Consider the following 72089-nt stretch of genomic DNA (forward strand, 5'->3'; position numbering starts at 1 on the left):
TGTTCTTCGCGGGATCCGCTCCTTTCGTGAAAAATTGGCCGATTAGGGTTCTACCCTACATCAATGAGTATGATTTATGATCAAGTGTTCTCACTTGACTCCTTAGTAAATATACTCTAACATAGGTGACTTTGTCACCGCCCAATTCTAGATGAAGTTCTCTAGTGTTTCCTTGAGTTTTTGCATTTGTCCTTTGCATATTTATTCCCTTTCATTTATCAAAAAAACTTCATCTAGATTTTCTTTTATCTGTTTAGTTCTACATTTTCTGCATCCAATTCCTTGCAAATCTTTCTGAGGTCTTATTTGCCTAGTGAGCTGAGGTGACAAGTGTCCTCTCTGTTGAACTCGGTCACACCGGTCTGTCATTTTCGGTCAAACCAAACGAATTCGGTGCCACCGAAGTAGATAACTCGGTGTTACCGGTTTTAATGCAGAAAAGACCATTTGCCACTTGTTCATGCCTTTTTGTGCCAGCTCCACTCGATGATTCGTATCCTCTACCAGCATCACACTCGGCATGCTGCTTTGCCCTGTGACTCAAGGACCAAACCTATTTTGACTCACACTCCAAAAGAACCCTTCTTGGAAATTGATGTCAAAGGGGGAGAGAGAGAGATCACATCAAAGCTTAATTCTTCAAAAGGGGAAGAGAGAAATCACATCAAAAGCCCCAGATGCTTGGTACTCAAAGAGGAGAGAAGTCACATGTCTTTAGAGGGGAAAAGACATGTTCATGTTTGCTAATTTTCTTCTTGTTCCCTATCTTCTCCCAGCATCTCTTATACAAGATTCAGGGGGAGCAAGATATCTATGGGAAGAAAATCTTTGAATTCATTGCATATCTTTTACCTTTGGGGACATGTCTACATCCAATAGAGTACTCAGTACTCACTCTCTACATGTCATCCCAGTCTTGGTACTCTTGTGGTTTCTTTTGTTTGCTCTGGCTTGTAGATGTATCTGTGTTATCTAACCTTGTTTACTCAGGTACATTCCTTCCTAAGCCAACTCAAAACCACAAGGTAAGTATATGCATCACACTCATGTGCATGAGGATTTCTTGCTGATGTACATACTGTTTGTAAGAAGGACTCATGAGCATGTAGGTACATTTCCTATATTCACATCTTTTGCTCTGATGCATATAGCCAAGATACATGTAACACATTGCTTACTCCTTCATGCTTATGCATTCACATGCTCCTATATTGCATATTTGCATGATTGCATACATATAGGGGGAGCCTATGCATGTTACATGTCTTTCCAAAGCTTTACTGGTTATTCTCTATATCTGTATCTAAAGCTTTGATATATGTTGTCGTCAATTACCAAAAAGGGGGAGATTGAAAGCACAAGTGCTCCCTAGGTGATTTTGGTAATTAATGTCAACATATCTCTTGTTGGACTAATGTTCTCATATAGTATGTTTCAAATAATTTCAACAATGGAGTGGCGTGGACTAAAGGAAGTGGACCCCTCAAAATACTAAGAACACATGTTAGCTCAAGCTCAAGACTCTACATTTTACTTTTAGTGATCCAAGATCACATTGAGTCCATAGGAAAAGCCAATACTATTAAAAGGGGTTGAGGTGTTGCTTAGTGAGTTACTTGCTCAAAATGCTTAGTGATATGCTCCAAAACCCTCAACTACTTTCTCATATCCACATATGTCCCAAACCAAAAGTCAAACTCGGCCTCACCGAAATTTCCTACTCGGCGCCACCGAGTTCACTTGACATAGCCATTGCCACAAACCCTAGTCATTTCGGTCTCACCGATAGGGATCTCGGTCTCACCGAGATGGGATTGCAACCTCTTTGTTTCCCTTCGTAACGTTTCGGTCCAACCGAGATGAGCGAATGGTCCCACCGAGATTGCAATGCAAACTCCTTGTTTCCCCTTCGTAACGTTTCGGTCTAACTGAGATGAGCAGATCGGTCCCACCGCGTTTGCTTGACCAACTCTCTGTTTGCCTATTACCAAAATCGGTCCCATCGAGTTTGTGTAATTGGAATCACCGAGATTACGTTATGCCCTAACCCTAATGGAATCGGTCCCACTAAGTTGACATGTCGGTCCCACCAAAAATCCTAACGTTCACATTTTGAACTAAATCGGTCTGGCCGGGTTTCATGATTCGGTCCCACCGAGTTCGGTGATTTGTGTGTAACAGTTAGATTTTGTGTGGAGGCTATATATACCCCTCCACCCACTCTTCATTCGTGGAGAGAGCCATCAGGACATGCCTACACTTCCAACATACATTTTCTAAGAGAGAACCACCTACACTTGTGTTGAGGTCAAGATATTCCATTACAACCACATAAATCTTGATCTCTAGCCTTCCCCAAGTTTCTTTCCACTCAAACCCTCTTTCCACCAAATCCAATCCTATGAGAGAGAGCTGAGTGTTGGGGGGACTATCATTTGAAGCACAAGAGCAAGTAGTTCATCATCGACACACCATCTATTACCTTTTGGAGAGTGGTGTCTCCTAGATTGGCTAGGTGTCACTTGGGAGCCTCCGTCAAGATTGTGGAGTTGAACCAAGGAGTTTGTATGGGCAAGGAGATCGCCTACTTCATGAAGATCTACCCTAGTGAGGCAAGTCCTTCGTGGGCGATGGCCATGGTGGGATAGACAAGGTTGCTTCTGCATGGACCCTTCGTGGGTGGAGTCCTCCGTGGACTCGCGCAACCGTTACCCTTCATGGGTTGAAGTCTCCATCAACATGGATGTACGATAGCACCACCTATCGGAACCACGCCAAAAATCTCCGTGTCTCCAATTGCGTTTGCACACTCAAATCCCATCCCTTTACATTCTTGCAACTTGCATGATTTACTTTCCGCTGCTCATATACTCTTGTCATGCTTGCTTGATATGTATTGTGAATGTTTAAACTTGTGCTAAAACTCCACTTCAACTTAAAGAAATTAAAAACTGCAACTTTTCTTACTAAGAGTCTATTCACCCCCCTCTAGACACCTCTTCTCGATCCTTTCAACCCTTCTTCTTGCTATGCGGCCTCGTCGATATGGTCAGGTAATCCACACCCACCCACACCATCCTCCTCCTTTCCCGTCCCACATGCCTCGACTGACGGAGCGACACCTTCCACCAAAATCATTGCCCCCTCCTCCAATTAAGCGCCGCCCACAGCCATTTTACACGCAGTATAACGTGGAGTTGAGTAGCATGCGGCCGCATGCACGAACAAGGTCGCTATGGCTGACATGCGTGTCGACCGCCAGATCTTGGAGGAGCACCTCTTCTTCGAGGCCACCGTCGACACCGTCGTGCGGTTGTCTACTTTAAAATATAGTTCGTGATGTTTTCTCGAGGCCACCGCCGGTGCCTTCTAGTGATTTGTCCTCTGTAATGTTAATATGCAATCTGATGTTCAGTTAACAGTTTGGTCCTCTGAAATGTAATGTTCAGTTAACACTTTGGTCCAACAATTTATACATTTCGTAGTACTATTCTCAAGCATTCTTTGTTTTGTTAACTGTCTTATCTTCTAGTACATGTTTCTATTCTGCAATGTCGTGCTCAGTTAACTATTGGTTCATTTGGTTTGTTGTCCATTTAACTGTTTGGTTCAGTTCTGCAATTGGATTTTCATTTGTTGTGGGTACAATTTTGTATTGTTATGCATGTGACACCAATCGAATTTGGCTGTACTCAATACATATTCTACTGATAGTATGGCAACTCTCGGTTAACCTGATCAAGATCTTCCGTATGTGTGTTGCAGGGAAACAATGGGAGACACTGCGGTTTACCATCGAGGTTTGTTCAAGCAGGGTCCTTTGGCTAATAGCACATTATTGTGCAGTTGCAGGAATCATTCTAATATTTAGGTTTCTTACAATTTGGTCTTGCACATGTAGGTCCTACTGTCAGAGGCTTAGACCCACTGTTCGACCCACTTTGCATATGGGGAAATGAGATGTCCATGAATATTAGTCAATTCAAGAAACTCAGAAAGATTGTTAGGATGAAGAAACTTGCGATGAATAACAGCAAGATCTTTGTTTGCACAATGAAGAAGACATCAGTCAACTATAGGATGGTACCAACTCTTTTACCTTGTTTTTACCCCTTGCGTCATTTCAAAATTTACAACAGCGATTTATGCATAGCTTTGTTTTCAGTAGTTTTCAAAGCAGCTCACCGATGATTACCTCTCAAACCACCTGCATGGTCAAGAGGCGAGGAAGGTATTCATTCAACACCCACGGTACAATATTGATGTCTTGCTAAAGAGGATGAAGGTTGGGCGGGCAATTATCCATAGCCACTGGCCTAAAGTTGTAAGGACATTCAACATCACTTAAGGATCAATACTTGCCTTTCGCTTCTACAGTTTCCCAGATGAGATTCATCTGTCTATTTACCGTCTATGATGCTACTTTCCAAAGGTTTTTGATGCTGCATGTGAAACTTGGTGCTGTTGTGTAATGGCGTAACTGAGTGCCGAAGCTATCTGATGTAATTCGATTATGAAATACTAGTTGCTTTTATATGGATATGAAATATCTGGCGTGTTTTATAAGAAATATCAGTTTGATTAGTACATGGATTATCACTAATAGGCTAATTACCCTGCTTATTGGGGTTTTCTATTGCAAACGGTTACTCAGACAGCACCGTGGGCGATGAATTCAAACAACCCGCACGGTTTCTAGAAAGTAGGCATGTTCGATCAACTAACAATCACACACGGCTTCCGGCAGAACTGTTTGCGTTAGGCCACCTTGCACACACGTTTCCACACAAAGAACTGTGTGGGATGTACATACCTACGGAAATGATTTTCTGGGATTCACCGTGTGGGATGAACATACCTACGGAAATGATTTCTGGGATTCACTGTGTTGGATGTACATACCTAGGGAAATGATTTCTGGGATTCACTGTGTGGATGTACATACCTAGGGAAACGATTTCTGGGATTCACCGTGTGGGATGTACATACCTACGGAAATGATTGGGTTTGCATGCCTCGCCCGACCGCACACAGCCCCAGCCTGGGTCCCACAAGGGCATATCCCCGACGATTTCTGGGAAGGACCCCCCTATCGCCCACACTCACTTGGCGATGGTTCCAAATGCCGTCGCGGAAAGGGTTTTAAACTGTTTGTTTAGGATGTCGCTGTACCAGTGCTTGATGATAATTCCCATGTGTCCTCAGGAGCGCTTTCCTTTATATAAGAGTTTGTCCAGGCTTGTCCTTTGCTACAAAAAGGATTGGGCCACCTTGCTGCACCTTGTTTACTTTTGTTACTTGTTACCCGTTATGGATTACCTTGTCACAAAACTATCTGTTACCGATAATTTCAGTACTTGCAGAGAATACCTTACTGAAAACCGCTTGTCATGTCCTTTTGCTCCTCGTTGGGTTCGACGCTCTTACTTATCGAAAGGACTACGATAGATCCCCTATACTCGTGGGTCATCAAGACTCTTTTCTGGCGCCATTGCCGGGGAGTGAAGCGCCTTTGGTAAGTGGAATTTGGTAAGGAAAAATTTATATAGTGTGCTGAAATTTACTGTCACTTGTTACTATGGAAAATAATCCTTTGAGGGGCTTGTTCGGGGTATCTTCACCCCGACCAGTAGAGCAAAGAGTTGCTCCTCAACCTACTGAACTTACTGAAAATGTTTATTTTGAAATTCCTTCGAGTATGATAGACAAACTGCTAGCTAATCCTTTTACAGGAGATGGAACATTACATCCCGATATGCACCTAATCTATGTGGACGAAGTTTGTGGATTATTTAAGCTTGCAAGTATGCCCGTGGATGTTATCAAGAAGATGGCATTCCCTTTATCTTTGAAGGGAAAGGCATTGACATGATTTAGGCTATGTGATGATATTGGATCATGGAACTACAACTGATTGAAATTGGAATTTCATCAGAAGTTTTATCCTATGCATCTGGTTCATCATGATCGTAATTATATATATAATTTTTGGCCTCGCGAAGGAGAAAGTGTCGCTCAAGCTCGGGGAGGCTTAAGTCAATGTTATATTCATGCCCCAATCATGAGCTTTCAAGATAAATTATTATTCAAAAAATTTATGCTCGGCTTTCTCTCAATAATCGCTCCACGCTCGATACTTCTTGTACTGGTTCTTTTATGATGAAGACTATTGAATTCATATGGGATTTATTGGAAAGAATTAAACGCAACTCTGAAGATTGGGAACTCGATGAAGGTAAGGAGTCAGGTATAACACCTAAGTTTGATTGTGTTAAATCTTTTATGGATACCGATGCTTTTCATGAATTTAGCACTAAATATGGACTCGACTCTGAGATAGTAGCTTCTTTTGGTGAATCATTTGCTACTCATGTTGCTCTCCCTAAGGAGAAGTGGTTTAAATATCATCCTCCCATCGAAGAAAAAGTAGTTGAACCTATTAAAGTTGAAGAAAAAACTATCACTTATAATGTTGATCCTATTGTTCCTACCGCTTATATTGAGAAACCACCTTTCCCTGTTAGAATAAAGGATCATGCTAAAGCTTCAACTGTGGTTCATAAGAGTAATGCCAGAACACCTAGACCCTCTGAGAAAATTAAAGTTGAACCTAGTATTGCTATGGTTAAGGATCTCTTGGTCGATAATATTGATGGGAATGTTATTTACTTTTGTGATGAAGCTGCTAGAATTGCTAGACCCGATACTAAAGATAAGCATAGACCTGTTGTAGGCATGCCTGTTGTTTCTATTAAAATAGGATATCATTGCTATCATGGCTTATGTGATATGGGTGCTAGTGCGAGTGCAATACCTCATTCCTTATATAAAGAAATTATGCATGATATTGCACCTGCTGAGATAGAAGATATTGATGTTACTATTAAGCTTGCCAATAGAGATACTATTTCACCAATTGGGATTGTCAGAGATGTTGAAGTCGTGTGTGGGAAATTTAAATATCCTACTGATTTTCTTGTTCTTGGTTCCCCACAAGATGACTTTTGTCCCATTATATTTGGTAGACCCTTCTTGAATACTGTTAATACTAACATAGACTGGAAAAAGGATATTGTTTCTGTTGGTTTAGGGGATATGTCTCATGATTTTAATTTTGCTAAATTTCGTAGACAACCCCATGATAAAGAATTGCCTATTAAATATGAAATTATTGGTCTTGCTTCTATTGTCGTGCCTCCTAATGATCCTTTAGAACAATATTTGCTAGACCATGAAAATGATATGTTTATGAATGAAAGAAGGGAAATAGATGAAGTATTCTTTAAACAGGGGCCTATTTTGAAACACAACTTGCCTCTTGAAATTCTAGGGGATCCTCCTCCACCCAAGGGTGATCTCGTGTTTGAGCTTAAACCATTACCTGATACTCTTAAATATGCTTATCTTGATGAAAATAAGATATATCCTGTTATTATAACTGCTAACCTTTTAGAGCAGGAAGAAGAGAGATTACTGGAAACTCTGAAGAAGCATGGTGCTCCTATTGTATATACTCTTGATGATCTTAAGGGCATTAGTCCCACTCTATGCCAACACAAAATAAAATTGGAGAAATACGCTAACTCGATTGTTGATCACCAACGACAGTTAAATCCTAAGATGAAAAAAGTGGTAAGAAATGAAATACTGAAGCTTCTGGAGGCAGGTATAATTTATCCTATTGTTGATAGTGAGTGGGTAAGTCCTTTCCATTGTGTCCCTAAGAAGGGATGCATTACTGTTGTTCCTAGTGATAAAGATGAATTGATCCTACAAAGAATTGTTACAGGTTATAGAATGGTAATTGATTTCCACAAATTAAATAAAGCTACAAGAAAGGAACATTACCCTTTACCTTTTATTGATCAAATGCTAGAGAGATTATCCAAACATACACATTTTTGCTTTCTAGATGGTTATTCTGGTTTCTCTCAAATTCTTGTGTCGAAAGAGGATCAGGAAGAGACCACTTTTACTTGCCCTTTCGGTACCTTTGCTTATAGACGTATGCCTTTTGGTTTATGTAATGCACCTGCTACCTTTCAAAGATGTATGGCTGCTATATTCTCTGACTTATGTGAAAAGATTGTTGAGGTTTTCATGGATGATTTCTCCGTGTGTGGAACTTCTATTGATGATTGCTTAAGCAACCTTGATCGAGTTTTGCAGAGATATGAAGAAACTAATCTTGTCTTGAATTGGGAGAAGTGCCACTTTATGGTTAATGAAGGTATTGTCTTGGGGCATAAAGTTTCTGAAAGAGGTATTGAAGTTGATAAAGCTAAAGTTGATGCTATTGAAAAGATGTCGTGTCCTAAGGACATTAAAGGTATAAGAAGTTTCCTCGGTCATGCCGGTTTTTATAGGAGGTTCATTAAAGACTTCTCAAAAATTTCTAGGACTCTGACTAATCTCTTACAAAAGGATGTTCCTTTTGTCTTTGATGATGATTGTGTAGAAGCATTTGAAATACTTAAGAAAGCCTTGATTTCTGCACCTATTGTTCAGCCACCTGATTGGAATTTACCCTTTGAAATTAGGTGTGATGCTAGTGGTTATGTTGTAGGTGTTGTTCTAGGACAAAGAGTTGGCAAGAAATTAAATGTTATCCAATATGCTAGTAAAACTCTAGACAGTGCCCAGAGAAATTATGCTACTACTGAAAAAGAATATTTAGCAGTTGTATTTGCTTGTGATAAGTTCAGACCTTATATTGTTGATTCTAAAGTAATTGTTCACACTGATCATGCTGCTATTAAATATCTTATGGAAAAGAAAGATGCTAAACCTAGACTTATTAGATGGGTTCTCTTGCTACAAGAATTTGATTTGAATATTATTGATAGAAAGGGAGCTGAGAACCCCGTTGTAGACAACTTGTCTAGGTTAGAAAATGTTCTTGATGACCCACTACCTATTGATGATAGCTTTCCTGATGAACAATTAGCTGTCATAAATGCTTCTCGTACTGCTCCATGGTATGCTGATTATGCTAATTACATTGTTGCTAAATTTATACCACCTAGTTTCACATACCAGCAAAAGAAAAAGTTCTTCTATGATTTAAGACATTACTTCTGGGATGACCCACACCTTTATAAAGAGTAGATGGTGTTATTAGACGTTGTGTACCTGAGCATGAACAGGAACAGATCCTACGCAAGTGTCACTCCGAGGCTTATGGAGGACACCACGCTGGAGATAGAACTGCACATAAGGTATTGCAATCTAGTTTTTATTGGCCTACTCTTTTCAAAGATGCCCGTAAGTTTGTCTTGTCTTGTGATGAATGTCAAATAATTGGTAATATTAGTAGACGTCAAGAAATGCCTATGAACTATTCACTTGTTATTGAACCATTTAATGTTTGGGGCTTTGATTATATGGGACTGTTTCCTTCCTCTAATGGGTATACACATATTTTAGTTGTTGTTGATTACGTTACTAAGTGGGTAGAAGCTATTCCAACTAGTAGTGCTGATCATAACACCTCTATTAAGATGCTTAAAGAAGTTATTTTTCCGAGGTTTGGAGTCCCTAGATACTTAATGACTGATGGTGGTTCATATTTTATTCATGGTGCTTTTCGTAAAATGCTTGCTAAGTATGATGTTAATCATAGAATTGCATCTCCTTACCACCCATAGTCTAGTGGTCAAGTAGAACTGAGTAATAGAGAGCTTAAATTAATTTTGCAAAAGATTGTTAATAGATCTAGAAAAAATTGGTCCAAGAAACTTGATGATGCATTATGGGCCTATAGAATTGCATATAAAAATCCTATGGGTATGTCTCCGTATAAAATGGTTTATGGAAAAGCATGTCACTTTCCTCTTGAACTAGAACATAAGGCATATTGGGCCATTAAAGAGCTCAATTATGATTTCAAACTTGCCGATGAGAAGAGACTATTTGACATTAGCTCACTTGATGAGTGGAGAACCCGGGCCTATGAGAAAGCCAAACTATTTAAAGAAAAAGTTAAAAGACGACATGACAAAAGGATACAAAAGCATGAGTTCAATGTAGGGGATTATGTTCTGTTATACAACTCTCATTTAAGATTTTTTGCAGGAAAACTCCTCTCTAAATGGGAAGGTCCTTACTTCATCGAGGAGGTCTATCGTTCCGGTGTCATAAAAATCAACAACTTCGAAAGCACAAATCCGAGGGTGGTGAACGGTCAAAGAATCAAACATTATATCTCAGGTAATCCCATAAATGTTGAAACCAATGTTATTGACACCGTAACCCCGGAGGAGTACATAAGGGACACTTTTCAGAACGTTTCAGACTCCAAAAAGGAATAGGTATGTGGTACGGTAAGTAAACCGACTCCAAAACAGTTCTAATAGCATTTTTTCTCTGTTTTGGAATATTTAAGAAAATAGGTATGTGATTCAAGCATCACCAACTTATGCCATGTTCAACAACATTTAATGTTGAAGTTATTTAAAAATCCATAATTATTTCTAATCAAATAATTTCTCCACCATATAAAATCTAAAATAAGTATTTTAAACTTCCACTTTGAAAGATTAGACTAAAGCATTAAGTATATGCAAGTCACCTTAAATACAAAAAAGAATATTGTTTTCGAAGTCAAGTGATTTTATTATTTTTAGAACAATAGTAGCTTAATTTTGAGTTAAAATAAGTAGGATCCTTTTTAGTATTTATAAGAGAATTCGTGTACTGTTGGCTGCTGCTGATTTACAAGGCCATCAGTGATGGGATCGATGTACATATCTGTAATTAATCTATATTAGCGCCCACACACACATGTACCTTGGATGTTTCCTCATGGCACCGTACCTGGCGGAGATAGACTTGGACCGCGTTGAGGTAGAGCATCGTCGCCATCAAAGATAGATGGCAATCAGAGAGGTGAAATTACATATGTCTAGGAGAAAGACCTCCATTGTAGAGTGAAATCTTCTTTTGTTTTTCTCTGATCGTAAAAAACAGTGGGGAATGCTCACAATCACACAAAAGAGCAAAACCATATTGCATACCTGAGTGTCTGGATGTGACTACGAATTCACAAATCAGGGTGGGTGATCATGTAGCTCATTCACAAATCAGCATGCTGCGGAAAGCATAATGAGATATCCTGGAAGTAGGAAATATCTGACCAACAAGGAGCAGTCATTATTTTGCTACTGGCCTTTGCACACATAACTGAAAGTGGGATCGGTATTACTTAAATGCTGAAAAAAATCTTCTGACAATAGCAGTCATCAAGGAAACATGAACAGTTTGTGCATAACTTGGCTATTAGCCTCGGCACAAATCAATTAAAAGTGTGATTAGTAAGAAAATTACATTATCAAGAACTCAAAGGTTTTACAAAATAATGGCAAAACTGTATACACAAAAGATAACTTTCATAACCAAATATACTATCTAATTGACTCATGGAAGTAGGGACGGACTTGTACGCATCTAGCCTGCAATCTGCACTTTGTGCAGCGCCATTGGCAGCGACACCGGAGCGAACCGCTTTGCGACTTCTCGTCGGCTCTCTTCTTCTATGTCCCAGCTCATGACGACTTGTAGAAGGAACACTACATGCGTTTTCCACAACCTAGAATGAAAAATCTTTGTAGCAAAGGAAAATGTCGAGGAATGAGAAAGAGCAAATGTCTCTGTCTAAATAGCACAGTTAGTATTACAGCAAACAAACCTGCACCAACTGCCTTAACTGAACCTTGAAATCAAGACCTAGTTTAATCTGATCTGGCCAAAATAAGCAGTGAATTCATGGAACATATAGTCATTTTCTAAAAGGAAACATATAGTTAGATTGTCCACTCTAGATCAAAGACTGCAGTTTGAAGGGACTGTCCAATCTACATAAATCATGATCACGTTTTCTGCATTTCCTAACTAAAAGAACATTGTCTGAACATTGTCTTAGGCATACTGTAATACAAATTGCAAACTGCTGACAAGTGTTGACCTGTCATTGGTTTTTGATGACCATATAAATTTACTTGGGTGAAAAGAAAATTTCAGTCATAGTGATAGCTCCAGCCAACAACCAAAAAAGTAGTCTCATTGGTTATAAACATCGAGCAGTCCAAAAAGTTGTCGGCTCCAGAGCAGTACGGAACATCATCATAATCAGATATATCCTGAGAATACTGAAAATGTACAGCCAGCAACATGAACAAAGATAACATGGCACACACTTAAATGATGTGTTTCTTACAATTGAAAAAATAAGTTATCTCTTTAGTGGTGCAAACACATTATTGCCACAATGGGCATAGGATTCGCTTTGCAGGCTAAAAGTACTACCTCCGTACCAAAATATAAGATATTTGGAAGGCCTGGTACGGAGGTAACACTATTTTTGTTGGTAATAGCACATAGAGCATAATATAGACAACTAAATGAAGTTAAAGATGGTATGTTTAATCATGTAATATCATGCATGTACACTGAAGAAAGGACAGTTGTCTTTGATAGAATTTCCAGTTCACCTGCACTGTGAAAGGACTGGAATCGCATATAAATGCCATTATCCAGTGAAGTAAGGTCTCAATGCCATTCTCCAACATATGATTGATCACATCCTGGATGCTTTGCATCTACGGAAGAAGAAAATATGTCAACACAGAGCAAGATAAATAACATCTAAAGAAAGTAGTAGAGGATGCTCGGGCCGCTTTCAGATATGTTCTGTTCATTGTTTTTATCTTTGCAACCTGATGGATCTTTTGGATTAATTGAGAAGCCCACTTGTGATGCCACTGGTATTTAGATTCTGAAGAAACTGTGGATAGCAAACTTAAGTGTGTTTCCCTTGCTTTTAGTAGTCCTCTCATCACCACCTGGCGGCTGTTCGATTGCGCATTGACGAAGGCATGTATGCAGTTTCTCAATTTGGCGAAATAGATAATTTAAGTAGGAATTTCTACCATGAATAACTACACAAAGTTTGCTCAGTTTCAGCAGCCGAGCAATGTCAGGTAGCCCATTCTCATCGCTGGAAACTATGACATGAGAATATCTCCATGTTCATTTTCTCTATGGATGTAGTAACTAACCATCATTAGGTTACACGACAACCATGATTAGATGAAGTATGATATCCCCTTACGTGAAAGACAAAACCTTTATAAGTTGGAGTCTGGCTTGGACCTTATTTTCTTATTTATAATCTATTACTGTAACTTTTATAATGTAAAGCCTCTCTGTTTTGTCGTCCAAAAATTGGGAAGCAAGAAACAGAATTATCTCTGTACTGAAAAGAACTACAAAATCTAAAAGGATTTACCTATTAGCGCTTGAAGTCGTCCAGGTAGATGACTATCAAGCATAATGCAGTATCCAGCAACCATCATTTCAAGGCGATTTACATACAATTGCATGTTCTACACGTTCGGAAGTAGTACCACTGTGCATGGAGCTCCGTGATGCAGCTGATATGGATTCATACTTGGAAAGAACACAAGGACAAAGTATACAGGGGATATTGCTTGACACCGGCTCATGTGCTTCACCAGCTGAGGGAAGACCTTGGGATTGGGCATGTCGTGCACTGTTCCAGAATCTTCATGATGCTAATGCTAGAATGGCTAATAGAACCTGATTGAGAAATCACCGTTTTCCTTCCTAGTCCTCTAGTGATGTTTGGTGGGGCAACCCATTGTTGCTGTAGGTACATTAGGTAAAGCATGTACTCCTTTTTCTTCCATTATTATTCAGCTGCAGATGCAACTCATCTAATGGGTAAGATGTATTTTTTTTCTTTGCCATGCCAAAAAAGGATGTAGTTACTTACCATCCTACCATCATTCAGTTACACAACAATCCTGATTAGGAGAAGTACGATATCCCCTTCTGTGAAAGACAAAATATTTAGAAGTAGTAGTCCCACTTGGACCATATTTTCTTGTTAAAAATCTATTAGTTCTTAAAATGTAAAACTTCTTTATTTTTCACATCCAAGTATTGGGAAGCACCAAACAATATTATGTTTGTACTGAAGAAAGAAGAACAAAACCTAAAAGGATTAAGCTATTGGTGCTTAAAGGTCGTCCAGGTAGATGACTATAATTGTAACATTCAGCAACCATCATTCCAAGGCGATTTACTTCATACAATTCATCTACTACATGTGTGTTGCGTTTCCACATCAATATCACCTTTATTTGTAACTGGCATATTTACAGGACAGGTTCTGTAATACATAAAAACTCTAGGTCTAATACTACATTTTAAATTGTGAAGCAAAATTCAAGATTATCAGGCCCAATGGAATCTCATATGTCAATGAGTTACATCTAGTTGAACTGAACACACTTGCACACGGTTACAATATAATGACAACATGATAAAGAGCCGCAATTTTCCTTTCATATAAAGGAAAGGGGAATATATTACTGTCACAGTAAGATTGGATAGGATCAAAGTATAATTTCCGTTGAAAAGATCACTCTGATAAAAAAAGTGTACCAAATTGGGGAATTTTTAGGCAGTCAAATTTTTCTATGAAGTGGTACAGTAGAAAGAAGAAATTACCTAGGCAGAATCAAGCCGGCAGTTCGAAGAACATCACCTCGCCTCACAATAGGGTGGCGGCGATGTTCACCATTGGAACCAGGCGGATGGGTCCGTCGGCAGATAGAGTGTGCCTAGAAGGAGTGGCTGGTGGCGAAGCCAGCGGGGTTGGGGAAACCAATGTCGAGGTGGAAGCAGCGGGGAGGAGTCCCGGCGGCGCCATGGTAGCAAGGTCGGGGAGCCGCCAATGGTCGCGACGTCGAGTGCCGCCGGCGGTAGAAGGCCGCGGGTTCCCGGTAGTGGATGGGCGCGGGTGTGTTGGCACTTGGTGTAGGGGTAGGCGCGGCGGCAGGGTAGGAGGCGGCGGCGGACGGCTGTGAGGGGCGGGGCGGGGCTGGATGTCCAGATGAGATCGAGAGGAAGGCTGGGTTTGTTTTTCTATTCTATCACTCGTACCGCTTTAGTTAATATGAGGACTGCGGGCTGAATTACTAAATAGTACAGGGACCTTTGTGTAAAAAGGACGCGACGGTGAAAACGTGCTACCATCATGTTATTACTACCACCTCATTTATATTACAATTTTTTCTATACGAATCCTAAAAGCGTATTACGACTCGGCGAATGCGTATTGTGACGGTGAACCCACGGAGTCAATCCATGCTTTATTATAAAAAAAAAACTAGCAAAAAGGCCCGTGCGTTGCAACGGGGTTCAAATCAAGCTACTGAGATCATATAATGTATAGCCCACCTTGTTTATTCAAATCAAATAAAACTGACCACTGGTTGCACTTAACAATTATTCATGCTAATATAATACATTTAGTTGATGGCTTACATGAGGCAAGCTTTAGAGACAACCGTTTATTCCAAAAATCTTAGTTTAAATTTAGCATTTGAAACTTTCATTATTCGTCGCATAAATACAAATCAAAATCGCAACAATAACTAACTACAAATTATTTAGGTGTATGAAAATCAATCATTAAATCAGCAAAATAATGTGCTTACATTCACAAAAGTCAAGAACATATGCTTCACAAATTAAATGCATGTAAAAGAAAATTACTGGCCTCATCACGAATTCACGGCCGTCTTTTGACATGACCAAATTCCCGGGAAGGCTGGTTAGAATCGGTGACAACAAGGTAGATAGATATTTTCTCAATCCGAGATGACTCGGGTTGAATCTTGCCGATATGAGTTCACACAACACCTTTGAATTTTTGGCCCTTTGTTGGCAACTTCGACCACATACCTCTCGCACAATATGGCGTTTGCACACCGCCGCCCAGTCCTACATGAAGTTGTCTGCTTGTGTGCTTCCGTGGCGGCTGGGTGCGGTACATTCTTGTGTGTGTTTTTCTAGGGGAATTGTTTTGCGTGTTGTAGGAAAAAAACATAGCACCAGGCCCAACACACCCCCGCCCAAGACCTTTTTTCTTAACCTAGCTCACACATCCTCATCCTCTCGATCCCGCGTCCCCTGACGCGCCGCCACTCGCCAGCAGCAGGGATGCCGGTCTTATAACACCCTCGATGCGACTATATCTCCCACGTGTCGAGGCACGACTTAGAGGCATAATCGCATTGAAGGCATATGTCGCAAGTTAGGCAATCTTTACAACATCCCATGTAATATAAATCATAAAGGGGAGATAACATAGTTGGCTTACACTCGCCACGTCAATCAAGTACATAAGTAACATTACATCATCCAATCACTCATGGCCCGACTACGGCGCCAAAATAAAAGATAACCCAACATGCGGCATCGTCCCGATCACCCCCAACTGGGCATCACTACTGATCATTAGGAAAGGAAACATAGTAACGTTGAGAGTCCTCGTCGAACTCCCACTTGAGCTCAAGTGCGTCTCCTGGAGCGGAATCATCAGGCCCTGCATCTGGTGTAATAGTAATCTGTGAGCCACAGGGACTCAGCAATCTCGCACCCTCGCGATCAAGACTATTTAAGCTTATAGGTAAGGCAAGGTAAATATGTGGAGCTGCAGCAAGCGACTAGCAAATATGGTGGCTAACTTATTCGCAAAAGAGAGCGAGAAGAGGAGGCAAAGCGCGAGCGAGAAACTAGAGAACAACCTGCGCAAACATTACTCCAACACCGTGTCCACTTCCCGGACTCCGCCGAGAAGAGGCCATCACGGTAACACACTCAGTTGATTCATTTTAATTAAGTTAAGGTTCAAGTTATCTACAACCGGACATTAACAAATTCCCATCTGCCCATAACCGCGGGCACGGCTTTCGAAAGTTCAAATCCCTGCAGGGGAGTCCCAACTTAGCCCATGACAAGCTCTCACGGTCAACGAAGGAATAGACCTCCTCCCAAGACGTTCCGATCAGACTCGGTATCTCGGTTACTTCAAGACACTTCGACAGGTTAAAACAAGACCAGCAACACCGCCCGAATGTGCCGACAAATCCCGATAGGAGCTGCACATATCTCTTTCTCAGGGCACACTCGGATAAGCAATCCGTACAACTAAAACCAGCCCTCAAGTTTCCCCGAGGTGGCGCTGCAAGGGGCTCTAGGTTGGACCAACACTCAGAGGAGCACTGGCCCGGGGGGTTTAAAATAAGATGACCCTCGGGCTCCGGAAACCCAAGGGAAAAAGAGGCTAGGTGGCAAATGGTAAAACCAAGGTTGGGCATTGCTGGAAAAGCTTTAATCAAGGCGAACTATCAAGGGGTTCCCATTATAACCCAACCGCGTAAGGAACGCAAAATCCGGGAACATAACACCGATATGACGGAAACTAGGGCGGCAAGAGTGGAACAAAACACTAGGCGAGAGGCCGAGCCTTCCACCCTTTACCAAGTATATAGATGCATTAAGATAACAAGATAATATAATGATATCCCAACAAGTAAATAAATGTTCCAACAAGGAACGGCCTCCAATCTTCACCTGCAACTAGCAACGCTATAAGAGGGGCTGAGCAAAGCGGTAACATAGCCAATCAACGGTTTGCTAGGACATGGTGGGTTAGAGGTTTGACATGGCAATTTGGGAGGCTTGAAAGCAAGTGGTAGGCATCGTAGCAATGGCATAGCAAAGAGCGAGCAAACTAGCATAGCAAAGATAGTAGTGATTTCGAGGGTATGATCATCTTGCCTGCACAGTTGTCAGAGTTGACTGGATCCTCGAAAGCAAACTCAACGGGCTCCTCGTTAGCGAACTCGTCTCCCGGCTCTACCCAAACAAGACAAACAAGCAACAAGGACACAATCAACCACGTGCAAGGATCAAGCAATATGATGCAATGATGATATGCTATGCGGATGGATGCGGGATGCAAATGCAAGATATGACAGGAAATGCATGAACCTGGCCTCAACTTGGAAATCCAAGTGTCCACTGGAAAGATGAGATGAAATCGCTTGAAAACGATATAAAGAACACCGGAATCGGAGTTACGGTTTGGAAATGGCAAGCGATTCAAATATGACACCGGTCTGCGATTTACAGCAAGTAGCCATCTAAATGCAATGAGATGAACATGCTACAGCACCCAAACATGACAACAAAATACATGGCAGGGATGCATTCAAGATGCTTAACAAAAGTCTAGCACTGAGCTACGGCCAATTCATCCATTAACAGGTTCAAACAAGCATGGCAAAAATGCATATGGCAAACAGATCTCAGACTTAGTGAAATTAACACTTGTCTGGAATTTCAGATCAGGTAGCACTCTTCGGAGCAACAAAACTACATGCTACAGGACCTGAACATGGCAAAGTAAAGCATGGCATGGAGCTACTCAAAGAGCTTAACAAAAGTCCCTTAGTGACCTTGAGCCAAAAGGGATCAGAAAATACAATTGCAAGCATGTGAACATAGCAAAAACATAATCAGTTTTCAGACTTAGTGAAAACTGGAACATGCTGAAACATAACTCAAGTAGGCATGTTTACGAGCTCGATGCACTCACTACGGTGCAAGTCATGACCAACTAAGCATACATCCATCAAGAAACACAAAATGCAAGCTAGACATGGCAAGAACGAAAGCATAGCATGCACGGATCAACTACAACATCATCGGCAAAATTGCAAACAAGTTGACAATCTTCCCAGATTCACAAAGTAGCAAAAGTAGAGCTCGATTGACTCAAGCTAGGGTGCTCCATAATTGCAAACAAAGAAATGAATAGAGCACTATAATATTAACAAAACATCCTTACTGATCATCCTCAAAAGAGGCACGGATCACTAGGAAACAACATGAACATATGGCATCATGAGATAAAAAGCTCAAGGACTTAGTGGAATTGCTAAGTCCCTGAAAACAGAATTACCGAGTGCACCACTTTGCAAGCTTGCACTAGTCACCACACTCATCACAAAAATACATGGGTTGCACCTCTGGAAAGATGACAAAACCCTTAGCAAAACATATGTAGAACATCAGGGCATAGCATGCACACAATAATCATGGCAAAAATGACAAAAAGCTAAACGGAGTAGCAGATGTGACAATTATCTCAAGTAGCCCTATTCTAACAGCATTTCGGGCATCAAGATGAACACAAATGAAAATGATGCAATGAAATGAAATGATGTACTCTCTGAGATGAACATTTTGATATGCTATATGCATGAATCGGAGCTACGGATGCAAAGTTACGGAGTTATGAACAGGAGCACTTGGATCTGCAATTTCGGGACTTAGAGAAAAAAATCAACCTTCGGATTAGGGTTTACTGTTCACGGATCTGGATCTGACGCACGGATCGAGGATCGCCGGATCCTCACCGGAGTTCGTCGCCGGAGTATGAGGGGCCGGGCCGGAGCTTGCCGGCGAGGAGAGGAGGCCGGGCGGCGAGGCAGCGGACCCGGGCGGCGAGGGAAGGCGGCGGGGTGCGGCCCCGGGCAGCGCCGGCTCGGGCGGCGTGGAGCTCCGGGCGGCGATGGCGCGCGGAGGCGGCGCGGCACCGGGCGTGGTGGCGGCGAGCGGCGTGGGAGGAAGGAGGAGGCGGCAGGCGGCTCGCGGGGCGGCTGGGCCGGGAGGGCCTGCCCCGGGCCCGAGCGGGCTGTGGCGGCAGCGGTGGAACGGCGGCCACGTGGCGCGCTGCCACTGGCTGCGAGCGGCGGCGGCGGCGTGTCCGACCGGAACGGACACGTCCGGCACAGCGCGAGGTGGATTTAGGGTTTGAGAGGGAGGAGATCCGCGAATTTTGGGAGGGGGCTTTAAGTAGAGGTAGAGGGAGCTAGGAGAGTCCAAATGAGGTGCGGTTTTTGGCCACGCGGTCGTGATCGAACGCTCTAGATGATGGAGCAGAGTTAGGTGGGTTTTTGGGCCAAATTGGAGGGTCGTTGGGCTGCAACACACACGAGGCCTTTTCGGTCCCTCGGTTAACCGTAGGAGTATTAAACGAAGTCCAAATGGTACGAAACTTGACAGGCGGTCTACCAGTAGTAAACCAAAGCCGCTTGGCAAGTCTTGGTCCAATTCGGAAAATTTTAATCCCCACACTCGAAAAAAAGGTAGAAATGACCACCGGAGGAGAACGAAGCGCCGGAATGCAAAACGGACAACGGGAAAAATGCTCGGATGCATGAGACGAACACGTATACAAATGCAATGCACATGATGACATGATATGAGATGCATGACAACAAAAACAACACACGGAGACAAAGACCCGAACCTGAGGAAAATAAATAACTTAACGCCGAAACGGCAAGAGTTGGAGTACAAATTGGGAAAGTTACATCCGGGGTGTTACAACACTCCACCACTACGAAAGGATCTCGACCCGAGATCTAGGACTGAAAGAACACCGGGTACTCAGAAGGAGGTGATCCTCGCGTTCCCAGGTAGCTTCACGGTCGGAATGGTGTGACCACTTGACTTTGAGAAATTTGATTGACTTGTTGCGAGTCTTGCGTTCAGTCTCTTCAAGAATAGCAACTGGGTGCTCACGATAAGAGAGATCTTCTTGGAGCTCAATGTCCTCGAAGTTGACGGTGCGGTCAGGAGTCTTGAAGCACTTTCGAAGATGAGAGACATGGAACACGTCATGAACATTTGCAAAGTTTGAAGGAAGCTCGAGTTGATAGGCGAGGTCGCCTCTCTTGCTGACAATCTTGAAAGGTCCCACGTATCTGGGGGCAAGCTTCCCTTTGATACCGAAGCGACGAGTACCTTTCATAGGAGAGACGCGGAGGTAAACATGATCTCCGATCTCGAAAGCCAAATCACGGTGCTTACTATCATAGTAGCTCTTCTGGCGGGATTGGGCTGCTTTGAGGTTATCACGAATGACTTTGCACATTTCCTCTGCCTCTGTGATTAAGTCATTACCCAAAAGCTGACGTTCACCGGTTTCAGACCAGTTGAGAGGGGTACGGCACTTCCTGCCATACAGAATTTCAAATGGGGCCTTGCCCGAACTTGCTTGAAAACTGTTGTTGTAGGAGAATTCAGCATAAGGAAGACAATCCTCCCACTTCATGCCGAAGGAGATCACACAAGCCCTGAGCATATCTTCAAGAATCTGGTTGACACGCTCGACTTGACCGCTAGTTTGAGGATGGAAAGCTGTGCTGAAGCGGATGTTGGTGCCCATGGCCTTCTGAAAAGAATCCCAAAACTTCGAGGTAAAGATGCTGCCACGGTCTGAAGAGATCACTTGAGGAATACCGTGCAGAGAGACAATACGAGAGGTATAGAGTTCCGCCAATTGAGCTGCAGTGATCGACTCTTTGATAGGCAGAAAGTGAGCCACTTTGGTGAGTTTGTCGATGACAACGAATATAGCATCATTGCCACGCTTGGACTTTGGAAACCCAGTCACGAAGTCCATTTCAATGTGGTCAAACTTCCATTCTGGAATGGCAAGAGGTTGGAGGAGACCAGCTGGCCTTTGGTGTTCTGCCTTCACTCTTCTGCAGACATCACATTCATTCACGAATTGAGCAATCTCGCGCTTCATTCGAGTCCACCAATAAGCCTGCTTGAGGTCCTGATACATCTTCGTGCTCCCAGGGTGGATGGAGAGGAGAGAATTGTGAGCCTCGTTCATGATCACTTTACGGAGGTCACCTTTGGGTACAACAATACGATCCTCGAAGAAGAGAGTGTCCTTGTCATCAAGGCGGTAGCACTTGTACTTGGGTTGACTCTTGGCAATCCCAATCTTCACCTTTTTCACCATAGCATCAAGAAGCTGGGCTTGGCGAATCTGGTCTTCCAAGGTAGGAGAGACTTGAAGGTTGGCGAGGAAACCTTGAGGAACAACTTGCAGATTAAGTTTGCGGAAAGCTTCACAAAGCTCGGGTTGATAAGGCTTGAGAATCAGACTGTTGCAGTAAGCTTTCCTGCTCAATGCGTCAGCAATCACATTGGCCTTGCCTGGAGTATACTCGATACTCGGATTATACTCTTGAATCATTTCGACCCATCGAGTTTGCCTGAGGTTGAGATTAGGCTGAGTGAAGATGTACTTGAGACTCTTGTGATCAGTGAAAATGTCCACTTTTCTTCCCAATAGAAGATGTCTCCAAGTCAAAAGAGCATGCACAACTGCCGCCAACTCGAGATCATGAGTGGGGTAGTTCTTCTCATTAGGCTTCAACTGGCGAGAGGTATAAGCAACAACTTTCTTCTCTTGCATCAATACTGCGCCAAGACCTTGGAGAGAGGCATCACAAAAGACCTCGTACGGCTTGGATTCATCAGGCGGAGTCAGAACTGGAGCAGTGATCAATTTCTCTTTCAAAGTGTTGAAAGCAATGTCACACTCCGGAGACCAAACGTACTTGACGTGCTTCTGGAGAAGATTAGAGAGAGGCTTCGCGATCTTAGAAAAGTTTTCAACGAATCTTCGGCAATAGCTTGCGAGACCGAGGAAGCTACGGAGTTGCTTCACGTTCTGAGGAGGTTCCCAATTCACAATTGCAGACACCTTCTCAGGATTCACGGCAATGCCCTTGGCAGAGATGATATGACCAAGATAAAGAACCTCATCGAGCCAAAATTCACACTTGGAGAACTTGGCGTAGAACTTGTGTTCTCTGAGCTTATCAAGAACCAAACGCAAGTGCTTGGCATGATCTTCCTTGTTCTTGGAGAAAATCAGAATGTCGTCGAGATAGACCAAAACGAAGTCATTGGTGTAGGCGTTGAAGATGAAGTTCATCATGCGAGAGAACGTCGGAGGAGCGTTGACGAGACCAAAAGACATGACAGTGTATTCATATGAACCAAAACTTGTCCTAAAGGCCGTCTTGGGAATATCTTGCTCACGGATTCGAATCTGATGATAACCCATATGGAGATCAAGCTTGGAGAATACTTGAGTACCTTTGAGTTGTTCGAACAGCTCGTTGATGTTGGGAAGTGGGTATTTGTTCTTGATGGTCTTCTTGTTCAATGGACGGTAATCAACACAAAGCCGGTCCGTTCCATCCTTCTTCTTCACAAAAAGAACACCACAACCCCACGGAGAAGAACTAGGCCGGATGAGACCCATTTTCTCTTGAATATCGAGTTGCTTTTTCAGCTCCTTCAACTCTTCAGGTCCGAGCTTGTAAGGACGTTTGCATACAGGTTCCGTGCCAGGCTCAAGATCAATTACGAATTCAACTGGCCGGTGCGGAGGCATTCCTGGAAGCTCTTCTGGAATGACGTCTTGATATTCGCAAACGACTGGAATTTGCGAGATAGCATCCAATTCACCCTTCTCATTGAGGGAAAAATAGACGGATGGTATCATCACGAGCGGCAAAGACAATTACATCCTCAGACAAATGAGTCAATTGAATCTGCCTGGCTGCACAATCAAGCTGAGCCTTGTGCTTAGAAAGCCAATCCATTCCGAGAATAAGGTCAATATCCGAGTCATCAAGAACATTTGGAGAGGACAAGAACTTGTAGTCACCCAAAGTGATTGTAACATCCGAAACGTAAACTCGAGATGTCATTTGACGGGCCGGAGAGACAATAGCCAGCGGTTTCGACAACACTTGAGTAACAAAATCATGCTTAGATGCAAAAGGTCTCGAGATGAAACAATGCGATGCACCAGTGTCAAAAAGAACTCTTGCGGGAATATCATTAACAGGAAGGTTACCCATGATCACATCTGACGAATCCTCTGCCTGAGCTGCATTCATCAAGTTGACCTTGGCATGCTCGGGGTTATGCTTGACCACAGCTGTACTTGTCGATCTGACAGGAGGAGGAGGAGGAAGACGCCTCTAGTTGAAACACTTGTTGGCATAGTGACCCTTCTGTTGGCACTTGTTGCACGTGACCTCTGAAAGCGGACGGTGATACGGAGCACTCGATCTTGGAGCTTGGGACAAAGTCTTGTTCTGAAAGCCAGGGTTGGGTGGGTGGGAAGATCCACTGCCACCTTTGCTCTTCTGCTGATATGGCTGACGGAACGGAGGAGGAGGAAGCCAAAACTTCTGCTGCTTGGCCACTTGAGTAGAGGAAGAAGGAGTAGCATCACACCTCAACTGAGCAGCCTCTTGCTTCAGTGCCATGTTGTAGAACTCATCGTACCTCAAAGGCTCAAAGAGAACAAGAGCTAGCTGGATTTCTTCTCTGAGACCACCCCTGAACTGATAAATCATGCTCTTCTCATCAGGGACGTCCTGCTTGGCAAAGCGGGCGAGCTTCTGGAACAACTTGTTGTAGTCATAGACAGACAAAGAGCCTTGCTTCAGATTGCGGAATTCCTCACGCTTGCTTTCAACCACGCTCTGAGGAATATGATGAGCTCAGAAATCTCGATGGAAATCATCCCAAGTGATAACACGTCCACCTCTGGAATCCTTGTACTGATGGAACCATTTTGCAACTTGATCTTTGAGTTGGAAGGAAGCAAACTTGACAAAGTCCTCAGGCCTGACGTTACTGCACTCGAAATGCTTGCACAGATCCACAAGCCAATCGTCGGCATCGGTTGCCTCAACACAATTGATGAAAGTCTTTGGCCCGTTAGCAAGGAACTGGTTGAGTGTAGCAAAGTTATTCTGATTGCTGCCTTGATTCCCTTGGTTGCCTTGATTGCGCTCTTGAGAATTTGCATGATCAACTGTGTGTTTGCATTGGTTGCGGCCATCACAGCTTGCCATGCCTCCGGAGGAGGTGGAGGTGGTGGCGGATCGGGATTCAGAGTCGTGCGCGTTGGAGGAGCCATCCTGAAGAGGTTGACATCCATTAGCACATTGACAGATAAATATTGAAGCTGAATCCAACGGAATGAAAATTGCAACATATAGTCTTCACATCCGAACAAAATGAACGAATGCATTCCTCTTGAAATGGTCACATATCCATAAATTGAGAAGCCACGTAGAATTAAGGTAGAGAAATAAATCAACAAGGTACGGATCAAGAACGAATAATCGGTAAGAAATCCCAATCTCAAACCAATATCCGTGGAAGAAGAACTAGAGCTACAAGAATTCCCACCTATGAAACTCCCGAACCTTTCCGGTTATGCAATCAGGTGTTGGGGATACAGGGGAAGCATAATATCTCACCCAAACTAGCAAATCCTACATCCAGCTGTATCCATCCTTCAACACATAACCAAGAAACCTTCGGAAACCATCTACCTCAACCTTCGAAAAGCATCCGTTATACAAGTTATGGCGATACTCCCGAACTCCCGCCCCAGTACTGGGTGGCGTCGAGGTTATCTCACCAACGAACTGCATAAAAGAGATTTTCGATGTCGGCGTACTAAACTCAGGTATTCCAGAACTGCAACGATAAAATTATGATGACAACACCTCAGAGCTCAACTCCCCGGGACACTTCCACTAAACCCCTGACAGGAGGCACCAAGACAATGTTCTCATCATAAAACCATCGGAACGATTCCAAGATACCCGCGTGATCCTAAAATTTTTTAGTGAAATTTGAGAAGAGAAGAGTCAAAACTCTACGTCAGGATGCCTTACCAGAGCGATGAGGAGACTGGGAAGTAAAAAGAATTTCTAAACTCTCCGATATATAATTCCTAATGACTCAAAACATTTTTCTAGGCACAACTCGGCCGCTAAAAAAGATCAAGCAATGGGGCTCCTAAGGTCGGGGAAGGCTCTGATTACCAACTTATAACACCCTCGATGCGACTATATCTCCCACGTGTCGAGGCACGACTTAGAGGCATAATCACATTGAAGGCATATGTCGCAAGTTAGGCAATCTTCACAACATCCCATGTAATATAAATCATAAAGGGGAGATAACATAGTTGGCTTACACTCGCCACATCAATCAAGTACATAAGTAACATTACATCATCCAATCACTCATGGCCCGACTACGGCGCCAAAATAAAAAATAACCCAACATGCGACACAGTCCCGATCACCCCCAACTGGGCATCACTACTGATCATCAGGAAAGGAAACATAGTAACGTTGAGAGTCCTCGTCGAACTCCCACTTGAGCTCAAGTGCGTCTCCTGGAGCGGAATCATCAGGCCCTGCATCTGGTGTAATAGTAATCTGTGAGCCACATGGACTCAGCAATCCCGCACCCTCGCGATCAAGACTATTTAAGCTTATAGGTATGGCAAGGTAAATATGTGGAGCTGCAGCAAGCGACTAGCAAGTATGGTGGCTAACTTATTCGCAAAAAAAAGAGCGAGAAGAGGAGGCAAAGCGCGAGCGAGAAAACTAGAGAACAACCTGCGCAAACATTACTCCAACACCGTGTCCACCTCCCAGACTCCGCCGAGAAGAGGCCATCACGGTAACACACTCAGTTGATTCATTTTAATTAAGTTAAGGTTAAAGTTATCTACAACCGAACATTAACAAATTCCCATCTGCCCATAACCGCGGGCACGGCTTTCGAAAGTTTAAATCCCTGCAAGGGAGTCCCAACTTAGCCCATGACAAGCTCTCACGGTCAACGAAGGAATAGACCTCCTCCCAAGACGTTCCGATCAGACTCGGTATCTCGGTTACTCAAGACACTTCGACAGGTTAAAACAAGACCAGCAACACCGCCTGAATGTGCCGACAAATCCCGATAGGAGCTGCACATATCTCTTTCTCAGGGCACAATCGGATAAGCAATCCGTACAACTAAAACCAGCCCTCAAGTTTCCCCGAGGTGGCGCTGCAAGGGGCTCTAGGTTGGAACAACACTCAGAGGAGCACTGGCCCGGGGGGGTTTAAAATAAGATGACCCTCAGGCTCCGGAAACCCAAGGGAAAAAGAGGCTAGGTGGCAAATGGTAAGACCAAGGTTGGGCATTGCTGGAACAGCTTTAAACAAGGCGAACTATCAAGGGGTTCCCATTATAACCCAACCGCGTAAGGAACGCAAAATCCAGGAACATAACACCGATATGACGGAAACTAGGGCGGCAAGAGTGGAACAAAACACTAGGCGAGAGGCCGAGCCCTCCACCCTTTACCAAGTGTATAGATGCATTAAGATAACAAGATAATATAATGATATCCCAACAAGTAAATAAATGATCCAACAAGGAACGGCCTCCAATCTTCCCCTGCAACTAGCAACGCTATAAGAGGGGCTGAGCAAAGCGGTAACATAGCCAATCAATGGTTTGCTAGGACATGGTGGGTTAGAGGTTTGACATGGCAATTTGGGAGGCTTGAAAGCAAGTGATAGGCATCATAGCAATGGCATAGCAAAAGAGCGAGCAAACTAGCATAGCAAAGATAGTAGTGATTTCGAGGGTATGATCATCTTGCCTACACAGTTGTCAGAGTTGACTGGATCCTAGAAAGCAAACTTAACGGGCTCCTCGTTAGCGAACTCGTCTCCCTACTCTACCCAAACAAGGCAAACAAGCAACAAGGATACAATCAACCACGTGCAAGGATCAAGCAATATGATGCAATGATGGTATGCTATGCGGGATGCTATGCGGGATGCATATGCAAGATATGACAGGAAAATGCAAGAACCTAGCCTCAACTTGGGAATCCAAGTGTTCCACTGGAAAGATGAGATGAAATCACTTGAAAACGATATAAGGATCATCGGAATCGGAGTTACGGTTTGGAAATGGCAAGCGTTTCAAATATGACACCGGTCTGCGATTTACAGCATGTAGCCATCTAAATGCAAAGAGATGAACATGCTACAGCATCCAAACATGACAATAAAATACATGGCAGGGATGCATTCAAGATGCTTAACAAAAGTATAGCACTGAGCTACGGCCAATTCATCCATTAACAGGTTCAAACAAGCATGGCAAAAATGCATATGACAAACAGATCTCAGACTTAGTGAAATTAACACTTGTCTGAAATTTCAGATCAGGTAGCACTCTTCGGAGCAACAAAACTACATGCTACAGGACCTGAACATGGCAAAGTAAAGCATGGCATGGAGCTACTCAAAGAGCTTAACAAAAGTCCCTTAGTGACCTTGATCCAAAAGGGATCAGAAAATACAATTGCAAGCATGTGAACATAGCAAAAACATAATCAGTTTTCAGACTTAGTGAAAACTGGAACATGCTGAAAACATAACTCAAGTAGGCATGTTTACGAGCTCGATGCACTCACTACGGTGCAAGTCATGACCAACTAATCATACATCCATTAAGAATACACAAAATTCAAGCTAAACATGGCAAGAACAAAAGCATATCATGCACGGATCAACTACAACATCATCGGCAAAATTGCAAACAAGTTGACAATCTGCCCAGATTCACAAAGTAGCAAAAGTAGAGCTCGGTTGACTCAACCTAGGGTGCTCCATAATTGCAAACAAACACATGGATGGATAGAGCACTACAATATTAACAAAAGACCCTTACTGATCATCCTCAAAAGAGGCACGAATCACTAGGAAACAACATGAACATATGGCATCATGAGATAAAAAGCTTAAGGACTTAGTGGAATTGCTAAGTCCCTGAAAACAGAATTACCGAGTGCACCACTTTGCAAGCTTGCACTAGTCACCACACTCATCACAAAAATATATGGGTTGCACCTCTGGAAATATGATAAAATACTTAGCAAAACATATGTAGAACATCAGGGCATAGCATGCACACAATAATCATGGCAAAAATGACAAAAAGCTAAACGGAGTAGCAGATCTGACAATTATCTCAAGTAGCTCTCTTCTAACAGCATTTCGGACATCAAGATGAACTCAAATGAAAATGATGTAATGAAATAAAATGATGTACTCTCTGAGATGAACATTTTAATATGCTATATGCATGAATCGGAGCTACGGATGCAAAGTTACGGAGCTATGAACAGGAGCACTTGGATCTGCAATTTCGGGACTTAGAGAAAAAAAATTAACCTCCGGATTAGGGTTTACTGTTCATGGATCTGGATCTGACGCACGGATCGAGGATCGCCGGATCCTCACCGGAGTTCGTCTCCGGAGTATGAGGGGCCGGGCCGGAGCTTGCCGGCGAGGAGAGGAGGCCGGGCGGCGGGGCAGCGGACCCGGGCGGCGAGGGAAGGCGGCGGGGCGCGGCCCCGGGCGGCGCCGGCTCGGGCGGCGTGGAGCTCCGGGCGGCGATGGCACGCGGCGGCGGCGCGGTGGCGGCGGGGAGGCGGTGAGCGGCGCGGGAGGAAGGAGGAGGCGGCGGGCGGCTCGCGGGGCGGCTGGGCCGGGAGGGCCTGCCCCGGGCCCGATCGGGCTGTTGCGGCGGCGGTGGAACGGCGGCCACATGGCGCGCTGCCACTGGCTGTGGGCGGCGGCGGCGGCGTGTCCGACCGGAACAGTCACGTCCGGCGCGGCGCGAGGTGGATTTAGGGTTTGAGAGGGAGGAGATCCGCGAATTTCGGGAGGGGGCTTTAAATAGAGGTAGAGGGAGCTAGGAGAGTCCAAATGAGGTGCGGTTTTCGGCCACGCGATCGTGATCGAACGCTCTAGATGATGGAGCAGAGTTAGGTGGGTTTTTGGGCCAAATTGGAGGGTCGTTGGGCTGCAACACACATGAGGCCTTTTCGGTCCCTCGGTTAACCGTAGGAGTATCAAACGAAGTCCAAATGGTACGAATGTTGCTCGAATGCATGAGACGAACACGTATGCAAATGCAATGCACATGATGACATGATATGAGATGCATGACAACAAAAACAACACACGGAGACAAAGACCCAAACCCGAGGAAAATAAATAACTTAACGCCGAAACGGCAAGAGTTGGAGTACAAATTGGGAAAGTTACATCCGAGGTGTTACAAGTCTCCTCTTCTCCCCCTCGCGTCCTCCTCTCCATCGCGACCACCGGCCCTAGCTCTCGCAGGCAGCCACGCGCGCTCCTCTGCCTGCACCACACCATAGCCCTGCCTTCTGCCGCCACCCAACCTAGAAGGTTCCACCGCGCATCCATCAAGCGCCCGCAAGCGTCCTCCTCGCTCGATCCCGAGCGGGAGAGGCCCCGATGCCTCCTTGCCCCGCGCCCATCTTCCCACAGCTCGAGCAGCCCCGCTCGATCGGATAGATAAGAGTTCCTCGAAGCTCAACCTCGCGCCCCCACCACCTCGTCCCCGCGCAGCTCATCGGAGCATCAGCAGCAGCGCCCTCATACCGCCGAACGTCGTCCCTCTCCGCCTTCCCTTTCCTTTGCTCCTCACCCTGCTCCTCCCTAGCGAGGCACCTCCTAATTTCCAAGGCTTATGAATTGGTGGGATTAAATTTAGAGGACCGAGGTGGGATTATCTGTTCGTTCCAGTGCACGCGAGAGGAAAGCGTGGTTGCCGGCGCGGGAGGCGTGGTTGGAAGTGCGGGAGGCCCAACCCGGCCATGAAGCCACTTAGCGTAGCACCAAAAACGTAGCAAAAACTCATGGGTGGCATCGCTCCGGTCGGAGCAGTCATTATGGGTGGTATCGCTCTGGTCGGAGCAGTCGTGCGTGGCGGGCCACATGGTCATATGAATAGTACCACCTCGGATGTAGAAATTAATATAGGTGAAAAAACTGAAAGCGTAAATTCACAGGAAGAAGCGTATTGTGACGGTGAACCCACGGAGTCAATCCGTGCTTTATTTATAGGGATAGACTAGCAAAAATGCCCGTGCGTTGCAACGGGAAAAAAATTCTTCCATGTTTAGCTCATGGGTCCATGCATTGTCATGGGAGAACACTCATATATGTGATACTATCAAGATTCGTCTTAACCAAAAACTTAATTATTCATTTGTTAAAGTATCAACATGCACAATACATGTATTTGTCTACATAAAGAGATGCATATTTGAATGCCCATGAGTTGGTATGGAGAAAAAAATCAACTGATTGCAACTTTCTCATTTCCAAATTAAACCTAGGCACATTGACCACCCTAAACTCTCTTGTCACTCAAGCAACATGAATCTACTTTAGTCATGGCCAACGTTGGACAAAAGTCTCCGATTAAAAAAAACTATGGATCAAAGGTACTTGGGGATGCTAATTGGGCAAAGAGTGTATGTATTCCCGTCCTTAACAACCTTACATTTTTTCATAGCCTCTTAGATATTTCGGGAAGCATCATACATCAATGTCACAATTAGCAATCTCAACCACGGTATTGTCTGAATCAAGTTAAATTAGCAATGAAGTGTATACATCGCACCAGACAAAACCTGAGTTTATAGATACACTACGATCATTGTGATCTATATGCTGGAGTTATCTAAACAAATATTAATAAGAGGAGGTGCTCATAGGGGGAGGGTGTGCGTGTGTGTCATCATAGGGGTGAGTGTATGCGCGTGTATATGAGCGCTTGCGTCTGTACTGTGTTAAAAAAAGAGTTGGCCTAATCAATAAAAAAACTATCAGCACCACACGTCTTCGCATGTACATACATTTTGCCTAACTAATATTGCAGCTCAAAAGCTTATATTCCTCTTGTAAGATGCGACCGGTTTTACCCTCTTTCTTTTCCTTTTTTTACGTGAGCCTTTCCACCTCCTTCCTATCAGGCCAAAGGCCTGTTTGGCCGACACAGAAGCCCATGAAAAAAGTTTACCTAGGATGCGGCGACGGACGTAGGCGGATCGATCGCTGCCGCCATCCGATGCCCTCCGTTTTCTGCGCTCAGCGTGCTCCGTTGGCCTGAACTCCTCACTGCTCCTTCCCATGGACGCAGCCAGGCGCTCCTTCCCATGGAGGCGGCCACGGCCACTTCAGTGTGCTCCGTTGGCACGAACTCAAACTCGAGCTCCTTCCCATGAAGGCGGCCAGTCCCTTCTTTTTCTTCTATTTCTTCCTCCCATGACGCTATCTCAAACCCTCTCTCTCCATAGAGCTAACCATGGATTAGCAGACACACTCCTTATTGATTTTCTGGACGGCTTATTGGTATCAACTCATAGGTGTATTTAAATTGGTGAGATTTTTCTTAAGAAAGCGAGGTGGGACTATCTAATAGTGACCAACCTTTCTTTTGTCTATGATCATAAGCTTGGTCAATTGGTCACCTACTTGTACATTGATGAAGAGGATTTCGGAAGATCGATTCCCAATAGCAGCATCATTATTTTTGCCACATCCTCCAGAATGCATGGTATTGCATGGGCTGAGTTTGGTGGGTTGAGGCCCAAACAGCCGACGGGTCTGACAAAAATCTGTTAAATTCAGGATCGATTAGGGAGAAGTCCAACTCACGTAAAACTACAGCAACTTACGAAACTTTTGATTTCTAAAAGAAAAAAACATACGAAACTTTTGACGGACGGACGAAGCTTATATTAGTATATATACGCAGGTAAAATAGTACCACCTATGATGTAGAAAATAATATAGGTGAAAAAAATTGAAAGCGTAAATTCATGAGAAGAAGCGTATTGGAACGGTGAACCCACGGAGTCAATCCGTGCTTTATTATTAGGGAAAGATTATAATATCATATATATATAATAATAATAATATAATTATTAATTATTAGGGAAAGAATATACTATATTGGACATCTTTTATGATTGTGAGCACTCATTAAAATATGACATGCTAAAAAGTTGATGTTGGACAAGGAAGACAACGTAATGGGTTATGTTTTCTTATATCCAAAATAAATTATTGTCATAGATCATCCAACATGTTGAGCTTGCCTTGCCCCCTTATGCTAGTCAAATTCTTTGCACCAAGTAGAGATACTACTTGTGCTTCCAAATATCCTTAAACCCAGTTTTGCCATGAGAGTCCACCATATCTACCTATGGATTGAATAAGATCCTTCAATTAAGTTGTCATTGTTGCAAGCAATAAAAATTGCTCTCTAAATATGTATGATCTATTACTGTTGAGAAAATAAGCTTTATACGAGCTTGTGATATGGAAGAAATAAAAGTGATAGACTACATAATAAAGGTCCCTATCACAAGTGGCAATATAAGGTGACGTTCTTTTGCATTAAGATTTTGTGCATCCAGCCATAAAAGCACATGACAACCTCTGCTTCCCTCTGTGAAGGGCCTATCTTTTATTTTTGTCTTATACTTTATACAAGAGTCATGGTGATCTTCACCTTTCCTTTTTACATTTTATCCTTTGGCAAGCACTATCTGTTGGAAAGATCCTGATATATATAGCTAATTGGATGTGGGTTTTCATAAAGCATTATTGTTGACATTACCCTTGAGGTAAAAGGTTGGGAGGCAAAACTATAAGCCCCTATCTTTCTCTATGTCCGATTAAAACTTCATACCCATAAGTATTGCGTGAGTGTTAGCAATTGTGAAAGACTAAATGATAGTTGAGTATGTGGACTTGTTGAAAAGCTCTTATATTGACTCTTTCCGATGTTATGATTCATACTTTACACTATGAATAGATTGTTACTTTAGTTTGCTAGTTTTCAATGACTGAGATTTTAGTTTGCTAGTTTTCAATGAAGTTTTTGATTCATACTTTACATTGTGAATAGATTGTTACTTTAGCATAAGAAACCATATGAGTATATATATATATATGTGTGTGTGTGTGTGTTGCTATTTTAAGAATGGTCATGATGCCCTCATGTCCGTATTTTATTTTATCGACACCTCTATCTCTAAACATGTGGACATATTTTTCGATATCGGCTTCCGCTTGAGGACAAGCAAGGTCTAAGCTTGGGGGAGTTGATACGTCCATTTTGCATCATGCTTTTATATCGATATTTATTGCATTATGGGTTGTTATTACACATTATGTCACAATACTTATGCGTTTTCTCTCTTATTTTACAAGGTTTACATGAAGAGGGAGAATGCCGGCAGCTGGAATTATGGGCTGGAAAATGAGCAAATATTAGAGACCTATTCTGCACAACTCCAAAAGTCCTGAAACTCCATGAAAGTCAGTTTTGGAATATATTAAAAATATTGGGTGAAGAAAGCACCAGAGGGGAGCCAGCCACCATCCACGAGGGTGGGGGCGCGCCCTACCCCCTGGGCGCGCCCCCTACCTCGTGGGCCACCTAGCAGGCCTCCGATGCCCATCTTCTGGTATAAGGTGTCTTTTGCCCTGAAAAAATAAGAAGGAATCTTTCGGGACGAAGCGGCGCCATCTCAAGGTGGAACCTTGGTGGAACCAATCTAGGGCTCCGGCGGAGCTCTTCTGCCGGGGAAACATCACTCCGGGAGCGGGAAATCATCACCATCGTCATCACCATCGATCCTCTCATTGGTAGGGGGTCAATCTCCATCAACATCTTCACCAGCACCATCTCCTCTCAAACCCTAGTTCATCTCTTGTATCCGATCTTTGTCTCAAAACCTCAGATTGGTACCTGTGGGTTGCTAGTAGTGTTGATTACTCCTTGTAGTTGATGCTAGTTGGTTTATTCGGTGGAAGATTATATGTTCAGATTCTTTATGCATATTAATACCCCTCTGATTATGAACATGAATATGATTTTTAAGTAGTTATGTTTGTTCCCGATGACATGGGAGAAGTCTTGCTATAAGTAGTCATGTGAATTTGGTATTCGTTCGATATTTTCATGAGATGTATGTTGTCTTTCCTCTAGTGGTGTTATGTGAACGTCGACTACATGACACTTCACCATTGTTTGGGCCTAGGGGAAGGCATTAGGAAGTAATAAGTAGATGATGGGTTGCTAGAGTGACAGAAGCTTAAACCCTAGTTTATGTGTTGCTTCGTAAGGGGCTGATTTGGATCCATATGTTTCATGCAATGGTTAGGTTTACCTTAATTCTTCTTTCGTAGTTGCGGATGCTTGCGAGGGGGGTTAATCATAAGTGGGATGCTTGTCCAAGGAAGGGTAGTACCCAAGCACTGGTCCACCCACATATCAAATTATCAAAGTAACAAACATGAATCATATGAGCATGACGAAAACTAGCTTGACGATAATTCCCATGTGTCCTCGGGAGCGCTTTCCATTATATAAGAGTTTGTCTAGGCTTGTCCTTTGCTACAAAAAGGATTGGGCCACATTTCTGCATCTTGTTTACTTTTGTTACTTGTTACCAGTTACATATTACCTTATCACAAAACTATCTGTTACCGATAATTTCAGTGCTTGCAAAGAATACCTTACTGAAAACCACTTGTCATTTCCTTCTGCTCCTCGTTGGGTTCGACACTCTTACTTATCGAAAGGACTACAATAGATCCCATATACTTGTGGGTCATCAACTTACAACTCAAGAATTACAACTCGATACTTAGAACAAAATATGACTCTGTATGAATGCCTCCGGTGGTGTACTGGGATGTGCAATGAATCAAGAGTGACATGTTTGAAAGAATTATGCACGGTGGCTTTTCCACAAATACGATGTCAACTACATGATCATGCAAAGTAATATGATAATGATGGACCGTGTCATAATAAACGGAAGATGGAAAGTTGCATGATAATATATCTCAGAATGGCTATGCAAATGCCATAATAGGTAGGTATGGTGGTTGTTTTGAGGAAGGTATATGGTGGGTTTATGGTACCAGCGAAAGTAGCGCGGCACTAGAGAGGCTAGAAACGGTGGAAGGGTGAGAGTGCGTATAATCCATGGACTCAACATTAGTCATAAAGAACTCATAGACTTATTGTAAAAATCTATTAGTTACCGACACGAAGTACTACGCGCATTCTCCTAGGGGATAGATTGGTAGGAAAAAACCGTCGCTCGTCCCCCACCGCCACTCATAAGGAAGACAATCAATAAATAAATCATGCTCTGACTTCATCACATAACGGTTAACCATACGTGCATCCTATGGTAATCACAAACTTCAACAAAAGTATTTCTCAAATTCACATACTTACTAGCATGACTTTAATATCACCATCTGCATATCTCAAAACAATCATAAGGAATCAAACTTCTCATAGTATTCAATGCACTTTATATGAAAGTTTTTATTATATATCTCTTGGATGCCTATCATATTAGGACTAAATTTGTAACCAAAGCAAATTACCATGCTGTTTAGAGACTCTAAAAATAATATCAGTGAATAATGAGAGTTCATCAATTTCTATAAAATAAAACCACCGTCGTGCTCTAAAAAGATATAAGTGAAGCACTAGAGCAATATTGCCTAGCTCAAAAGATCTAAGTGAAGCACATAGAGTATTCTAATAAATCATGATTCATGCGTGTCTCTCTCAAAATGTGTGTAGAGCAAGGATGATTGTGGGAAACTAAAAATCAAAGATTCAAATCATACAAGACGCTCCAATCAAAACACATATCATGTGGTGAATAAAAATATAGCATCAAGTAAAGTTACCGATAGACAAAGATGAAAGAGGGGATGCCTTCCGGGGCATCCCCAAGCTTAGGCTCTTGCCACTCCTTATTCCAAATTCCATCAAATCCTTATCCAAAACTTGAAAACTTCACAACACAAAAGTCAACAGAAAATCTCATAAGCTCCATTAGTATAAGAAAATAAATCAACACTTTTGGTACTATTGTGAACTCATTCTTTATTTATATTGGTGTACTATCTACTATATTCCAACTTTTCCATGGTTCATACCCCCCAATACTAGCCACAGATTCATCAAAATAAGAAAACAACACACAGAAAACAGAATCTGTAAAAAAATAGAACAGTCTGTAGAAATCTGGATATTTAGAATACTTCTTTAACTCCAAAAATTCTGAAAAAGTAGGAAAACCTAAGCAATTTGTTTATAAATCTTCCACAAAAATAATAAATATTTTATCCTTGTACTCGTTCATCCTCAGCCCAAGAGGCAATCCACCACACCACACTGGAGTAGGGTATTACACGACATCGGTGGCCCGAACCAGTATAAACCATGTGTCCTTTGTTCTGCGAATTCGACGTGCTGTGCTTTGAGATCGTGGTGAGGGCGTGAGCTTGGGGGGAGGAGAGATCTTCGTGCGCACCCCAGGGTTCGAACCTGAAGGGTTTTGCCGGAACCCGAAATCCGACAATCCCCAAGCTTAGGATCTTTGTTATCCTTGAATATTACCTTGGGTGCCTTGGGCATATGCCAGCTTAGGCTCTTGCCACTACTTATTCCATAGTCCATCAAGTCCTTACCCAAAACTTGAAAACTCCACAACACAGAACTCAACAGAAAATCTCATAAATTCTGTTAGTATAAGAAAATAAATCACCACTTTTGGTACTGTTGTGAACTCATTATTTATTTATATTGGTGTAATATCTACTATATTCCAACTTTCCCATGGTTCATACCCCCCGATACTAGCCATAGACTCATCAAAATAAGCAAACAACACATAGAAAATAGAATATGTCAAAAATAGAACAGTCTGTAGAAATCTGGATATTTAGAATACTTCTGGAACTCGAAAAATTCTGAAAAATTAGGAAAACCTAAGCAATTTGTTTATTAATCTTACGCAAAAATAATAAATATTTTATCACGCTTCTGTTAAAAATGAGAACAGTTTTCCTGAGCGCAAAAGTTTTTGTTTTTCAGCAAGATCAAATCAACTATCACCGTAAGCTATCCCAAAGGTCTTACTTGGCACAAACACTAACTAAAACACAAAATCACATATAACCAGAAGCTAGATGAATTATTTATTGCAAAATACAACATAAAAAGCAAAAATAGAAATAAAATTGGGTTGCCTCCCAACAAGCGCTATTATTTAACGCCCTTAGCTAGGCATAAAACACGAATAGATCTAAGTATTATCATCTTTGGCATGCAATTCTTCAATTACACACTTATAACTATTAGGAGATTCTTTGGTTTTATCAATGATCAAATTCCAAGGCAAGAAATCAAAAAATTCATTCGTGACAATTGGTTCCTTAATGATATCGAGAAAATTAGGGTGAATACTTATTGATTTGAGATCTTCATTGTCTTTACTAGAAGATTCACCCTTATTCTTAGGAACATAAGTAAACTTGGCAATCTTAGTAGGAGGAAGATTTTGAGTAGTTTTAACGGAGGAAAAAGCGGAACCCAAGTTGATAATGATATTTTATAATTTGCCAATTCTAGTAGAATCTTGATCTATCTTTTTTAACTAGGGGTTCCTTTTCCCTAAGATTCTTTAAGGTGACTCCTACTTTAGTCCATATCGAGTAATATGATTATGAATTTTGTTATCCAAATTTTCAATCAATTCAACGATGGAAATCTTATTCTCAATAATATCAAGCCTTTGCATTACATGCTCCAAGGTTAAAACAGTTCCATTAATCAAGAGAGGTGGTGGGCCTAACAAATCTATAATGGCATTGTAAGAATCAAAAGTATGGCTACCCAAGAAATTCCCTCCGGTAATGGTATCTAGAACATATCTATTCCAAGGAGTAACACCCACATAAAAATTGCAAAGAAGAACAACAGCAGATTGCTTTTGAGTAGATGTATTTTGAGCATTGCAAATTATATACGAAGCATCTTTTAAATTTTCTCCCTCCCTTTGCTTAAAATTTAGAAATTCATTATCGGGAGTGTTAACAATGATGGGAGGACTAGCCATGAAAGCAACACAAACGATCCAACACACGAGCATGCAAAAAGCAAGTGAAGAAGACAAACGGAAGAGGGACAAAGAAAAGGCAAATCTTTTCGAAAATCGTTTTAGAAGTGGGGTAGAGGAAAATGAGAGGAGAATGGCGAATAATGTAATGCAAGAGATGAGAGTTTATGATGGGTACTTGGTATGTCTTGACTTGTCGTAGATCTCCCCGGAAACGATGCCAGAAATTCTTCCTACTACTTCTTGAGCTTGCGTTGGAGTCTCCGTTGAAGAGGAAAGGGTGATCCAGCAAAGTAGAGTAAGTCTCTAAGTTTGAGAACCAAGGTATCAATCCAGTAGAAGACAAAGGACAAGTCAACGAATACCTGCATAAACAATCAAACAACTTGCACCCAACACGATAAAGGGGTTGTCGATCCCTTCACGGTTACTTGAAAAAGTTAGATCTAAATAGAGATAGATAAACGATAAAGTAAATATTTTTGGTATTTTTGGTTTATAGATCAGAAAGTAAAAGATTGCAAAGGAAGTAAATCGGAAACTAAAATAGTAGATCAGAAACTTATATGATGGAAGATAGAAACTTATATGATGGAAAATAGACCCGGGGATCATAGGTTTTTCTAGAGGCTTCTATCAAGATAGAAAATATTACGGTGGGTGAAAAAATTATTGCCGAGCAATTGATAGAAAAGCACAAAGTTATTACTATATCTAAGGCAATGATCATGAATATAGGCATCACATCCGTGTCAAGTAGACTGAAACAATTCTGCATCTACTACTATTACATCACACATTGACTGCTATCCAACATGCATCTAGAGTATTAAGTTCATAAAGAACGGAGTAACACATTAAGCAAGTTGACATGATGTAGAGGAATTAACTCTAGCAATATGATGAAAACCCCATCTTTTTATCCTCGATGGCAACAATACAATACATGCCTTGCTGCCCCTACTGTCACTGGGAAAGGACACCGCAAGATTGAACCCAAAGCTAAGCACTTCTCCCATTGCAAGAAAAACCAATCTAGTCGGCCAAACCAAATCAATAGTTTGAAGAGACTTTCAAACAAATCAAATCATGCATATAAGAATTTAGAGAAGATTCAAATAATATTCATAGATAAGCTGATCATAAATCCACAATTCATCGGATCTCGGCAAACACACCGCAAAAAAAGTATTACATCGAATAGATCCCCAAGAACATCAAGGAGAACATGGTATTGAGAAGCAAAGAGAGAGAGAGAGAGAGAGAGAGAATAAGCCATCTAGCTACTAGCTATGGACCCATAGGTCTGTGGTAAACTACTCACGCTTCATCAGAAGGGCAATGGTGTTGATGTAGAAGCCCTCCGTGATCGAATCCCCCTCCGACAAGACGCCGGAAAAGGCCCCTAGATGGGGTCTCACGGGTACAGAAGGTTGCAGCGGTGGAAAAGTGGTTTTGTGGCTCCCTCTGTTCGTTTTCGGATATATGAGAATATATAGGCCAAGAAACTAGGTCGGGAGAGTCACGAGGGGCCCACAAGGGTGGGGCGCGCCCTACCCCCCCTGGGCGTGCCCTCCGTCCTTGTGGACGCCTTGTGGCTTCTCTGACTTGCACTCCAAGTCCTCTGGTTGTCTTCTGGTCCAAGAAAAATCACCGTGAAATTTTTATTCCGTTTGGTATTCCTTTTTTGCGAAACTCTGAAACAAGGAAAAAAAGGAACTCGCACTGGGCTCTAGGTTAATAGGTTAGTCCCCAAAATAATATAAAATAGCATATTAATGCATATAAAACATCCAAAACAGATAATATAATAGCATGGAACAATCAAAAATTATAGATACATTGGAGACGTATCAAGCATCCCCAAGCTTAACTCCTTCTTGTCGTCGAGTAGGTAAATGATAAAAACATAATTTGATGTGGAATGCGACCTAACATATTTATCCATGTAATTTCTTTTATTTTGGCATGAATGTCCAGATTCGTATGATTTAAAACAAAAGTTTAATATTGACATAAAAATAATAATAGTTCAAGCATACTAACAAGGCAATTATGTCTTCCCAAAATAACATAGCCAAAGAAAGCTTAGCCCTACAAAATCATATAGTATGGCTATACTCCATCTTCATCACACAAAATATTTAAATCATGCACAACCCCGATGACAAGCCAAGCAATTGTTTCATACTTTTGATGTTCTCAAACTTTTTCAAGTTCCACGCAATACATGAGCGTGAGCCATGGACATGGCACTATAGGTGAAATAGACGATGGTTGTGGATAAGACAAAAAGAAGGAGATGGTCTCACATCAACTAGGCATATCAACGGGCTATGGAGATGCCCATCAATAGATATCAATGTGAGTGATTAGGGATTGCCATGCAACAGATGCACTAGAGCTATAAGTTTATGAAAGCTCAAAAAGAAACTAAGTGGGTGTGCATCCAAGTTGCTTGATCACAAAGACCTAGGGCAATTTGAGGAAGCCCATCATTGGAATATACAATACAAGTTCTATAATGAAAAATTCTCACTAGTATATGGAAGTGACAAATGTAGGAGACTCTCTATCATGAAGATCATGGTGCTACTTTGAAGCACAAGTGTGGTAAAAGGATAGTAGCATTGCCCTTCTCTCTTTTCTCTCATTTATTTATTTTTTAATTTTATTTGGGCTATCTCCCTTTTTTGGCCTCTTTTTCGTCCGGAGTCTCATCCCGACTTGTGGGGGAATCATTGTCTCCATCATCCTTTCCTCACATGGGACAATGCTCTAATAATGAAGATCATCACACTTTTGTTTACTTACAACTCAAGAATTACAACTCGATACTTAGAAAAAAATATGACTCTATATGAATGCCTCTGGCGGTGTACCGAGATGTGCAATGAATCAAGAGTGTCATTTATGAAAGAATTAAGAACGGTGGCTTTGCCACAAATACGATGTCAACTACATGATCATGCAAAGCAATATGACAATGATGGAGCGTGTCATATTAAATGGAAGGTGGAAAGTTGCATGGCAATATATCTCGAAATGGCTACGGAAATGCCATAATAGGTAGGTATGGTGGCTGTTCTGAGGAAGGTATATGGTGGCTTTATGGTACCGACGAAAGTTGCGCGACACTAGAGAGGCTAGCAATGGTGGAAGGGTGAGAGTGCGTATAATCCATGGACTCAACATTAGTCATAAAGAACTCTTAGAATTATTGCAAAAATCTATTAGTTATCAAAACGAACTACTACGTGCATGCTCCTAGGGGGATAGATTGGTAGGAAAAGACCATTGCTCGTCCCCGACCGCCACTCATAAGGAAGACAATCAATAAATAAATCATGCTCTGACTTCATCACATAACGGTTCACCATACGTGCATGCTACGTGAATCACAAACTTTAACACAAGTATTTTTCAAATTCACAATTACTTACTAGCATGACTTTAATATCACCATGTTCATATCTCAAAACAATCATAAGGAATCAAACTTCTCATAGTATTCAATGCACTTTATATGAAAGTTTTTATTATATCCCTCTTGGATGCCTATCATATTAGGACTAAATTTGTAACCAAAGCAAATTACCATGTGTTTAGATATTCTCGAGATAATATAAGTGAAGCATGAGAGTTCATGAATTTCTATAAAATAAAACCAACGTCGTGCTCTACAAAGATATAAGTGAAGCACTAGAGCAATATTGCCTAGCTCAAAAGATATAAGTGAAGCACATAGAGTATTCTAATAAATCACGATTCATGCGTGTCTCTCTCAAAATGTGTGTACAACAAGGATGATTGTGGCAAACTAAAAAGCAAAGACTCAAATCATACAATACGCTCCAAGAAAAACACATATCATGTGGTGAATAAAAATATAGCCTCAAGTAAAGTTACCGATGGACGAAGACGAAAGAGGGGATGCCTTCTGGGGCATCCCTGTCGGTGTCCTGGGAACAGGGGTCCCCAGACTTGCCTGTCTTTGGCCCATGGCATGGCTCCACTAGCGACCCTGTACGGCCCATCCTCATCGGTGAAGAATCAAGACCCTTGTAAGGGGCCAAGCCTCGCGAGGCAAACAACACTGGACCTCCTCAGGGGTGGCCTCACCAGGCTGGCTCGCGAGGGGCGGAGAGATCAAGGTGAGGGGCACCTCGCGAGGTCGCTGTGACGCAAGCCATGACGACCGATGCTAGGCGGGCGCCATCATGCGCAGTGTACTCGTTTCCTCTTTGGTGCTAAAGAGGCAAGCGCAGGCGAGGAGTCCCGAGGCATCAAGCAAAGGTTTACATATCGGTGCAACAAGACCAAGACTAGCAGGACAGCAGGACAGAGGTCATCGTGGAGCCCCGGACAGCGTCACCACCAGAGCCTTTAGCAGGCGAAGACCACCTTTTGTCAGGATAAATTGTACTAGTTGTCTCCCTTCAAATTGGGTCATTGTTGGATCCCTTCCCGCTTTCATTTAGGAAGAGGACCATGGCCTCTATAAATATGACTAGCCACCACAGTAGAACAGGGAAACTGATCGGGAATCGGATCCATTCCATCCTCAACCACACAAGCTCACCGAGCTCAAGGACTCCTCTCCTCAGGAGGCTGTTCTTCCCTTGTACTTGTTCATCCTCATCCCAAGAGGCAATCCACCACAACACCCTGGAGTAGGGTATTACACCACATCGGTGGCCCGAACCAGTATAAACCCAGTGTCCTTAGTTCTGCGAGTTCGACGTGCTGAGATTTGAGATCATGGTGAGAGCGTGACCTAGGGGGGAGGAGAGACCTTCATGCGCACCCCAGAGTTTGAACCTCAAGGGTTTTGCCGGAACCCAAAATCCAACATTTGGCGCGCCGGGTAGGGGTGCGCTGAAGCTTTCCTTCCGTTGATCCACATAGCACTGCCCCACCGCATCCATGGCAGACGCGTGTCGAGCCCGCGCCGAGCGTCGGGCCGCCCTTGCCGCCCGTGTCGCTCAGACGGCCCCTGTCGGCGGGCCTCCCCATCGTTCTTCATCACTTGTTGCCAACGCCGCTACCGGCCCGGGAGCAAACGAGCAGCAAGCATCCTCACTACACCCCTCCGTGCGGCGGGACGGCCGCACCGCCACCCTGTCGCTGACTCCGGCCGGCTCATCGTCCCACGCTCGTCGCGCGCCCACAGATACTCAGGCCGTGTTGCTCATGGCGCGCGAGCTCCTGCGCTACCGCCCGGTCGACGGCCTCTATGAGGACTGGCTGGACCGCATCGCCGAGCTCGTCAGCGCCGCTGGGGGCTCTCCTGCACCATCCCTCTCGCTGCCTCGCCCACCTCCAGCCACGGGAGACGTAGATCATGGAGCGCCTCCGTCGCCTCTGCATCAAGACGGCGCCCTCGCGCTGAGACGCGTAGCTCATGGAGCGCCACCGCCTCCTCTGCATCAAGACGGTGTCCTTGCCCCAATACGCATGGTCCCGCGGCGTGATCCGCCATGCCGTGTGCCCGCGCATGAAGAAGGAAGCTGCCAGGAGGTCCCTCGACCATGAGAAAATGCTCTAGCGCTCCCGGCACCACCACGACAAGACCGCGTGCCGCCTGTGGCAGCGGTGCATGGACATCAAGGGCAGGCTCCACCCCTACAGAGGGCCCCGGTGGCCACAGCAGGCTGCCGCGCCTTCACTCCCAAGCTGTGCACCATCGTTTGGCCAGGCAAGTTCAAGCCGGACCTACCTCCGCGCTACAACGGCACCCTCGACCCTGTGGAATTCCTGCAGCTCTACGAGCTGAGCATCGAGGCGGCCAATGGTGACGAGAAAGTCATGACGAACTAGTTTCCCATGGCTCTCAAGGATGGCGCTCGCTCGTGGCTCCTGAACCTACCCACAGGATCAATCTCCTCCTGGGGTGAGATGCACGACCGCTTCATCACCAACTTCCAGGGCACTCGCGACCGCCCTCTGGCCACGGGTGACCTGCATCGCATCAAGCAACAGTCGGGAGAGACCCTGCAGAAGTACATCCAGCGCTTCAACAGCGTTCGCCTCAAGATCCCCAAGGTGACGGACGAGGCCATCATCTCAGTGTTTTCCGATGGCATCCGCGACGTCAAGATGAAGGAGGAGCTCGCCATCCACGAGGAGCTATGCATGACTCTGGAGCTGTTGGACATGGTGACCAAGTGCGCAAGAGCTGAGGAAGGGCGCCTTTCCCTGCTCGAGCTCCCAGCTACTGACCCAGAAGAAAAGAAAGCCAAGGTCAAGGACGTGAAGCGCAAGGGAGTAGCCGTGGTCGCGGTAGAGCCAGACACGAAGTGCGGCCGGGACCACCCCGAGTCGTCCAAGAGCAGCCGTCCATTCTGTGCCTTCCACAACATACACAGCCACAACACCAATGACTGTCAAGAGCTTAGGGCCATCCGAGATGGCCGCTTCAGTCGACGCCCCGAGCGCAATGACCGGGGTACAGCCGAGGAGGAGGACGAAGTGGAGGACGTTGGGACGACCGCGGCCCCCGCCAGGCGTGGCACGACCGGCCTCATGAGGGCCACTAGCAGGATCAGCCTCGTGAGGGTGCCTGGCAGGAGCAGCCTTGCGAGGACCGTCCTCAGGGCAATCCTGGCCTCCCTCCGCTGCCGCCACCACCAAGAAGGAATGACGACCACCATCAGGACAGCGGGGCTGCGGGCTTCCAGGAGCCACGCGCCATCGCTTGCATCTTGGGCGGTGCTCAGGCACCGGCTTCCCAGCGCATCTTCAATCAGTTCTCTCGTGAGGTGAATGTCGCCCTCCCCAGGCTCGAGGCCACGCGCCCGCTCAAGTGGTCCAAGTACGCCATCACCTTCAGCTCGGCGAACCAGCTCAAATGCGCGGCAACCGCTGGCATCCTCCCAATGCTCTGTTCACCCGTCATCAGCAATGTCCAAGTCACCAAGACCCTCATCAACGGTGGCGCGGGGCTCAGCATCCTGTTCGTCAAGACGTTCGACAACCTTCAAGTGCCCTATGATCAGCTACAGCCTACCAAGCCCTTATCAGGAGTGACCGACGGCTCCACCACCCTGATAGGGCAAGTTCGTCTCCCTGTCACCTTCGGCCAGCGCGACAACTACCACACCAAGCTCATCGACTTTGACATCGCCCACATCCATCTGCCATACAATGCCATCCGGAGGTACCCAACATTAGCCAAGTTCATGGCAGTGACCCACCATGGCTACAACGTCCTCAAGATGCCAGGAAGCGGCAGAATCATCACAGTCCCCTGCGAAGAAAGAGATGTGGTGTGCTCCCTTGAGCGCACCTTCCAAGCCGTGGCAATTGAAGACCCTGACAGTGAGGGCACGCAGTACCCTCCTAGGCCATCCCCAAGAAGAAGCAGCAGCTACTCTGCACAGGGCCTCAGGGGGCGGTGTCTCTAGTGGCACCGCCTCAGGATCAGCACCCGTTCTTGGGGCGCCTCCCTCCCTTGCATAGGAAGGCGCGCCCGGCGCCCTCCTCGGGCGAGGCTTGGGGGCTCTCTTCTGGAGGGCCTCAGACCTAGCCGACATCACGAGGGAGGCGCTCGGGCACCACGTGGAGGCATGCTTTGCGGCACGTTTCCCTCAGGAGGGCATCGAGCGAGGAGCACCTGGCGATCAGGAGTTCATCGTCAAGGCCACCCAGGAGCTTCAAGAAGCAAGGGCGATGCGCGGCAACCGCCGCCCACCTAGTGTAGCTCCCCATCCAGATGAGGATGGCGGGCTACGTGTCTGCATCGACATCCCAAGGCTCAACAGGGTCGTGTCTCAGGAGCGCTTCTGGCCTACGCGCGTTGGGCAGTGCGAGGGTCCACCTCATAGCTATGTTCGCATGCCGTTTGGCCTGCCGAGCGTGGCAGACACCTTCTAGCGCAACCTACGGAGCATCCTGGCAACTCAGGAGGCCCGGCACCACACGGTCCTGGCGGAGATGGAGACAGTCCTCAAGGAACCACCTGAGACCCCAGAGCCTCCTGAGGCTCAGGGTCTTGGTGGCTCATGAGGAGTGACTTCTTCAGCATGCACCTTCAGCTACCCCAACACTCCTTCGACAATGAAACTAGGTGACATTTTCCAAGTTCATTCAGCTGGGAGCGCCCCTCGTGCTGCATTATTCCCAGGTCTCATGGGCCTGTCCCTGCGGCGTGTATCCTTCCGCATTTTGAGCTTACCCTACTGGGGGCGCCCCTCGGGCTGCATTGTCCCCAGGTCACTCGGGTCCGTCCTAGTGGCATGTATCATTCTCGCATCTATATAAGCTAGCTGGTTCCCATACATGAGTTATTTATAGTCATCCCTTGCTTGATTGTCACTCGCCGCGGCCGCCCGCACCGCCGATCGGCCCCTTTCTCATCCCGCAACAAGGGCTACTCATGCTGGCATGGTGCTTATGCTCGGGTCCATCCCTGCAACGCTGACAAATCTGAGCGGTCTAGCTCTGGATCGCAGCACGCCCGCGCACATCACCTCACCAGGCCCTCAGTGCCTTCATCTTCTCGCGTAACAACCAGTGGTCGGCCGGCAAGCATGGTTGCAATTTGTACCCTTCTTTGCGCTAACCTGTAGGAACCTTCCGAGGGCGACAGCAGGTGGTACCGTAGGCTCCCTCTTTTCCCATGTAATTCGCTTGCGCGTTAAAGGGGGGGTTCCTGAGCATCGCGACTCAGGAGCTCTTACTGGCTCTCCAGCCCTCACCCCCTGGCCTTGACCACGGCATCGCAACCTGGCATACCAGCGGCGGCTGAGCTTGCTTGAGATCCAGGACCCGAGGACATAGAGCACACAGAAGAGCATGGGGAAGAGGGGAGGCTCGCATGGGCCTAACCTGGCTACCTTATGGCCTTCGACGCACGAGTCTGGCGCTGCGCAAGGAATCAACTCTGGACCGCCAAGATAAGTTTCGCACCCGGGTTGGTCGAGCACTACGACATAAGATCCCCACCTCTTGCAGCCCTGTTACGGCGACGTCGCCTCCCTTTCCCACCTTTAGGTAGCTGCTTGCATGCTAAAGGGGACCTCTTGAGCATCGCGCCTTAGGAGCTCTAACTGGACCTCGGGCCGCTCACCTCCTAGCCTTGACCACGGCATCATGACCTGGCATACCAGCGATGGCTGCAGCGGACCGGGACCTATCAGCGTAGAGAACCAAGCTACCGTGAAGTTGGAAAGGGGAGACTGAGCTGAAGCAGGACATGCATTCGTAAATCTTCATAATAAGGACGATATCAACACAAGGCATTACAGACCCTTTACACGCCCCCCACGGGGTCCATCTTGATTCCTTGCAGGGAACAAAAGAAGGAAGTTTCTAGGAGCCCCATCTACACGCACCAACGCCGCCGACGCCATCATCAATAGTGAGCCACGGGAGGCTAGCGCCAACCTCATCCAGATCAGCGGTGGTGGTCGGATGCTGCGGGTGCGCTCCGGGCATGATGCGAGCTCGGAGGCACGTAGTTGTCGTCGCTCGTCTCCAGAGTCTCGTAGGGCTCGGGAGAGTCGCTGGACTCCCAGGAGCTGTCGGCAGGACCAAGGGCGGGTCGGGCGCCTGCCGCTGCACCGTCCTGGCGACCCCCTCCAGGGCAGCACTCCAAGCGGCAGCCTTCCTTGTCGAAGACCTTGAAGAACGTCGTGGAGGCGCCATCATGCTCGAAGTGGATGGCGAGGGCGCCCTTCATACCGCAAACCTCACCCCAGCCGCGGGTCATGAAGATCTTGCCCGGCGAGACGACCTCAACCTCCACCCATATCGCTGGGGCGTCGCACTCGGCATCCAAGTGCGCGAAGGCATCACCACCCACATCACAAGTTCATGCGAGGAGCCCTCGGCGTGGGTTCCTAGGGTGATGGCGTGCGCTACCACGGCGCGGCAACCACGGCCGCGGCGCGGACGGTGCTGGTCGCCGCCTCTTCCTCCGGAACCCTCGACCTGGGCATACAAGAGCAGCGGATACCTAGGGGAGGCCGCTCATACCAAGGCCTCGACGCCTCCGGCCTCGCGACTACGTCGCGACGGCGGGCCAGCCTCTTCTTCGGCGGAAGCAGCCCCGGCTCGTCGCGGGGGGCTTTTCCCTTCTCCGCGGCTGAGAACCTCCGAATCGGCGTCATGGGTGTCGCTGCAAGCGATGAAGCAAGGGAGAAGAAGCGAGCGGAGCAGGAAGAGGTGGGTGGCGGGGGCTCCGCCCCCTCCTCATTTATAGCAGGAGAAGGCCAACCGGCACCCTCAATGATCACAAGTAATGATGGTTTTCTCTGCATGCAGCAGGGACTCGTCAAGTCAGGCAGTTCCCGAGACAGCGTGGGTAAGCGGAGACGCCCACGTCCCATCAATTGCCATGCATCAACCGAGGCCACAGGCTATTGGGGCCAGCGATGCTCCGCACTTGCCCCTTGGCTTCGCCTCGAAGCCAAGTTTGAGCGCGCGTTGGGCCCGGGGGCTACCGTCAGCGTCCTGGGAACGGGGGTCCCCAGACTTTCCTACTTGCGGCCCATGGTGTGGCTCCACCAGCGGCCCTGTATGGCCCATCCTCATCGGTGAACATTCAAGACTCTCACGAGGGGCCAAGCCTCGCGAGGTGGACGGCACAAGACCTCCTCGGAAGCGGCCTCACCAGGATGGCTCGCGAGGAGCAAAGAGATCAAGGCGAGGAGCACCTCGCGAGGTCCCTGTGACGCAAGCCATGGCGACCGAGGCCAGGCGGGCGCCAGCACGCGTAGTGTACTCGTTTCCTCTTTAGTGCTAAAGAGGCAAGCGCAGCCGAGGAGTCCCGAGGCATCAGGCAAAGGTTTCCATATCAGTGCAACAAGACCAAGACCAGCAGGACGGCAGGACGGAGGTCACCGTGGAGCCCCGGATGACGTCAGCACCAGAGCCTTTGGCAGGCGAAGACCACCTTTTGTCAGGATAACTTGTACTAGTTGTCTCCCTTCAAATTGGGCCGTTGTTGGATCCCTTCCCGCCTTCATTTAGGAAGAGGACCATGGCCTCTATAAATAGGACTAGACACCACAGTAGAACATGGAGACAGATCGGGGATCGGATCCATTCCATCCTCAACCACACAAGCTCACCGAGCTCAAGGTCTCCTCTCCTCAGGAGGTTGTTCTTCCCTTGTACTCGTTCATCCTCAGCCCAAGAGGCAATCCACCACACCACACTGGAGTAGGGTATTACACGACATCGGTGGCCTGAACCAGTATAAACCATGTGTCCTTTGTTCTGCAAATTTGACGTGCTGAGCTTTGATATCATGGTGAGAGCGTGAGCTAGGGGGAGGAGAGATCTTCGTGCGCACCCCAGAGTTCGAACCTCAAGGGTTTTGCCGGAACCCGAAATTCGACAATCCCCAAGCTTAGGATCTTTGTCGTCCTTGAATATTACCTTGGGTGCCTTGGGCATACGCCAGCTTAGGCTCTTGCTACTCCTTATTCCATAGTCCATCAAATCCTTACCCAAAACCTGAAAACTTCACAACACAGAACTCAACAGAAAATCTCATAAGTTCCGTTAGTATAAGAAAATAAATCACCACTTTTGGTACTGTTGTGAACTCATTATTTATTTATATTGGTGTAATATCTACTATATTCCAACTTTTCCATGGTTCATACCCCCCGATACTAGCCATAGATTCATCAAAATAAGCAAACAACACATAGAAAATAGAATATGTCAAAAATAGAACAGTTTGTAGAAACCTGGATATTTAGAATACTTCTGGAACTCGAAAAATTCTGAAAAATTAGGAAAACCTAAGCAATTTGTTTATTAATCTTCTGCAAAAATAATCAATATTTTATCACACTTATGTTAAAAATGAGAATAGTTTTCTTGAGCGCAAAAGTTTCTGTTTTTCAGCAAGATCAAATTAACTATCACCGTAAGCTATCCCAAAGGTGATAGAGGCTAAGGTGTCCCAATGTTTCGAAGAGATGGTGGCTATCGTTTTCTTTGGGAGTCGACCTTGACGATCCGACTACGAACGTGCGAGACGTCGCCCCTTAGCAATCGCTAAACCAACTTCCGAGGGGTTATTGACCACGCCGGAGCACGATCAACCTGACCATGAGGGTTTGTTTCCTGCGAGCAAATGAAGAACAAGCAAGAAACTGAGATTGCAATCTGGATATTGCGAATATAAGATGAAAACTTTACTGATCAAGGTGGGGTTCTGTGACGCCTTGGTCTGGTCGTTGAACACAAACGAAGTACGCGAAGTTGCAGCTATGCCGAACTTTTAATCTAAACAAAACCCAAAGTCTAAACAACGCCCTAAGGGCTGTATATATGGAGGAAGAGGGGGGAATTTCGTGGCCCTTGGAGGAGGGGTCCGAAACCAACCCTAACTCTTGTTTCCCCACACATACGGACTCTAAAAATAGCCTATACTTAAGTATTTCGAAAATACATGGGCCTGGCCCAATAATAAGGTGACACAACACCAAAAATAGCCTCTGGACGAAGTTTATGAAGTGGCGTCTTGTATATTTCGTCCAAGGCTTCATGCACTCCTTATGGTGGCTTCAAGTCCTGAAATCATCACTTGTAACTCCGTTCTTGACCCCCTTGCGCATGCCATCATCTCCATGCTTGAACTTGCTCCAAGGTTCATCTTTCTTGTCCAAGCTAGGCCCTTCATTTGTAAGCAAAACAAATTTATCCAATTTAGGCAGCATCATATTCTCATGAACATTAGAATCATTACCAAGAAATGAAAGTACCTAATAATTCAATTGGCGTGCGCGAGCTCTAGTAATTGGTCCAGTATGTATAGCAGCAGGGGCTGTGGGTGTAACAATGGTATTGATGTCCTCATCATCCTCCCCTACTTGAAATGAAGTCGTCCTCGAAGGAAGCTCATCTTCCTCACCCAAATAAGGCTTTAAATCAGCAATGTTAAAAGTGGGACTAACCCCAAAATCTGCAGGCAGCTCAAGTTTATGTGCGTTATCATTTATTTTCTCTAACACCTTAAAAGGACCATCATCACGTGGCATTAGCTTTGATTTGCGCAAATTAGGAAATCTATCCTTACGCAAATGTAACCAAACAAGATCTCCAGGTGCAAACACAACATGTTTTCTACCCTTACCTCCAGCAAGTTTATATTTAGCATTCATACGCTCAATGTTTTCCTTAGTTAACTCATGCATTTTTAAAATCAGTTCAGCACGTTCTTTAGCATCAAAATTAACCTTCTCCGAAGATGGAAGAGGCAACAAATCAATAGGTGCACGAGGTAGGAAACCATACACAATTTCAAAAGGGCACATCTTAGTAGTAGAATGCAATGAACGATTATAAGCAAATTCAATATGAGGCAAGCATTCTTCCCACATTTTCTTATTATTCTTCAAAACAACCCTAAGCATAGTAGACAATGTTCTATTGACTACTTCGGTTTGTCCATCAGTTTGGGGTGACAAGTAGTACTAAAAAGCAGTTTAGTCCCCAACTTAGCCCATAAACATCTTCAAAAGTGGCTAAGAAATTTAGTATCACGATCTGAAACAATAGTATTTTGGCACACCATGCAAGCGAATAATTTCACGAAAGAACAAATCAGCAACATTAACAGCATCATCGCTTTTATGACATGGTATAAAGTGTGCCATTTTCGAAAATCTATCCATGACAACAAATATGCTATCCCTCCTCTTCTTTGTTCGAGGTAAACCTAAAACAAAGTCCATAGATATATCCTCCCAAGGAACACTAGGTACAGGCAAAGGCATATATAAACCATAAGGATTGAGTCGTGACTTAGCTTTTTGACATGTAGTGCATCAAGCAACAAAACGCTCAACATCACGTCTCATCTTTGGCCAAAAGAAATGTGTAGCAAGTATATCTTCCGTCTTCTTGACGCCAAAGTGTCCCATTAGTCCTCCTCCATGTGCCTCCTGCAACAACAAAAGACGAATGGAGCCAGCTGGAATGCATAGCTTGTTAGCACGAAACACAAATCCATCGTTAAGAACGAACTTGTTCCAAGTTCTCCCTTCCTTACAATTCTACAATACATCTTAAAATTCAGCATCATGCACATATTGATCTTTGATGGTCTCCAAACCAAATATTTTAAAGTCAAGTTGTGAAAGCATAGTATAACGACGAGACAATGCATCAACAATAACATTCTCTTTACCCTTCTTGTGTTTAATGACATAAGGGAAAGTCTCAATGAATTCAACCCATTTAGCATGTCTACGGTTCAGTTTTGCTTGACTTTTAATGTGTTTCAATGATTCATGATCAGAATGTATAACAAATTCCTTGGGCCATAAATAATGTTGCTATGTTTCTAAGGTCCGAACAAGAGCATATAATTCTTTAACATAAGTAGAATAGTTCAGACTAGGCCCACTCAATTTTTCAGAAAAGTATGCAACAGGTTTGCCATCTTGTAATAACACACCTCCTAATCCAATTCCATTAGCATCACATTCAAGCTCAAAAGTCTTATTAAAATCAGGAAGTTGGAGTAAAGGAGCATGTGTCAACTTATCTTTCAATGCCGTGAAGGCTTCTTCCTGTGCGGTACCCCAAACAAAAGGCACATCCTTCTTTCTAAGCTCGTTGAGAGGTGCAACAATGATGCTGAAATCTCTCACAAAATGCCTATAGAAACCAGCGAGACCAAGTAAACTCCTCACTTGTGTGACCGTTTTGGGCTGCGGCCAACTCTCAATAGCTTCAATCTTGACTTTATCAACTTCAATTCCCTGTGGAGTAACAACATAGCCAAGAAAAGATACTCGGTCGGTGCAATAGGTGCACTTTCCAAGGTTACCAAACAAACGTGCATCACGTAGAGCAATAAAAACAGCACGTAAATGTTCCAAATGTTCCTCTAAAGATTTGTTATAAATCAATATGTCATCAAAGTAAACTACCACAAATCATCTAATGAAAGCACGTAAAACTGCGTTCATTAACCTCATGAAAGTACTAGGTGCATTAGTGTAACACCCTCGATGCGACTATAGCTCCCACGTGTCGAGGCACGACTTAGAGACATAATCGCATTGAAGGCATATGTCGCAAGTTAGGCAATCTTCACAAGATCCCATGTTACATGAATAATAAAGGGGAGAACATAGTTGGCTTACACTCGCCACGTCAATCACGAACATAAATAACATTACATCATCCAAAACACTCATGGCCCGACTACGACGCCAAAATAAAAGAGAACCCAACATGCGACACGGCCCCGAATCAAACCCCAACTAGGCACCACTACTGATCATCAGGAAAAGACACGTAGTAACACCGAGAGTCTTCGTCGAACTCCCACTTGAGCTCGTACTCGTCACCTGGAGCGGAATCACCTAGACCTGCATCTGGAGTTATAGTATCTGTGAGCCACAGGGACTCAGCAATCTCACACCCTCGCGATCAAGACTATTTAAGCTTATAGGAAGGGTAAGGCAAATATATGTGGAGCTGCAGCAAGCGGCTAGCATATATGATGGCTAACTTATACGCAAAAGAGAGCGAGAAGAGGAGGCAAAGCACGAGCGAGAATCTAAAGGAACAACCTGCGCAAGCATAACCCCAACACCGTGTCCACTTCCCGGACTCCGCCGAGAAGAGGCCATCACGGCAACACACTCAGTTGATTCATTTTAATTAATGAAGGTTCAAGTTATCTACAACAGGACATTAACAAATTCCCATCTGCCCATAACCGCGGGCACGGCTTTCGAAAGTTCAATCCCTGCAGGGGAGTCCCAACTTAGCCCATGACAAGCTCTCACGGTCAACGAAGGAATAGACCTCCTCCCAAGACGTTCCGATCAGACTCGGTATCTCGGTAACTCAAGACACTTCGATAGGTTAAAACAAGACCAGCAACACCGCCCGAATGTGCCGACAAATCCCGATAGGAGCTGCACATATCTCTTTCTCAGGGCACACTCAGATTGTCTTAGGTACGGGTAGGCCAGCCCAGAGTTGCCCCTGGTGGCCACCGGTAGCTGACAGATGGACCAACACTCAGAGGAGCACTGGCCCGGGGGGGTTAAAATAAGATGACCCTTGAGTCTGCAGAACCCAAGGGAAAGAAAAGGGCTAGGTGGCAAACGGCAAAACCAATGTTGGGCATTGCTGGAAAAGCTTTAATCAAGGCGAAATATCAAGGGGTTCCCATTATAACCCAACCGCGTAAGGAACGCAAAAAATCCAGGAACATAACACCGATATGACGGAAACTAGGGCGGCAAGAGTGGAACAAAACACTAGGCGAGAGGCCGAGCCTTCCACCCTTTACCAAGTATATAGATGCATTAAGATAACATGGCAATATAATGATATCCCAACAAGTAAATAAATGATGTTCCAACAAGGAACGGCCTCCAATCTTCACCTGCAACTAGCAACGCTATAAGAGGGGCTGAGCAAAGCGGTAACATAGCCAATCAATGGTTTGCTAGGACAATGGTGGGTTAGAGGTTTGTCATGGCAATTTGGGAGGCTGACAAGCAAAAGGTAGGCATCGTAGCATTGGCATAGCAAAGAGCGAGCAAACTAGCAAAGCAAAGATAGTAGTGATTTCGAGGGTATGATCATCTTGCCTGCATAGTTGTCAGAGTTGACTGGATCCTCACAAGCAAACTCAACAGGCTCCTCGGTAGCGAACTCGTCTCCCGGCTCTACCCAAACAAGACAAACAAGCAACAAGGATACAATCAACCACGTGCAAGGATCAAACGACATGATGCAATGATGATATGCTATGCGGGATGCGATGCGGGATGCAAATGCAAGATATGACAGGAAATGCATGGACCTGGCCTCAACTTGGAATTCCAAGGGTGCCACTGGAAAGATGAGATGAAATTGCTTGAAAACGATATAAAGAACGCCGGAATCGGAGTTACGGTTTGGAAATGGCAAGCGTTTTAAGAATGACACCGGTCTGCGATTTACAGCAAGTAGGCATCTAAATGCAATGAGATGAATATGCTACAGCCACCAAACATGACAACAAAATACATGGCAGGGATGCACACAAGATGCTTAACAAAAGACTAGCACTGAGCTACGGCCAATTCATCCATTATGAGGTTCAAACAAGCATGGAAAAAACGCAAATGCAAAACTGATCTCAGACTTGGTGAAATTAACACTTGTCTGAAATTTCAGATCACGAAGCCCTCTTCGGAGCAGCAAAACAACATGATACATGACCTGATTATGACAAATAAGAACATGGCATGGAGCTACTCAACAAGCTTAACAAAAGACCCAAAGTGACCTGGGGCCAAAAGGGTTCACAAAATATACTAACGGGCACACGAACATAGCAAAAACATAATCAGTTTTCAGACTTGGTGGAAACTGAGACATGCTGAAATATAACTCACGAAGGCATGTAAACAAGCTCGATGCACTCACTAAGATGCAAGTCATGGCAAGGCAAGCATACATCCATAAAGAAGGCTCAAAATACTAGCTAGACATGGCAAGAACAATGGCATAGCATGCACGGATCAACTACAATAGCATCGGCAAAATCGCAAACAAGTTGACGATCTGCCCAGATTCACCATGAAGCAAAAGTACAGCTCGATTGACTCAAGCTAGGATGCTCCATAATTGCAAACAAAGACATGGATGGATATAGCATAACAAGATTAACAAAACTTCTTTACTTATCATCCTCAAAAGAGGCACGGATCACTAGGAAACAAGCTGAACATATGGCATGATGAACTAAATAATCCCAGACTTAGTGAAAACTACAAGTCCCTGAAAACAGATTTACCGGGTGCCTCACTTTGCAAGCTTGCACAAGTCACCACACACATCCTAAAAATGCATGGGTTGCACCTCTGGAAAGAAGACAAAATCCTTAACAAAACATCTGAAGGACTCACAGGCATAGCATGCACACAATAATCATGGCAAAAATGACAAAAGTCTAAGATGAACTAGCAGATCTGACAATTAACTCACGAAGCCCTTTTCTAATATCATTTCAGGCATCAAGATGAACTCAAATGAAAATGATGCAATGGAGTGAAATGATCTACTCGTCGAGACGAACATTTTGATATGCTATATGTCCAAAACGGAGCTACGGATGCAAAGATACAACCGGTCAAAGTAGGCATAAAAATTAGGGTTAGGGACGAAAAAGTCAACCGAAAATATCTCCAGATCCAGATCTGGAATCACTGTTCACGGGCACGGACTTCGAGGTCGCCGGATTCTTCGCCGGAGTTTGTCGGGGATCGCCGGAGCTTGGAGAGGAGGAGGCCGGACGGCGGGGCCGGCCAGATCCGAGGCGCGGCGGGGTAGCGGCGGCGATGGCGAGGTCGGTGGCGGCCGGGCGGCGGCTCGGCGGCGCGGGCTCGCGCCGGGCGGGGCGGCGACGAGGTGCGGCGGTCGCCGGCGTCGAGTGGCGGGGCGGCTCCGGCCACCAGGCGCGGGGACGAAGGAGAGAGGCGGCGGCGCTCGGGCGAGGAGGCGGCGGAGGCGAGTGGCGCGGGCCACATGGCGGGAGGCGGTTGGCTGCGGCGGCGGGGCGGACAAAGTCCGGCGCGGCCGGACACGTCCGGTGCGCGGCGGATCCGATTTTTAGGGTTTCGAGAGGGGGAGATAATCCGAAAACGGGGGAGGCTATTTATAGGCATAAGTGGAGCTAGGAGAGTCCAAATGAGGTGCGGTTTTCGGCCACGCGATCGTGATCGAACGCTCTAGGTGATGGAGCAGAGTTTGGTGGGTTTTGGGCCAAATTGGAGGGGTGTTGGGCTGCAACACACACGAGGCCTTTTCGGTCCCTCGGTTAACCGTTGAAGTATCAAACGAAGTCCAAATGATACGAAACTTGACAGACGGTCTACCGGTAGTAAACCAAGGCCGCTTGGCAAGTCTCGGTCCAATCCGGAAATGTTTAATCCCCACACACGAAAGAAAGCTAGAAATGACCACTGGAGGAGAACGAAGCGCCGGAATGCAAAACGGACAACGGGAAAAAAGCTCGAATGCATGAGATGAACACGTATGCAAATGCAATGCACATAATGACGTGATATGAGATGCATGAAAACGAAAACAACACACGGAGACAAAGACCCGAACCCGAGAAATAAATATGACGTAACGCCGGAAACGGCAAGAGTTGGAGTACAAATAGGGAAAGTTACATCCGGGGTGTTACAATTAGTTAACCCAAAAGGCACGACTAACCACTCATATAATCCAAACTTAGTTTTTAATTGCTGTTTTCCATTCATCTCCCAATTTCATACGAATTTGATGGTATCCAATACTCAAATCAACTTTGGAGAATATTGTAGAGCCACTCAATGCATCAAGCATATCATCTAGCCTAGGAATAGGATGATGATAACGAATAGTAATATAATTAATGCCTCTACAATCAATGCACATACGCGACATACCATCCTTTTTCGTCACTAAAATGATAGGAACAGCACAAGGACTAAGGGATTCGCATATATAACCTTTGTCGAGTAGTTCTTGTACTTGACGCATAATCTCCTTCGTCTCCTCTGGATTGGTACGGTATGGTGCACGGTTGGGTAATGATGCACCGGGAATTAAGTCAATTTGATGCTCAACCCCTCTAACAGGTGGTAATCCCGGTGGCACGTCTTGTGGAAAGACGTCAGCGAACTCCTGCAAAATGTTAGTGACAACAGGAGGCAAAGAGGAAGGCACATCCTCGAATGAAAATAATGCCTCTTTGCACACAAAAGCATAGCAAACAGATTTGCTAAAATCTAGATCTTCAATATCAGATTTGGTGGCAAGTAAACATGCACTTTTCAATTTAATTTCAGAAGCAACACTAGACGGTTTATTATTAGGCTTCATTTGTTGCTCAAATTATTTTGCCACAATCTGATTTTCACTCTTATTTTTCTCCTGTTTTGCTTTATTAGCTCTATTAATATCATCTTTCAAAATGGAATTGGGAGTCATAGGAAGCAAAGTAATATGGCTATCCTTATGAACAAGAGTATACTGATTATTTCGACCATGGTGTACAGAATTTTTATCAAATTGCCATGGTCTACCAAGTAATAAGGAACATGCTTGCATGGGTACCACATCACAGTCAACATAATCAGCATATGTCGAGATACTAAAATGCACACGAACAATATGTGTTACCTTAACCTTGCCACTGTTATTGAACCATTGGATGTAGTAAGGATGTGGATGTGGTCGTGTGGTGAGAGAGAGCTTCTCCACCATCTCCATGCTAGCCAAATTGTTGCAGCTCCCTCCATCTATGATGACGCGAACAGAACATTCCTTCATAACTCCCTTTGTATGGAACAAATTATGCCTCTGATTTTGCTCAGCTTGTGTAACCTGCACACTCAAAACACGTTGAGCAACTAAACATTCATACCTGTCAGCATCTTCAGGAGCCATGTATTGCGTCTCATGATCAGAATCATCTCCACCGTGTTCTTCATGTGTAATAAGAGCCAAAGTCTCCTCATCATAGTCACTAGCGGACTCATACCCACCATCCTCAGTAGCAATCATCACATGTTGAGATTTGCATTCTCTCGCAAAATGTCCTCTTCCCTTACAATGACGACAAATAATATCACTTGTGTGCCCTATTGATGCCATGGAAGAAGAAGAGCTCTGCGCAGGCCCGACATGTGTGCTCTTGGTAGATAGTGGTGGTTGTGCCTGCTTTCTTGTATCACGGCTGGAGGTGGCACCTGATGGAGGTGCTGGTGCAATGGAAGTAGAGGATGCACGTGGTGTCCATGATGAAGATTGACCTGCAGAAAAGTTAGTTCGCGCCAATGCATGTATATCCTGCACTTCACGTCCAGCTTTACAAGCAAGATGGAATAAATGAGTGATATTAGTATACTCCTTATACTCTAGAATGGTCTGAATCTCTTTATTTAATCCACCCATAAAACGTGCAAGCATAGTTTCATTCTCTTCAACAATACCACATCTAATCATGCCAGTTTGTAATTCCTGATAATATTCTTCTACAAAAAAAATTCCTTGTCTTAAACGCTGCAATTTTTGAAGTAATTCACGTTGATAATATGGTGGAACCCAACAAGTATGCACAACAGTTTTCAAAGCAGCCCAAGTAGCTGGAATAGGATATAATCTACAATGTTCAGACCACCAAACACATGCAAAGCTAGTGAAAGCACAAACAGCAGCAGGAACACGTCTCTCCTCAAGATATTGTAAACATGTAAATCGTTGTTCAGTTTCTAACTCCCAAGTAAGATATATATCAGGAACATATCTACCCTCCAATGGTGGAATTTCAATTTCAGTTTAGGGAGATGGTCATGATGACGTACCTGAGGTGGTTGTGTAGCCCTACCATTGCGATGATATGCATGAGGACGACCTGGTGGCGGTGGTGCTGGTGGTTGCACGTAGTTCTGATTTTGATCAACCTCATCCTCGTAATGGTCCTCCACCTCTGCAGTAGCAGCAGGAGCTACAGAAGCATCAACAGCGGCACCAGAATTTTGACCAGGCTCAAGGGGAATGCGCAGTGCCCGTCCCACTTGATTTGGAAGGCGTTGTTGTTGTTGTTGTTGTTGTTGTTGTTGCTGCTGCTGCTGCTGCTGTTGTTGTTGTTGTAGAGGTGCGTTAGGTGCAGCCGGTGGTGGTGGTGGAAGACGTGCGAGCAATTCATTAAACTTGTTATCGAGCTTTGTTTCAAACGTCTTCTCCATGCCATCTATCTTCTCCATGGCCTCTTCAAATCTGTTTAGCACATCTTGCACCTGTCCACTCATCATTTGCTGAAATTTATCATGTAGCTCTTTGTTCATCATGTTCTCCCAATATGTCTCATCAGCTTGTGATCCTGCCATGGTTAGCAGCAATAGAAACACACAAGAATATGATCCTACAGACTACTAGGAAGTGGTGGTGGTGGTGGTGGTGTATCACAAATCCGGCAAGCGAATCTCAAATTTTACCAGCTCTTACCCAGCAGTAGGTGGTGATCGGCAACCATCGTAGTCAAAACTCTCAAAGCTTGGATAGAGCGATTACCAGGGAGAGTCAAACGCACGACATAGATGTATGTGGAGCTAGGAAGGCTTATAATATGGTAGCAAAAAGGATCAGCAATAATCAATTCAGAGATGCAAAGTTGAATAAACGCTCAACGATGGTACTGTGTTGGTCCTAGGCTAGACCGTGCTAGAGACGCGAGCCTAGAACACTAACAAAATCACGGCGCTGCATGTAAACAAGGGAGGAGCATGCTTTGATTTTTTTTCTTTGATTTTCACTTTTTTTTGCACTTTTTTCCTCTTTTTTTTTGCTCCGCAACAAATTTTCTTCGAAAAAGTCTACAAATGGTCTAAAAACTGCCTAGCCAGAATTTTCCAGACTTAGTTTTTTTTGAGTTTGGAACTATTTTTCTTCTGTGGATGGCTCGAAAGTTGGGGAGTCCTACTCTGTCACGACTCGGGGTATCACGTGATCTGGAAATCGAAAACAAAGCAACAATTACTGGACTCGGACTGGTGGCGGAGATGAATCTGGTGGAATCTCGGACTGGTGGCGGCGATGAATCTAGTGGAAATCGGACTGGTGGCATATATATGTTGGAGGTGGACTCGGATTGGTTCGGATAGGATAAACTAACCCTAATTTTTTTTGGCTTTTTCGTGGACTATAGGTATGAAGAACAGACTCGATCTAAACTATGAAAAACTGTAAAATCTCACCGAGCAACCTGGAAATCTGATACCACTTGATAGAGGCTAAGGTGTCCCGATGTTTCGATGAGATGGTGGCTATCATTTTCTGTGGGAGTCGACCTTGACGATCCGACTACGAACGTGCGAGACGTCGCGCCTTAGTAATCGCTAAACCAACTTCCAAGGGGTTATTGACCACGCCGGAGCATGATCAACCTGACCACGAGGGTCTGTTTCCTGCGAGCAAACAAAGAACAAGCAAGAAACTGAGATTGCAATCTGGATATTGCGAATATAAGATGAACACTTTATTGATCAAGGTGGGGTTCTGTGACGCCTTGGTCTAGTCGTTGAACACAAACGAAGTACGCGAAGTTGCAGCTATGCCGAACTTTTAATCTAAACAAAACTCAAAGTCTAAACGACGCCCTAAGGGTTGTATGTAAGGAGGAAGAGGGGGGAATTTCGTGGCCCTTGGAGGAGGGGTCCGAAACCAACCCTAACTCTTGTTTCCCCACACATATAGACTCTAAAAACAGCCTATACTTAAGTATTTCAAAAATACATGGGCCTGGCCCAATAATAAGGTGACGCAGCACCTAAAATAGCCTCTGGACAAAGTTTATGAAGTGGCATCTTTTATATTTCATCCAAGGCTTCATGCACTCCTTATGGTGGCTTCAAAGTCCTGAAATCATCACTTGTAACTCCGTTCTTGATCCCCTTGCACATGCCATCATCTCCATGCTTGAACTTGCTCCAAGGTTCATCTTTTTTGTCCAAGCTACGCCCTTCATTTGTAAGCAAAACAAATGTATCCAATTTAGGCAGCATCATATTCTCATGAACATTAGAATCGTTACCAAGAAACGAAAGTACCTGATAATTCAATTGGCGTGCGTGAGCTCTAGTAATTGGTCCAGTATGTATAGCAGCAAGGGCTATGGGTGTAACAATGGTATTGATGTCCTCATCAAAAGGTCTTACTTGGCACAAACACTAATTAAAACACAAAACCCCATCTAACCAAAGGCTAGATGAATTATTTTTTGCAAAACAGAACCTAAAAAGCAAAAACAAAAATAAAATTGGGTTGCCTCCCAACAAGCGCTATTATTTAACGCCCTTAGCTAGGCATAAAACACGAATAGATCTAAGTATTATCATCTTTGGCATGCAATTCCTCAACTACACACTTATAACTCTTAGGATATTCTTTGGTTTTATCAATGATCAAACTCCTAGGCAAGAAATCAAAAAATTCATTCGTGACAATTGGTTCCTTAATGATATCGAGAAAATTGGGGTGAATACTTATTGATTTGAGATCTTCATTGTCTTTACTAGAAGATTCACCCTTATTCTTAGGAACATAAATAAACTTGGCAATCTTAGTAGGAGGAAGATTTTGAGTAGTTTTAAGGGAGGGAAAAGTGGAACCCAAGTTGATAATGATATCTTCTAATTTGTCAATTCTAGTAGAATCTTGATCTATCTTTTTGTTAACTAGGGGTTCCTTCTCCCTAAGATTCTTTAAGGTGACTCCTACTTTAGTCCATATCGAGTAATCTGATTATGAATTTTGTTATCCAAATTTTCAATCAATTCAACGGTGGCAATCTTATTCTCAATAATATCAAGCCTTTGCATTACATGCTCCAAGGTTAAAACAGTTCCATTAATCAAGAGAGGTGGTGGGCCTAACAAATCTATCATGGCATTGTAAGAATCAAAAGTATGGCTACCCAAGAAATTCCCTCCGGTAATGGTATCTAGAACATATCTATTCCAAGGAGTAACACCCACATAAAAATTGCGAAGAAGAACAATAGTAGATTGCTTTTGAGTAGATCTATTTTGAGCATTGCAAATTCTATATGGAGCATCTTTTAAATTTTCTCCCTCCCTTTGCTTAAAATTGAGAACTTCATTATCGGGAGTGCTAACAATGATGGGGGGACTAGCCATGAAAGCAAGACAAATGATCCAACACACGAGCACACAAAAAGAAAGCGAAGAATACACACAGAAGATGGACGAAGAAAAGGCAAATCTTTTCGAAAATTGTTTTAGAAGTGGGGCAGAGGAAATTGAGAGGCGAATGGGGAATAATGTAATTCAAGAGATGAGAGTTTATGATGGGTACTTGGTATGTCTTGACTTGTCGTAGATCTCCCCGGCAACGGTGCCAGAAATTCTTCCTACTACTTCTTGAGCTTGCGTTAGAGTCTCCCTTGAAGAGGAAAGGGTGATCCAGCAAAGTAGAGTAAGTATTTCTCTAAGTTTGAGAACCAATGTATCAATCCAGTAGGAGACAAAGGACAAGTCAACGAATACCTGCACAAACAATCAAACAACTTGCACCCAACGCGATAAAGGGGTTGTCGATCCCTTCACGGTTACTTGCAAAAGTGAGATCTAAATAGAGATAGATAAACGGTAAAGTAAATATTTTGGTATTTTTAGTTTATAGATCAGAAAGTAAAAGATTGCAAAGGAAGTAAATCGGAAACTAAAATAGTAGATCGGAAACTTATATGATGGAAGATAGAAACTTATATGATGGAAAATAGACCCGGGGGTCATAGGTTTCACCAGGAGCTTCTCTCAAGATAGAAAATATTACGGTTGGTGAACAAATTACTATCGAGCAATTGATAGAAAAGCGCAAAGTTATGACGATATCTAAGGCAATGATCATGAATATAGGCATCACGTCCATGTCAAGTAGACTGAAACGATTCTGCATCTACTACTATTACTCCAAACATCGACCGCTATCGAGCATGCATCTAGAGTATTAAGTTCATAAAGAACAGAGTAACGCATTAAGCAGGATGACATGATGTAGAGGAATTAACTCAAGCAATATGATGAAAACCCCATCTTTTTATCCTCGATGGCAACAATACAATACGTGCCTTGCTGCCCCTACTGTCACTAGGAAAGGACACCGCAAGATTGAACCCAAAGCTAAGCACTTCTCCCATTGCAAGAAAAACCAATCTAGTTGGCCAAACCAAATCGATAGTTTGAAGATACTTTCAAAGATATCAAATCATGCATATAAGAATTTAGAGAAGATTTAAATAATATTCATAGATAAGCTGATCATAAATCCACAATTCATCGGACCTCGGCAAACACAACGCAAAAAAAAGTATTACATCGAATAAATCTCCAAGAACATCGAGGAGAACATGGTATTGAGAATCAAAGAGAGAGAAAAAGCCATCTAGCTACTAGCTATGGACCCGTAGGTCTGTGGTAAACTGCTCACGCTTCATCAAAAGGGCAATGGTGTTGATGTAGAGGCCCTCCGTGATCGAATCCCCCTCCGACAGGACACCGGAAAAGGCCCCTAGATGGGATATCATGGGTACAGAAGGTTGCGGCGATGTAAAAGTGGTTTTGTGGCTCCCTCTGTTGGTTTTGGGATATATGAGAATATATAGGCGAAGAAACTAGGTCGGTGGAGTCACAAGGGGCCCACAAGGGTGGGGGTGCGCCCTACCCCCTGGGCGCGCCCTCCATCCTTGTGGCCGCCTCGTGGCTTCTCTGACTTGCACTCCAAGTCCTCTGGATGTCTTCTGGTCCAAGAAAAATCATCGCAAAAGTTTTATTCCGTTTGGTATTCCTTTTCTGCGAAACTCTAAAACAAGGAAAAACAGAAATTGACACTGGGCTCTAGGTTAATAGGTTAGTCCCAAAAATAATATAAAATAGCATATTAATGCATATAAAACATCCAAAACAGATAATATAATAGCATGACACACTAAAAAATTATAGATATGTTGGAGACGTATCAGATCTCGGCATGGAAGACAAGGTGGAAGAAGGGGTTGTCGACAATGGTGATGTAGAAGAGGTTGAGGAGGAGGTTTTCGATGCTATCCAAGCAAGATTTGGAAAATGAAGCGGCAATTACACGGAGATGGAGGATGTTTGTTTGGTGAGAGCATGGGAAAGTGTGTCACTTGATGTGGTTGCCGACAATGATCAAAAGGGCAAAAAATGACAACACATTGAGGACAAGTATCATAAGCTCATGCCTACCCCATTAGCCTATTCATTGAAATCACTCCAAAACATTGTAGCCGTTGGAGTGGTTACTTGGAACAAGTGAGGAATGCACCCCCCGAATTGGTGCACAATTGATGACCATGTGAGTTTGTTGTCATTTTGTTGCACACATTTGTGATCTTGTTTGCTTTAATGCAAATTTGATATCACACTTGCCTCTTTTCCAAATGTAGGATCGCATTGCGCATGAAAGGTTCAAGCAAATGCCAGTTTCCAAAGGTAAACCATTCTTGCCCCAACATTGTTGGAGCTTGCTTGAACACAATGAGAAATAGAAGTTGAGGAATGAAGAAGCTCCACCAATGAAATGTGCACTCATTAACTTGGAAGACGATGATGATAGTGATGATGCACCAAGGGGAGGAAGAAACAAGGGAAATCCGATGGAAGAAAGATGGACATAGATATGGTGAAGAGGTCGGCCGAGGCCTCTAGCCCGAGGGAGCAAATTAGTTCAATGGTGATGTTAAAGATAACCATGATGGAGAAGCATTTGGAAACCAAGGGGGTGTTGGCCGAGAATAAGAACCAACAAAAGGAGGCAAAGTGGGAGAAAATATGTACCTTCAAGGGGCACAAGATCGCTTTTGAGGAGCAAAAGAGGAAGGACAACAAGATTACCGAGGAAGACCGGTTCTTGATGATGGATCCGAATGGCATGGAACCGATGACAAGAGTTTTGGGAGTTGAAAAGAATGGAGATCATGTTTTGAAGGAGGCAAGAGCTTAATGATCTTAGTCCGATGGTGGTACTTCGGCCCATGGAGGTGTGGTGCTTCCGCCAATGATGGTGGTAGTGGTGGTGCTTCTGACAATGGTGGTGATGGTTCTTTGGCCAATGTTGATGACGGTGATGCTATGGCTGGTGGTGATGGCGATGATTTTGTCAACAATGATGTTACTTGATTTGATCACGTCTAATTGTGTTTGATTGCACATTCTTTGAACAAATTTAATTGCCACCTCTTATATTGCGTTTGTCTTTGGATTTGAACTATTGTTGTACTTGTATTATATAATATTTATATATTTATTCGGTGTATTGCCTTCACTATATGAGTTCATAGTTGAGATGCTTTGCGCATGTCTTTGGATTTGAACTATTGTTGTACTTGTATTATATAATATTTATATATTTATTCGGTGTATTGCTTTCACTATATGAGTTTGTAGTTGAGATGCCTTGCGCATGTATTTATATTTGAACTATTGTTGTACTTGTATTATATAATACTAGCATATGTCCCCGTGTGTTGCAACAGGAGATAAAATAATATGCATTTAAAGTAAGTGAGAATTATATGTGCAAGCAAAACTCTGTGTGCACACGAAAAAGGAACATTTAGGTTTTCGGTTTCGCCACGTGTGAAGGAATCAGTCCGCTATTTTCCATTCATTGATCGAGCGCATTTAAGACTCATCATCGTACGCTAGAGAAGGCCCATTAGTTATTCAAATTACTCTTTCTTTCAATCCTTTCAATCGAGGAGATTTTAAGGTATGAAGTTTCTCAATATTTTTGGAAACATGAACAATTTTTTAAATCCTGAACATTTTTTTGGAAATTATGTACACTAAAAAAAGCGAACAAAATATGAAAGGGAACATCTTTTAAAATTCAGAAATATTTTCTGAAAACACCAACTTTTTTATAAAAACATCAACATTATTTGAATTTGTGAATATTTTTTTTAAAACGGGAACATGCGTTGAAAATTCATAAGATTTTTAGAAAATGTGTATCTTTTATACACGAGCATTATTTTTAATTTTGAATTTTTCACTAAAACATGAATATTTTTCAAATTTTGAGCATTTCTTGAAATGCCATTTTCTTTTCAGAAATCCCAAACAATAAAAAAATTTGGGCAACTTTTTGCAAGTTCCGATTTTTTTCAAAATAGCAACAAAAAATTGGAATTTTGAACATTTGTCAAAATCTGTTTTTTTTTAATTCTGAGCGTTTTTTGAAATTTTTTAAATTTAAGAAATAAATTCTAAAATAAAAATAAACTTGAAAAGGTAAAAAGAGATAGAAAAAGAAGAATAAAAATAGAAGTAAAACACAGAAAAAAGAAAAATGGGCCGGCTCATTAATCGGTGTCATGTGCAAATCCGACTATTTGTTGTCCAGTGCATAAAATAGAATTTTCCAGCTGCATGGGCAGAAAAATAAGTGGGCTGAGTTCGTTGGGCCTTAACGTGCGACCCATATACGAAAATTATTTTCCTAGCAGATAAATGCATAAGAATTTAGTACCACCTCGAATAGAAAAAGAATCGATGATGGACAGATAAAAAAAATTGACGAAACGCCTCTTGCTTTATTAATAGGTAGTAGATATAGTTTTATATATTTATTCAGTGTATTGTCTTCACTATATGAGTTTGTAGTTGAGATGCTTTTATGACCCAAGTAGCCTCAACAAACTTATCTGCCTTGTCCTCTTTGTTGAGTATATAATTATTAGGAAGTATAGGATAGACTAGAATTTGATTCTGCCTTATCTTAGACTTCAAGTTGATCATTATACTTCTATATATATGCCCACGAGGCTTAAGCAATACAACAACTATTTCACTAAACCTCTCTCTTCTAACATGGTATCAGTCTAACCGATCCAAACCCTAGCCGTCGCCGTCGCTTCCGCTCTGCGCCGCCCCGGGAGCAGTCGGCCTCCATGACCGCCGCCGGGGGCCGCGCTGCCGTATCTAGGGTTCGTCGCTGGTTGTGTTGCCCGGTTGCCCTAGAAAGTCTTTCTTTCAATCCTTTGATCCAGGTTTTTCTCTCTGTCGTCGATCATCTTGATCGACGTTTCTCTTTTATTTTTCCGATCTATGAACAGTTTGCGTCGCGCGCCGCCGCTGTTGACCGCTGCGCCTCTACTCCGACTTTGGCATTGACTACACCGATGTCTTCTTCGACTAGCAGCCTCATGGGCCACACGGTGGCCGGAAACGGCCGCCGTCCGCGTCTTAGTCCGCTCGACAAGTTGTGCCGATCATCGCCGCCCCTTCTTCGATCGGACCTACAACCACCCCCGGCCCCATTCGGTTCATCCAGACTTCATCAAGCCAGCCAACATGCCACAAGAGGCATGCATGAGCCAAACCATGCGTGCACGCGCTGGCCGATGTGTGCTGATTTACTGTTGCTGCGGCCGTCCGCTGCAGCCAGGTGACCTTCACCCTCATGCACCAACGCCGCGCGGCCCTCGCGACTCTTCGTGCGCACACGCTGGGCTTCTTGTACTCCTTCGCTGGTTTGTGGCCATCTGCTATCGTGTGCATTTTCCAACTCTCACATCGCGCATAATCAGATTGATCATCCGCCCGTCTGCCGATCCGTCTCATATACATCGTGCGACCGATCTAGTTCGTCGGTTGCGCGCATCTCTACAGGTCTCGTGAAAATCGTTCCCGAGTTCAGCGCATCGATCCCTCCACCAATTGAACAACGGGCTGCCGCTGTGTCGACCCATCGGGCCGCAACACCGCTGCCCCATGGTTTTCCTCGTAACTGCATCGACTCGTGTGTGGCCGCTACATCGCCTCTTCAGGTCGTAGTGCCGCGATACACGGTCCCTGCCACCGTCCCACGCTCCGCCGCCCCTTCGGGTTGTCCCGTCGTGGCCCGCGGTTCCCACCGCCGCCCCGAGGTCTTCCCGCCGCCATCCCGACCTGCCCGCCGCCATTGCGTCGCTCCTTCGGGCCGTAGCGCTGCGGCCCATGGTTCACTCCGTCGTCATCGCACATCGACCTCCTGTGGTATGCACCGCGCCATCTCCCTCGGTGCGGGAACACCATCGTCCACGCTGGTCTTCGTCACATTGTCGGGTTCCTCGCCTACTTCGAGCATCGTCGCCGCACTCCTAACCTAGCCGCCGCCGCCACCGTCAGGCCGCCGCCACCGCTCTTCTTCGGCCGCCGCTGCCACTACCCTCGTAGCCGCCGTTGCCGCCAGTCCACCTCCTTTGTCTTCGTTCAACACCAGCCCCTCGCCAGCGTCACCGTCATCTATCCCGACCACTTCGTCTACTTCGATCACCGTTGGTGACATCGGCCCACGCCGATTGACGCGATAATTGTCGTCGAGTCTACTTCTCTGCCGGCCCTTTGACTCCTTGACATGGCGTACAGCTTGCAAGTCTCTCATCTACGCATGCCCGGTGCTGGCAACACCGATGCGTGCCTTCGTCCACGACATGTCCCCGAGCCTGGCAAGCCCGGTGCGACACTTCGTCAACTTCGTCTTCGTCCGTCTACGCATGCTCGGTGCTGGCAACACCAATGCGTGCCCTCGTCCACGATGTGTCCCCGGGTTTGACAAACCCAGCGCGACGCCTCGTCAACACCGTCCTCCTTTCGGCGCACCACTACCTCGACACCATTGCGCCCATGAATAACTCGGCGCCTCCTTGCGCCCGAGGCTCCACGGCGACTTCCTCGACACCGGCCACTCGGATTCGACATCGACCACGACATTCTTCGCACGGCCATACCACCCTACGGTCTCGGCTATATCAACAAACGACACAAAGGGCTACCGCCTTGCTTGAGCAACCTCATCGGTTTCCACTTCAACCACGCCTTCCGTGATGCGTCGACCGTTACGACTGTTGCGGGAGGGGGGGGGGGAGGTCCGTCGTCTTGCCTTCGAATTCTTCTCCAGTCTCACCGTCTGCGCCGCTACCGTTATGACTGCGGGGGATGTTGAGTATATAATTATTTGGAAGTATATGATAGACTAGGATTTGATCTTGCCTTGTCTTGTACTCCAAGTTAATCATTTTGTGCTCCTATGTGTGTGTGTGTGTGTGCGCGCGCGCGCGCCCATGAGGCTTAAGCAATACAACAACTATTCCACCAAACACCAGTCTCCTTTCTAACACTCTCCCCTAAAAGCATCTCCAGCCGTTGAGCCTCCCAGGAGGCATTTTTTCGCCGCTTGGGGGGTTGCCGGCGAGAAGTTTGGCCTAGGGGCGGGGATTTTCCCACTCGTTGCGCCCCCGGAAGGGCGAGAAGCGGGGCCCGACGAGGACGAGCTCGGTGTTGAGCGTGTACGCCTGCTGCACCGACGACACCCCCGCCGCAGACGACCACGCGGCGCGTCAAACCCGCCGGCCGCCGCGCCCTGGCCGCCGCGCGACCTCCACCCCGCCCTGGCCGCCGCGCCTCTGGCCCCGCCGCGCGGCGGGGCTCCACTCTCCTCCGGCCCCAGCGCCCGTGGAGACCACACCTGCAACTCCACCGCCACTTCCAGGCGCGGGTGACCCCCCTCCGTTTCGGACCCGATGCCTCTCATGGCCGTCTCCTCCCCACCACCCTTCCCTTTCCCTCTGTGCACCACCCCCGCCGCGCCATCGCCGGGGCCACAACAGCGCCCTCCGCCACCGCCAGCGATGACTTCGACTACCCCCTCGCCGCCTCCTCTGTCCGCTGGCCCAGCCTCCGCTTCCTGCACCTCCCGGTGCCCCGCTTCCCCGTCGCCGACGCCGCTCCCCCTCCGCCTGGCCGCCGCGCGCGCCCCACCGCGCCCCTGGCGGCCACACGCGCCCCGCCCCGCCGCGCTCGCCCCGCCTCACCGCTGGCCGGGCCTGCCGCTGCTGCTTCTTGACCTCCGACCGCCGCGTGAGCTCCGCCTCGGCCACGCACAGGCTGGCGCGGACGAGCTTCGCCCCGGCCACGAGTGCCAGCTCCGGCCACGGCCGCGGCCAGCTTGCTCTCCCATGCGGCTCGGCGTGTGTGCGTGGGGTAGGTAGAAGAAAGGAGAAAAGAGAGGAGAGAGAGGAGAGGAGAGAGGTGGATGGCTGACGTGGGCCAATTGGATGGCTTAAATAAAGCGTCAGTGCTCTCAGATGCCCCCCGATGGCCTGGGTGTGGCCTGGGCGCACCGGCCGTATTTTTCGTCTAATTCAGCGAAAAGTAAGGTCCTGAAGATCTGAATGTGACGTTTTTTTGTCGGTGGACGCCTAAAAAATAACTTGAGAACACTTCTTGGGACACTAGTGGAGATGCTCTCATCCTTCATTTTCCACTTACTTCTCCAACCCATGAGAAAGGGACATCACTGAGAGAGAAGAGAGTGTCTCTGTATATCTGGAGCGGAGGGTGAGGTGAGGCCGCGAGGTCGAGAGGGAGAGCACGAGCCAACCTCCCGTTTCCACCTCTCTATCCTATGGATAGAACCGCCGCGACAGCCATAGATATCCTCGCTATGATCCCATCAGCGCCCTCTCCTTTGTAGCACCATCTCCCCTCCCCCACCCCACCCCCGGGTTTATTTGATAAGATTTGATCCCAATCCTCGCACGTTTCTTGGCCGAGTGGGGGAGAAGATTCCAGAAATGGCCGTCGCCGTAGCCGCCGGGACCCTCCGTACCTGTTCCGGCGTATTTCCGGCGGCGTCCGGGAACCATCCACTTGCCGGGTGGCGGCCACTTGCACCGGCAGCGCCCGCTAAGCTGAGGTGAGCAGACTGGCCCAGATTTCCTTCCGCTTTTGGCACATTAGAATCTGAGTCTTTTTTCCCGTTTGGATGCTAAGATGCTGTGCTAGGATTCGAAGATTCGTAGCCTTAGCTCCAAAGTTTCGAGCTCTTAATTTAGAACGGATGCCCCTTCAAAATGAATTCTGCATAATAGTGTTGTTCAGTGGGATGCAGAATTTTTTGTTTGATTCATCCGCTATCCTTGGTGCTAACTTACATAATGATTTCGTCATGATATAACTCAATGCTTAGACTCTTTTGTTTTGTTTCAGCTGCAGAATATACCTCATAGTTGGTTTAATTCTGGTTAAAACTGTGAGGCTTTTGTGAAATTCTGGTTCCACTGGGTCATTTTATTGTTGAACTGATGGTAGCGCTAATTACTTTAGGGGCG

At 45.0% G+C, this 72089-nt stretch overlaps 1 protein-coding gene and 1 long non-coding RNA gene across 2 annotated transcripts in view; one reads left to right on the forward strand and one right to left on the reverse strand.

Annotated features, from left to right (window-relative positions):
- Nucleotides 1-11203: 11203 nt before the first annotated feature.
- LOC123146919 (uncharacterized) lies at nt 11204-14931 on the reverse strand. The gene is made up of 2 exons (XR_006472974.1): nt 13793-14931; nt 11204-13716 (listed from the first exon to the last, which is right to left on the reverse strand). It is a non-coding gene; the product is annotated as an uncharacterized lncRNA (long non-coding RNA).
- Nucleotides 14932-71283: 56352 nt separating this feature from the next.
- LOC123146922 (ACT domain-containing protein DS12, chloroplastic) overlaps nt 71284-72089 on the forward strand; it is a 4189-nt gene continuing 3383 nt past the window's right edge. Inside the window, exon 1 of the mRNA XM_044566180.1 lies at nt 71284-71674. Coding sequence (XP_044422115.1) covers nt 71553-71674 — 122 coding nt within the window. The 5' untranslated portion in view covers nt 71284-71552. The remainder of the gene's footprint in view (nt 71675-72089) is intronic.

The sequence above is a fragment of the Triticum aestivum genome, chromosome 7A (genome assembly GCF_018294505.1).
Source record: "Triticum aestivum cultivar Chinese Spring chromosome 7A, IWGSC CS RefSeq v2.1, whole genome shotgun sequence".
Classification (NCBI taxonomy): domain Eukaryota; kingdom Viridiplantae; phylum Streptophyta; class Magnoliopsida; order Poales; family Poaceae; genus Triticum; species Triticum aestivum.